At 34.5% G+C, this 72,089-nt stretch overlaps 4 protein-coding genes across 11 annotated transcripts; 1 reads left to right on the top strand and 3 right to left on the bottom strand.

Moving 5' to 3' along the window:
• Window positions 1-10,140: 10,140 nt before the first annotated feature.
• On the top strand, window positions 10,141-10,926 carry LOC108323169 (pentatricopeptide repeat-containing protein At4g14820). The gene has a single exon (XM_017555533.2). It carries the CDS (start codon window positions 10,141-10,143, stop codon window positions 10,924-10,926), a length of 786 nt encoding a protein of 261 aa, XP_017411022.2.
• Window positions 10,927-12,187: 1,261 nt separating this feature from the next.
• LOC108343207 (3-hydroxy-3-methylglutaryl-coenzyme A reductase 1) lies at window positions 12,188-16,930 on the bottom strand. Its single transcript, XM_017581326.2, has 4 exons — window positions 15,707-16,930; window positions 14,371-14,552; window positions 13,209-13,555; window positions 12,188-12,892 (listed from the first exon to the last, which is right to left on the bottom strand). Exons 1-4 carry the CDS (start codon window positions 16,732-16,734, stop codon window positions 12,650-12,652), a joined length of 1,800 nt encoding a protein of 599 aa, XP_017436815.1. The 5' UTR covers window positions 16,735-16,930; the 3' UTR covers window positions 12,188-12,649.
• A 9,887-nt stretch (window positions 16,931-26,817) lies between these two features.
• Window positions 26,818-32,244, bottom strand: LOC108341052 (uncharacterized). The gene is made up of 5 exons (XM_017578662.2): window positions 31,829-32,244; window positions 29,071-29,135; window positions 28,938-28,998; window positions 27,682-27,828; window positions 26,818-27,049 (listed from the first exon to the last, which is right to left on the bottom strand). The coding sequence occupies exons 1-5, from the start codon at window positions 32,115-32,117 to the stop codon at window positions 26,925-26,927; spliced, it is 687 nt and encodes a 228-aa protein (XP_017434151.1). The 5' UTR covers window positions 32,118-32,244; the 3' UTR covers window positions 26,818-26,924.
• Window positions 32,245-54,416: 22,172 nt separating this feature from the next.
• Window positions 54,417-70,838, bottom strand: LOC108343005 (phosphatidylglycerophosphate phosphatase 1, chloroplastic/mitochondrial). Of its 8 annotated transcripts, XM_052879014.1 has the most exons (8): window positions 70,608-70,838; window positions 62,472-62,523; window positions 62,142-62,246; window positions 61,488-62,054; window positions 61,306-61,383; window positions 55,766-55,839; window positions 55,561-55,668; window positions 54,514-54,738 (listed from the first exon to the last, which is right to left on the bottom strand). In XM_052879014.1, exons 3-8 carry the CDS (start codon window positions 62,176-62,178, stop codon window positions 54,616-54,618), a joined length of 987 nt encoding a protein of 328 aa, XP_052734974.1. In that variant the 5' UTR covers window positions 62,179-62,246; window positions 62,472-62,523; window positions 70,608-70,838; the 3' UTR covers window positions 54,514-54,615. The 8 variants fall into 8 exon arrangements, with proteins under 8 accessions (XP_017436486.1, XP_052734974.1, XP_052734975.1 ...); XM_052879015.1 differs by lacking the exon at window positions 62,472-62,523 and having other exon boundaries at window positions 62,142-62,249; XM_017580994.2 differs by having other exon boundaries at window positions 61,488-62,246.
• Window positions 70,839-72,089: the final 1,251 nt, after the last annotated feature.

Genomic DNA, 72,089 nt, shown 5'->3' on the forward strand with positions numbered 1-72,089 from the left:
CGTTTTGGGGTTTAGTAATAGAGCATCTTACCGACGGTCATATATCCTTCGGTAACTTAATTCACCAAGCCAATACCGACGGCCTAAAAGCCTTTGGTAATATTTCGTCGGAAATCACGCGTTTTCTTGTAGTGAAGGTAATATGAAATAAGACAACACTGGTTGCAAACGTTTATTCACAACAAGAAGGTATTAATTACGCCATTCGTAATCTATTATTATTTGTTGCTTTCAATAAAATGAAATTATATCAAATAGATGTAAAAAGTGTATTCTTGAATGGAAAAATCAAATAAGAAGTGTATGTGGAACAACCACCTGGTTTTGAATGTTCAATAAATCCTAAGCATGTTTTCAGACTTAACAAAGCTTGAGTAATTTTTTGCGTTTCATTATTATAGATATATTTCGATTGGTACCTAAGGGAGCGGGATCGTCGAAACCCCCTCATCCACACTACTTTCCATGTGGATAAGGGAGTAAGGCCTGAAGGATCGAGGGATGAAGAAGTAGGATCTGAAAATGAAGATGATGACAGTCGGAAAGAAGCCGCTGAGGAAAGTATGGGAAAAAACAACTTGAAGCTAAGAAATCTGAAAGAGAAGATTACAGCTCTTAGAAAGGAACTTCATCATGTTCTAAAGTCTGCAAAGTTAGAAGAGGGTCCTTCAGTTAAAGCCAATGAAGAAGCTGTAGTTGAAACCCTGTTATCTGCCCACTGTTGAAACCTTAGATTTTTGTCCCCAACACTCTACATGTAACAGTTCTTTCTCTCTCCCACTTCCCCCTTCGAAATACCCTTCCAACTTTGTTCCCACTACGAAAACCCTAAACCCTACCAAATTCCATATGGCAGATCGCGCTAACAAAAAGAAAAGGGTTTCCTCTTCCATAGGGGGTCGTCACCATCACCACAACCCACCGTCATCCCCACCACCAACAAGTAATGAGCTTTTCTCCACGGATGAGCAATATGAAAGGTTTTCTTCCCATTTTTTTTAGCATCCCATCATCGAAGGAAAGTATCTTACTGAGGATTTCTTTGAAGGTTGAAATTTTCAATTCTATGAAATCTTGTCAAATGTTGGGCTCAAGAATTTTGTCTCCTATAGAAAACATTTCTATCCTGAATTAGTGCAATTTTTCTACAACATGTGTATTTCCGATTCCGGAGTTATTCAAAACGAGGTGAAAAAGATGAAAATGACAATAAACCCAACTCTTTTCCATGAAATCAATTTCCTCCCTTGTCTTGGTGTTCCTTTTGAAGGAACTTTTATTGATGAGTGGAAGGACGAATATGACTCTGTAACTGCTAGGCAAATGATTTGCAAACCTGGTGCAAACGTACACACTATAATACTGGCTGGGAATATGAAGGTTGAAAGTAGGATACTTCATTACGTTCTTTGTCGTATATTAGTTCCTCATCCAAGCAATGTTGCACAAGAAACAAAAGAGGATATTATGTTGATGTGGGCCCTTTTCAATTCCGTTTAGATTAATAGGGGGCATCTCATTAGACATAGGATGAAAAGGGCATTAAGGAACAACGTCCATCTACCATATCCCCATTTGATTACCATATTCATGGACCATTTTGGGGTCCTTACAGACATTGATCCTTTTACCCAAATTAAGATTAAACATAGCATTGAAGGTGAAGTTATAGCCTCATTTGGTTTTAAACAAAATGCTAAGGGAATATGGGTTCACAAAGTAGACGAGGGCAATCAAGAGCATGAAGTTGGAGAAACTTCTGGTAATCCACAAGACAATTCTTATGCAACGCTGACTGAAGTTATAAATGACATCCAAGATCTTTAGACCTTTGTGGGCATCGGGTTTGACAACATGGCCAGAAGATTTGACATGATGGCAGCTCGAGTTGGAAACATAGAGAAACAAATGATTTACTTATGTAGTCGCTTTGATGAACAATCGCCTTCTTAGATTTGATAGCATAGTGTTATTTAGTTTGATTATGTACTTTTTGAATACTGTATTACTTTATAAATATTGTATTACTTTATAAATACTGTAAGGTTTTTTTATTAATCTATTGATTTATCAATTTTGAAAGGTTTTTTTTATTAATGTTTAACATACATTTTCCAATTTGTTATGTAGAATACAAAGGTCTTCCACAATGAGTGGTGCAAAATAAGAATTGTATGAATAAAATCAATCATTAGGAAGATGTGTTATTCATTGCAAAATATTCAAAAAGAATGCTCATGGGGAGTGAGGCTCTCACATTTGGGGAATACGCACCAACTTTTTATACAAAAATCCATTTGGCCCCTTGTAATTGATGACAAGGATGATGTAATCGATTACCAAGGCATCTGTTGCTTGAACATGTTGCAAGACCTGACCTACCATGCTGAAAAAATTCACATGGGGTCTTTCTTCCACAATGGAGTGGACAAACTACCGTTTTTAAGCACTTCACACCGTCAACCCTTAAGAAGACGTGTTATCCATTGCAAAATATTCAAAAAGGCACCCTTAATATAAAAAAATGCCTATGGGGAGTGAGGCTCTCACAGTTGGGGATTACACACCAATGTTTTGTACAAAAATCCATTTGGCCCCTTATAATCGGTTACATGGATGATTTAATTGATTACAAGGGCATTTGTTGCCTGCAAGACTTGACCTACCACGCTGAAAACACCCACATGGGGTCTTTCCTCCACAATGGAGTGGGCAAAGTACGGGTTTTAAGCACTTCATACCATCAACCCTTAGGAAGACATGTTATCCATTGTAAAATATTCAAAAAGACACCCTTAATGTCAAAAAATGCCAATAGGGAGTGAGGCTCTCAGGGAGTAAGCACTAACTTTTTGTACAAAAAGCCATTTGGCCCCTTTTAATCGATTACAAGGATGATGTAATCGATTACAAGGACATCTTTTGGCTGAACATGTTGCAGGACTTCACCTACCATGCTCAAAACACCCACCTTCCATAATGGAGGGGCCAAACTTCAGTTTTCAAGGTCTTCACACCATCAACCATGAGGAACAAGTGTCATCCATTGACAAAATTTGAGAAAGGCACCAATAAGGACCCAAAAATGCCCATGGTGAGTGAGGCTCTCACAGTTGGGGAGTACGCACTAACGTTTGTACAAAAAAGCCTTTAGCCCCTGATAATCGATTACCGGGACATCTGTTTCCTGAACATGTTGCAGGACTTGACCAACTATGCTGAAAACACCCACGTGAGGTCTTTCCTCCACAATGGAGTGGCCAAACTTCAGTTTTCAAGATCTTTTCACCATCAAACATGAGCAAATGAAATAAAAATTGTTCATAAAATCAAAATTTACGAATGATCAACAATGATGACCAACAACAATTCAAATGAAAATTACAATCACAAAGGGAATAAGCTACATCTTTATTAACATTTAAAATATTTGTTACAATACATTTAAATTTACCTTTACCTCTCTCTACATTGATATCCTACTGCCAATAATCACTAAATACACAAATCAGTCATGTTTGAGACGATATCCAGTGTAGGGAGTTCTACAAGTTTTACTCTTGTAACGCTTTCGTCGTTCTTCCTTCATAAGGTTGTTTATAATGGGTTGGTCAATGTAAATGCGTCCCTCGTTTACCGTTGTATAAAACTAGTCATTTCAAGAACAAACTTCACCAAATATACTATAACATAAAAAAGTCAAATAACAAACTACATACCACACCCGTCTCCACAACACATTTAATGAATTTGTCACCCACATTTGTATTCATCCAATGCAATAGTCTTGTGAATTTGTCTACAACAAAATTTGAAAGAATGAAATTATCACAAAACCAAACCTGAAATACAACAAAAACATCAAAATTAGTCATAATTCAATCAACAACATACAACATTTACATGTCAATCAATATATAAAATTTACCTACAACATGTAAACACATCCATCAACATAGATATTGCTGATACCTTGTCCTTTCTTCAAAGCTATAGATGCTTTGCATAAACTACTTACCAGATAATGGTACACTAAACTACCCCAACAATAATTACCCAAACGACCTAATTTATCAACAATTTTGAAAAAATTGGAAAGGTTGTTCTACTACGATTAGGAAATAAAACTTCAATTATTCCTACCAAAACGTACAAGCTACAAAAATGTGATGAAGGGATGTTTTCATGTTCTTTCAACAGAAAATCGTATATCAATTGCAAATCATGTTTTCCTTTACCAAAGTATATGTGATACTCACTGAATCCAACAATGGCATCATTTAATTTAATATTTTCTCCATCTAAACTCAACTATAATCCTAAGCAAACATTTATTTCCTTGAATTCGACAAATCTATCTCCAAAGAAACCATCACTCGAATCAACCCATCTAACCAATAATTCATACAAAATATTCCTACCAAGCTTAACATTATCATTCAATTCTAAAAAGCATCGAAATTGTGTCTTCTCAATAAATGACATGTGCTCCTAAGTCAATCTTTCATTCAAAGTACAAACATACTTGGTTTTGAAAGAATGACGAACGCACATCTGCATAAATAAAAATATAAAAATTTCACATTACAACAAACACAAAAATTTATTAACAACAAAGAAAAGGGCACAAACCAAAACGAAAAAAGCAAATCCAAAGGGGAAAGCGAAAATGCGAATACGACATATACCTTGCTCGCACCACCAATATCAACTGTAAGAACCTAGAAAATAGAGTATTATAGTAGATAGGTGTATTAAAATAATGAGACCAATTATTTTAATTTAAAATAATCTTATAATATAAATATGACTTTCTAAAGCTCGTCTCATTATCTAAATACCTTTTATCTCTCTAAAACACTATCTTCTCTATTTCCTCTCACTTCTCTTTAACCTTTCTCATTCCTTAATCATATGTTCAACTGTCAGGAAGTGTCTAGGCGATCCCAGCGTTAAGGGCTACCAATCTGACCGATCAATTTGTTGAATCGAGTAGGTAAGCGGTAAAATCCTTTCTTTGGTGTTTAGGGTTTCTTATCCTGTGAAGAAGTTTTGTTTGCATGGATCAAGAGTTCTTCTTCAATTCTTGACTCAATTTAGGTTCTAAGGTTTCTCTTCTATCACCATTCGGTGATTTGTAGGTTTTTCTAGATTTTCCTTGTAGTACAAGCAACTGTCGGGGTTTTATAGAGCTATGCAGATTTTTTTGAGGTATGGGAAACTAGATTCTTAATTTAATTGGTAATTGATTGTGTATGTGTGAAGAGTATGTGAGTATAATATGTATTGAAATGAAATTAGGTTTTGATGGTAGACGTAATGTATGCAATGTGGTGGTTTTAAGTGAGTGGAGAAACCTTGAATACGAACTGCATTGAATAATGTTTGGACTGTGTTGAATGTATGAAATGTGAAAAATCTGTGTTAACAATGGCTGGTTACGTATAAGGGCAAATTGTCTTGGTTTAGGGCTAATGTATAGGAAGTGGAATGGTGAAAATTTGATTTATGAGTTAGGTTTTGAATTGGTCAGTTGGGATATGTCATTTGAGACTTGTTAGGGTCCCTAAGTTTCTCAAAATTGTGCTAAAAGTGGTAGAATTCAAATTTGGGCCATCAGTTGAGGTTTTTGTAGATTTTGAAGTGGAATTTAGTTAGGAAACACTTTAGAATGATGTTAGTACGGTTTAGAAACACTTGTCCATGTCTATTTAAGTATATAAAATAATCCAGGAGGATTAGAAGTTGGGGAAAATAATTGGAATTGGTAAATTTTGGTATGAGTTAGGTAATTATGTAGTTTGGTGCTGCAGAATTATGCAGACTTGCTGAGCGAGTGGAGTCGCTCAGCGAGTGGCTGGATATTCTGGCACACTGTCTTTCTATTCGCACAGCGAGTGAGGTCGCTGAGCGAGAGAGTTGGGGGTCTGGACCACTGTCTCAAGTCTCGACCAACGAATGGGGTTGCTGAGCAAGAGAGTTGGGGGTCTGGACTACTGTCTGGAGGATTCGCCTAGCGAGTTGTGCCGTTGAGCGAGAGGTTGAAGTCTGGGAGCACTATGAGTTTTATTCGACCAACGAATTAGGTCGCTGAGCGAGTGGTTTGGAGTCTGGTGATACTGTTTGTGGATTTGGACAACGAGTAGAGTCGCTGAGCGAGAGAACTTTGGGGTCACTCAACGAACCCCTCGTTGAGCGACTAGTCCAGGTTTTAGTTTAGTCTTTTATGCTTTGCTTTGTTTTGATTGATATGAGAGGTATTTTGATTCAATTAAGAATGATGTATGAGTATACTTATTATTTACTATATTGAGTAATTCTTGTGTAATTGATATGCCTTTACTTAAGAAACGTGATTAATGAACGTAACTCCATGGCTCAAGGTGAAATTTCATGATAGTACCCTTGTTGATAATGTCGTTGTATGAATGTATGGAGCTTTGAAATATGGTGGTCTATTCCAACACTCTAATGATCATTCATTCTCAAGTAGAGAGGAACGATACATGTGGTGAGAGTAGCGGGAGGTTCTTGTCTTTGGGCTTTGAGTTTAGCCTAGGCAACTGAAATGGACTAACTTTGTATGGTGTTGGGGAGTGCCAGTTGTACCATACAAGTGCACAAACTATTAATAGTTCGACATTCATATATAATCCAGATGAGTATTGTTGAGTATAAAATGAGTGGAGTGATTGGTCTGTATTGTATCCTCTTGAATTGAGGTTTGCAATGTGTATATATTTATATAAATATGAATCTCTCTTGTTTATCTGGCTTACCCTTCTGTTTGTTGTTTTCTTTGTATGTTCTTGTACTCTTTTCTTGGCTATGATCATCCAGTAGGTGTGAGCAGAGGGCGAGGAGATGTCCGTGGAACAGGCCATAGAGGAGGAATCAACCGATGTGTAGTTCTTTAGCTAGTTAGGTGTCTTTAGTTTTGGTTTATCTAAGTTTCTATATAAAGTTTGAAATTTATAGTTATTTTTGGATGATTGTAAATTCCACTTTATATTCTAGTTTATAACTGCTCTATAATATCATATTTGTGATGACTCTTTTATATAGTTTATACTATATTTTTGGGATGTTACATCGGTAGAGAATTCCATTTTGCAAAATGCACTCAATGGAATGAAAGGAAAAAAAAGTGACAACTTGAACACAAACGAGGGATTTTGGTTCGTCGGAGAGAAAGAACACACAAAGGAGAGAGGTTGGAGGGAGAATGCTAAAGAAAATGGAGAAGAATAAACCTTATTTCCATTAAAACGTTAAAGTTGTTTTTGGAATCAAGAAAATGGGAACCTGAACCCTTTTTCACGTCAACCTTTTTAAAAAAACAAATCATTTCAAACAAGTCAATACTAGTGTGACAAATGGAATTATTAAAATGTTGTTAAATTTTAGTTGTTAACCTACGGGTTCCTTTGATGAGTGTTCTGCATGCGTTGGTTTTTGAGAGAGAGGGTTGATAAGAGGGTTTTATTTTTGGAAAACATTTCTTTGACAATCCAAAGTTGTCAACTTTTTGACAACGACACGTGATGCTTTTTTATTGGTTGGTTTGTAATATTTTATTAAGATGGTGCATTTTGTCATGGAGGGTATTTTTGGAAAGGCATTTGAGATTCTCCACTTCATTTCGCAGTTTCATTTGAGACTTTCTCTCTCTCCACCATTTTCATTTCCGTCTTCTTCGTCTCTCTCCACCATTTTCACTTTCTATGGAGCATTGCTTTCATTCTCGCGGGTCTTCCTATCCATCGAAAAAAATTTTGCCTTCGTGTGTTCCTATTTTCGGGTTGGCAGCATTTTTCTCTTCTTCGTCTCTCTCCACCATTTTCACTTTGTCTAGAGCATTGCTTTCACTCTCACGGGTCTTCCTCTCGATCGAAAGAAATTTTTCACTAGAGTTGGAACTTGTACATGTTTTTTGTATACAAAAGATCATGATTATAAATGTTGGGTAATATGTACTGATAATATATTATAGGAATAAAATTTCAATTTTGATCTAGTACCATACGTTCTCTACTAGTGTTGTTCGACCATATATATTGAAACTTTTATTTGGTTATGGGTGTTTGGTACAAAAATTGATTTAGTAAGCGACCTTGATAGGCCTGAGTGTTGGTGCCTAAAAAAATATCCAATTCAATTGAGTGTTGGTGCCTAAAAAAAGAAGCACATCACATATGTGCCTAAAAAAAGATTCAATTCAATTACGTAAAATGTCTTTGGCTACTTATGTGCCTATAGCTGGCTCCTACAGCACAAGTTTTTGTACAAAACCAGATTTTTGTTCGTGTAATCGTTTACAGGGTCCTTGTAATCGATTACAATGAACAAAAATATCAGAGCGGCTGTAGCGGAAGGGTTAGTGTGGAACAACAAACCAAGAGGGGGAGGGTGAATTGGTTCTTAATAAAAGCGTGTGCCTTTAAAATTTCTACTCAATTAAACTTACTTAGCAAATAATAATAACAAGTAAGTAAAGTAAGGTTGAGAGAAATTTGCACAGATGATTTTATCCTGGTTCGGATCTTACCAATCCTACGTCCAGTCGCTTATCTCAAAACAAGATAAATTATTCACTAATCACAAAACAATTACAAACTACAATCACAAAGATACAATTTGTAAAAGTTTAGAAAACACCTCTCTTCATGCCACAAGAGATAAACCTACACCTCCTTTGAATCTTCACAAAGGATGAAACACTTCTTCCGAATACTTCACAAAGGATGACTTCCTCTTCCGAATACTTCCTTAGACACACCAAGGATGAACCAGCTATTCCTGTGCCACCTAGCAACACTTCACCAGCTCCACAGGCAAGAGTTTCCTTAGCCGAACAATAGCTCACAATTCTCAAGAGTTTCTGAGTTCTAGAGCACAAGGGAAGAGTTCTATATATAACAAATGAAGCCTTCCATTCTACTTATAGGCTTCCTTTCACTAAAAGTCAAACTTAACGGCTAGTTTGTCCAACGACCATAAACGACTAGTTTGTCTAACGGCCATAAACGACTAGTTTCTCCAACGTTCGTGTTGAGTGCGATACTCTTGTCGTTAAGCGTCACTATTCATGTGAATAGTGTTACTATTCATATGAATAGTGCTACAGTGTTTTGCCACAATGATTTCACAAAACACAAATCTTTCACTCTTTAATCTAAGTCCTATTAAATCTAGACTTATTACAAAAGCTTTATAATACAATACAAGTCTTCAAAATAATTCTTCATGAATCTTGATTCTTCTTGACTTGATTTGGGCATCATCAAAACTTTATCTTCATCATTTTGCTAACAATCTTCCCCTTTTTGATGATGATGATCAAAAACTCCTTTGATTTAAAGCTTTTAGTAATAATCTGCATACAACACAACTTAAGGAAGAAAAGAATAGTAGTGAACTTAGAAATAAGCTTTAAACATTTTCTCCCCCTTTTTTATCATAATTAAAAAGTTGTGTTTAATTGCTCTCCCTAAATTACTTAGAAGATATACTTCCCTTAATAAAAGCATGTATGCATAGGAATATTAAGGAAAAAACAACACACATTTTATTGAATTCAAATAAACATTCAACCATACAAGAATGAATAGTACAAATAGTTGAAAGGAGGGATGAGAGGGGTTAAATATCCTTGAAAATAGGTTGCTAATGTCCAAAAATTCGAAATATGATCGTTTTTCTGCAACTTGTACAACGTTAATCGATTAACCTAATGAGTTAATCGATTAACGCTAATTGATTAACTTGATAAGTTAATCGATTAACCTGACGCTGATTTTCATAAAACACAGTTTTTGGCCTATGTTGAACTTTAAGACATTTCTAATATCCCTAAATCTCTTCTAAGCTCACAAAATCTATCTTTAAGCTATGCTTTGGTGAAAATATCAACTAATTGGTGTTTTGTGTCAATATATTCTATCTCACCAATCTTCTTTTTGCACATGATCTCTAAGGAAATTATGCATAATCTCTATGTGCTTGGTTCTAGAGTGCATTATGGGATTCTTTGTAAGATTAATTGCACTTATATTATCACACTTAAGTGGTATATGATCCAGCAGCAATATAATTTGCACATCACACACTATCCAATCTGTAATCTTCCAAATATCACCCATGAAAACAAAAACTACAAAAGAAAAAAAGCATACTTGGGTCGCGAACAGTGACATTAACAATGTAACCGCGTTCGAGGAGGAACTTGACAAGTCAGGAAGCGATGTAACCGGAAGCGCCGGTAACACAAACAACTTGGCCAGTGTCGGTGGTCATTCTGAATTATGTTCTTCTACTCTATTGAAGGTCGTTTCCAAACTTTCTTCCTTGAATATGGGCTTGAAGGTTCACAGCCTTGTTTCCAAGTTGGGGTTCCATGACGACCCTTTTATTCAAACCGCCTTGATTGCCATGTACACATCATGTGGACGTATTATGGATGCCCGTTTGGTGTTTGACAAAATGTCTCACAGGGATATCGTTACCTGCAATATTATGATTGATGGGTATTCCCAGAGTGGTCATTATGACCATGTTCTAAGGCTCTATGAAGAAACGAAGATTTCTGGTATGGAGCTTGATTCTATTATCCTTTTTACCATGCTTTCTACTTGTGGTCATGCGGGAAATTTAAGCTATGACAAAGCAATTCATGAGTTCATTAAGGATAACGGTTTTCATGTTGACTCACATCTACATATTGCTCTTGTTATTATGTATGCGAGTTGTGGTTCTATGTATCTGGCTAGGGAAGTCTATGATCAACTTCCCTTAAATCATTTAGTTGTTTCTACTGCGATGTTTTCGGGGTATGCAAAGATTGGATTGGCGAAAGATGCGTGCTTCATATTTTACCAAATAGTTGAGAAGGACTTGGTGTGTTGGAGTGTCATGATATCCTTTTAGGTTTTAAAGTATAAGAAACAAAAGGGAAAATGATATCTTTTATTGAGCATAAGCGAATATTTAAACTACAGGATTGGTACACGACTTTGAGAAATATCTACTAAACTTAATTAATTAAATAATGCATAAAATCCTTCTAAAAAATAGGATAAAAATATTTTTTTATTTAATTTATTTGACTCTTCCAACCAAATGTTGTTTGAATCACAAAATTTCAACATATCTGGTCATGTTGAAAGTGATTAGTCTTAGGAGGCTCTTGAATTGTTTGATGAGATGCAGCGACAAAGAGAACTGAGATAAGAGAAAGATCGTCAATAACAAGGTTGATGCTCTACAATTGAGATGAGAGAAAGAGAGAGAAATTCATTGGTCAAAGAGGAGAGAAAGAGAGAGAAATAAAATATTAAAAACGAAAAAATTCTTTTCTCTGAGTCAAAGAGAAAGAAATAGTTGGGTCTACGTCGCATAGAGAGGAGAGAGAAGAAAATACATGCTTTTTTGTCACGTCATCACATAGTTAACTCTGTTTCTACAAAATTAACAGAATAGACTTGATTGATGCACATTATACGTGTGAATGAAAAGTTGATACTTTTTTTTAAATTGAGGACCAAGTTGACACCCCAACAATGAAAGTAGAGACAAATTAAACAATTAAACCTTAATTACTATTTTTATTTAGTTTGTAAAATTTATTTATTTCTATGTACTAAAATATAAGATTTTATTAATTATTATAAATATATGTAAAATTATTAACTTTTATTTTGTTTAATAAAAATTTTTATTTTAAATGGTTCAATTATTATATTCAATTTAAAATGATTTCATGAAATAATATAAATATATTTCCAATATAAAGTTCAATTTTACAAAATAAAATATTTATATTAAATTTTAATTATATTTCATAAATTTAAATTTTCATAATAAATATATTTTACTTTTTAAAACGCTCAGGGTATAAATACTAGTATAGATACAATGAAAGCAAACAAAATCCCAACTAAAAAAATGTGACACAAGCGTAGCTCAGGGCATCTTTATGGAGAGATAAATATCTAGATTTTAAAATAGAATAATTTACTAATGGAAACAAAAATAAAAATATATAAAATTTATTATTGTTTGTAAGTGTGTCATGCAAATACAGATACCATTCAAAACGAAAAAAAATAATAAAACATGTCAAATAAATACCATTATTAATGCTTCTGCAGATTTGAAAATTAGCACAGAAAACATGGATAGCGTCACATAAGTCCACCAAAGAAATGGAAAACTATATTGAAGAAGTGGTCCAATTTAATTCATTGGGTCTAGTGAGCAACGAGACAAGAGAAAAAGTAAGAAACCTCCCAGCTTTCTGGTCCCCCAAGTACTTAGAAAAATAAATGTAAGAGAAAATGATACAGTGCTGAACATTAGTTTAGAATCTTAGTACAAAAAAACAAAAGGAAAATCTGAAGTCTTGGAGTCGATTAAGATTTCATTCGATTAAGTCTTGTACAGTGAATGAATGGTCGAGACGGGCTCTCCAAAACTTGCCACGGTACAACTTATGATACATTCACAGACATCAATACAAGCAAAGAAACTTCACATGGGTGCCAGCAAAGTGATGTCTTCCATTTCACTTTAAAAAATCCTGACCCATCAAAGAGACCACTTTCACTTTTGACATAACGAGTAAAGGCTGGAGCCACATGGTCCTTCCTTCTCAGGATGACACTCTAGACATATCTCTGCTTGATCTGTTGTATTTCATGTGGCTCTTCACTAACTGCCCTGCAGCTATAGCAGACATCAGCGACAGCTCCCCTGCTAGAACAGATCCAGCAACAATGGTGGCCAAAACCCTTGAATTTGATCCTGGTGAATCCTTGCTTGCACCCTTCAGACCAAGAAGATTCAAGCATGCAGATTGAGATGGTAGTTGAGTTCCACCCCCCACTGTGCCCACCTGAAAGAATCAAGAGTCTTACACAAACATACCAATTGAATTGGTACATTAAGTACATAAAATTCTCCATAAACACTTGTCTGGAAGAAAAGAAGGTTAAATGCATTGAACAAATCGGATATCCTTAAATCCACTGAACTTCACATTTCTAGAGGTCTTCATTTAACTTTCGCAAAAGTTATTCTCCAAAATGATTTTAATTTGTAGAGAAACACAATGTGTTTTATCCATTCTTGTTTTTTCTCCTTGAAGTACTTAGAAGTTTATCCAAAAGACTCCATGTATGATAAATATCTATCACGGTTCTAAAACTCACCTCTATGGAAGGCATGGTCACTGAGACGTGAAGATCTCTCCCATCGTTCACAGCTTCCATCATAGTTATGCAATGGGAACTCTCAACATTCTGGGCCGGATCTTGACCAGTGGCTATAAAAATGGCAGAAACAATGTTGCTGGCATGAGCATTGTATCCACCAAGAGCACCAGCAACAGCAGAGCCAGCAAGGTTTTTGAGCATGTTAAGCTCAACCAAAGCTGCCACACTGGTCTTCAACACCTTTTTCACTATATGTTCTTTGATAGTTGCTTCACAAACTACTGATTTCCCACGTCCCTCAATCCAATTTACTGCTGCAGGTTTCTTGTCCGAACAGTAATTTCCTAAATAATATAATCAATACATAACTAATCATTACAATTAAACTCCAATTAATCAGCAAATACAGTTTAAACACCCAAGGATAACCAAAGATTAACTAATGGGGCCACTTCGATATTCCCCTTTGAAAAGGTAATTATTTCACTAACTTTTCAAAGTATGACAATAATGAAAATTACATTTAATACTGCAAATTCTGAGATGAGATTTTAAACGGAGATGCTTGGTTCATCACACATTCAACGAATGCATGCATACTGGAAAAGTTAATACCAAGGTGAGTTTAACTTTTTGAAAGAAAAGAATAGTATTATAGTAGTAGCACACAAGTGGAATTTAACGCGATATAGAAGCAGGTGACGGAGTCCGGGAGTGACGTGACTGCTCAACTTCTTACATCAAACTGACAGATCCTATTCATGGTTGATAAGTTAAAGGACAACAGATTCAATGCTAACTAGGAAAATATTCTGTCAACACAATTCGGATAACGAACTATTCTGTATATATGAAACAAATAAAATACATAAATGAGTAGAAAATTAATTTTGAAAAGTAAATATATATCATTTCAAAGATATTGCTGAAATAAATAAGAAAAAAAATTTCGGTGTATTGCATTGCAGGATCACTTTCGTCTAAATAAAGAAAAATAAATGTACAATGAAACAGAGACCCACAAAAACTCTAAAGTATCCATCCACAACTAATTATCAACTAATTATCAGTATCAGGCAGACTATCAGTGGCATAACCTCAAGTTTGTTAACGAACAATAAGGGTTACCCAGTAACGTGAAAAAGGGGGGGAAAATTACCAGAGATGCCGATAACATCCATATCAGGAAAATCACTTTGAAGGAAATCAAGAACATTCTGAACCCCTTTGGAAACCATGTTCATTCCCATGGCATCACCCGTACTACAGGTAAATCTAAGATAAACATTCCTCCCCGCAATAGAGCACTTAATGCTTTGAAGTCTGCCAAATCTACTTGACCTGTAGCACAAGCAACAAACATCAGTTTCAGTAAAAACTGAAATCATCCGGAAACAAACAAATGTTTTCAAAACAGCAATAAATGGACTCTACCCTATTCTAATTAAAGAACCAGTTTTAGCTCTTTATTCCTTATTTATTCTATCCCAATTCATAAAAGTAAACCCAAACTCTGAAGAAGCACTGGAGTAGTGGAACTCACCAAACACCAAAAACTCAACATAAATAAATTCAGATTCAGAATAATTAAAGGGACAGAAAAGAGAGAAAAACTGACAGCAATAAATTTCATAATCCATACACCAAAAAAGATTCCCAGCCCAAAATATCATTCAACTGCAGTATGGAAACTCAAAATAGAGAAAGGAAATTCATAAATCCAAATTTCAAATAACAACCAGTCAATTAGGGTGTAGATTATTGTAAGTTCAGAAACAACCAAAGTTACAAAACTTAGTTTCCTAACAAAGATAAATCCATCAAGATCAAACATAGCATGACCCAAATCAACAAACAAAAAATGACACTGATTTGGAATAATGGATTGCTTAACCCATCAACCAAAATAAGATAAAAGAAAATCAACATCAAAAGTATTATCACATTAACCATTACAAATAAAACATTTTAAATTCTGACAAGTTCAAATCATGGAGAAAAGCATTCCACTTTCAAGGAATTAATTACCTTTAACTTCCCATTTAGGTAACTCCACATTTAGTTTCCTAACAAAGATAAATCCATCAAGATCAAACATAGCATGACCCAAAACTTAGTTTCCTAACAAAGATAAATCCATCAAGATCAAACATAGCATGACCCAAATCAACAAACAAAAAATGACACTGATTTGGAATAATGGATTGCTTAACCCATCAACCAAAATAAGATAAAAGAAAATCAACATCAAAAGTATTATCACATTAACCATTACAAATAAAACATTTTAAATTCTGACAAGTTCAAATCATGGAGAAAAGCATTCCACTTTCAAGGAATTAATTACCTTTAACTTCCCATTTAGGTAACTCCACATTTACAAGCCAGACTCAAACTAAGATCAGAAGTAAATAAATATATGGAAAAACAAAAACAGAAAACAACAATCCCCTTTTTCTCCACCAACACAAAAAGCCATAAAAGAAAACACAGACTTGTTGAAAACGACGGTCAAGGTATCAAAATTGAGAGGATCTTCCAGAAAGAACTTCAACTCGGCAGCCCTATTTGCCGTCGCGAATCTCACAACCGGCGCCCTACTCATCCCATCCCTCAACAACACACTAGTCGCCCCACCGGACGCGTAGATCGCCTTGCACCCTCTGTTCGTGCTCGCCACCAGACAACCCTCCGTTGTCGCCATCGGCACCGTGTACTCCGCCCTGTCCAGCAGCAGCGGCCCCGCCACCCCCACCGGAACCTGCACATACCCCACCGGCATCTCACAACACTGCCCGAGAATTGCATTGTAATCAAACCCCTCCAGAGGCAGTCCTCCCAGCGACCGTCCAGTCGTCCTTTGAAGCGCCTCTCGCCGGATTGCCGCAGCCCTGCGACAATCGCCGAGACGCGATTCAAGAGAGTAAGACGGAACAATTCCGTTTACGACAGAGTCGATCACGACGTCGTCTTCATCATGATAGACTCTGTCAGCGGAAGAAGAAAATTCTTTCAGAACCGGTTTCACGTTTTGAAAAGAAGGTTGTATGACTCTTTTCCCCTTCATGACAGAATCGACCATGATGCCATTGTCGACTCCGCACGCAACCAGTTTGACCGGTTCGGTACAGAGAAGTGGAGAAGGTTGTGCAGCTCCCTTGGTTACTGAGTCGGCCATGATGACGTTGTCTTCTTGACCGTCGACTTTATCCAGGGAGCTGCATTCCGATGGTTCTACGTCGTCGTCGGCAGGACGGGCAACGAAGGACTGGACGAAGTGAATGCCGAAGAAGCCAAGGAGGTAGATGACGGAGGCGAGGAGGGCGAAGACGGCGGCGAGGTCGGAGAGGGAGAGTAGGTGGAGGGGGGAGGAGGAGCGGATCTTGTCGCGCCAGCGATTGAGGAGGTAGTAGGCGACGGAGAAGAAGAGGGTAAAGAAGAAGGCGTTGGTGAGATGGAGGGGGAGGGGGAGAGCGTCGGAGGCCTTGGCGGCGGCGGAGGAGGATCGACGGCGGAGGTCCATGGAGCGGAGAGAGGGTGGTGGCGAAATTTGAGGGAAAATAATTTTATAGAGAAAGAGTGGAATGAATGTATGGATGGTGAGAAGGAGAGAAGCGTGGGCATGAATATGGTGATCCACAGAGACTGAGTGAGGGCAGCGCGGGACAACTGACCAACTACTGTCATCTCCCACACTGGATTTTTCGTTCTCCCCACGTGCTCCTCGACCCTACTTTCTCTCTTCAATAAAACAAACAAAAGGCATTCCATCCTAAACCACGATTTTGGTCCTTAATCCACACTATTACCTAGGACATCTGAGTTTGTCTGTTTGAATCTTTCTTAATTTTCTTAAGAAATATTTCTATCCATGAGTATAATAAGTAAGAGTCTCACTAATATTTGATGTCTTTAGTTATTTATCATGTTACATATGATTTTCTTTTTCTTTCTTTTCCATTAATTCTTTCGTTTAGTCTAGAGACATAATATGTGCCTATTCAAGAAATATCATCTCTTCTTATGTAATGTATGATCCTCAAATGCATGCCATGTTTATAAGTTGAAGTCATTCTCATTTGTGAATAAAATAATAAAAATAGTTGTAACATAATAGTATTACTCTCTTAAAAATATATTAGTTACTTATATTTCTATTTGATATTTATAGGGTGTTAATACATACATTGGTGAGAAAATAATATGGTATTTTACGTGCATTTGAGTTTTGGGATTTGACATTCTAAGAGTTTGATCAACACATCAACTTTGGAATGTGGCAAGTTCGTAGGATGGTTGCGTTAACTCAGCAAAATTTGAAAGTAATATTTTCTAGAAAATAAAAGAAATCTTTCATACACCATCTGAATGGAATGAAAATATTATACGACTCTTTCCATGATTCAATTATGTATAATTGATAATAAGTTACAAAAGGTTTTGTTTGATAAAACCACATCATCCTTGTGATCAAAAGTAAACTCCTTATACATGAAGATGGTAGCCGATCATATCGATATATTGCAATAATTATACATTCTTCGCATGGATGTAAGAGCTTACATAAGAAAATATATATCTTATTTTACTTCACTAGTTATGAAGTCAAAAATATGGAATAAAAATTTTCTAGTGAGTGGTAATCAATTATATTGCTATGTTTTTTATCCCCTCATTCTGGCACTCTCGATAAATTATAATATATTGTTGTGACCATATAAACAAGGATGAAGTGAAATATTTTCTTTTGAATCATTAGAAGCCAGAGCATGATAACAGTGGATGTGATGTTACCAATAAGTTGATCAAAGCTTTGAAAGATTTTGATGATGAAGTATTCAAATATTTGAAGAACCATTTTATATGTTTGGATGAATTTATGTTAAAGCTTTTTTTAATGATTTAGATTGTAATAGCTTTACTCATTTGAATAAGCTTTAGTCATTTGGATAAAAAAAAGTCTTGTATTTGTCCTGAATGTTCATTGGAATAATCGATTTTTACTTGGGATAATCCATTATCCTAGGAAACATCAGAAAACAACTTGATTCACATATAATCAATTATCTCTTGGGAGATAATTGTTATTCCCGAAAGTAGGAATTACCAAGACTCACAGATAATTATCATAGAGAAAATCCTTTTACAATGGTTTGGGATAATTGATTATCATTGGCAATTGGGAACTGTCTTTTAAGCTTTTGACCTAGTTCGAACCTTGTGTTATAAATATAGTGTTTTAGAATTCTCTTAGTGTTACTTAAACTATTACAAAGCAAGAGTGTAGTCTGGAAAAACTCTGAGTGTTTAAGAAAGATTTTGGTTTCAGTGCTTGAAGAAGGAAAAGCTCTTACTTAGTGTGTCTAAGTTATTGGTGCTTATATACCAAGCAAAATCAAGTTGTTTATTCTTTTGTGTGTCAAAAGAAGGTGTTGATCATCTATTATCTGTTAAGAGAGGTGTTTTCTAATCTCATATTTAATTCTCTATTGTAAATTGTTATTCATTTTAGTTAAAAGGTTCATCCCTTTTTTAGAGAGATTAACAACTAGGTGTAGAATCTTTTGATTCGAACTAGTATAAAAATTACGTGAGTAATTTTTCACTTTCCTTACCTACTTTATTTATTTGCTTTTAATCAACGTAAGTTTTCACATTTATCAAAGAAATTTTTAAAAGCAAAAATTTGTTAAAAGGAAAGTGATTTTTAACTCGAACCAATTCACCTCCCTCCTAGTTTTTGTCAGCTACGCTAAATAGTCCACTACATGTTTTCTACAATTTGTTAGCATAAAGATGAATCTTAGAAGTTTTGATGATGTCTCAAAGTCAAGTCTCAAGTGCTCTTGTTGCAAGAAGATATTCGTGAAAATTTGTTTTTATATTAAAGCTTTTGTAATTTAGTATAGTTATGTATAGGATGTGGTTTATCTTTGATTTCGTGTATTGTTTGCCTTAGGTTACGTTAAAATTCGTTTTGCATCAGAAAACCTCATTTTCACTCAGCATCATCGATTATCAACTAATGATAATCAATTATCAATAATCGATTATGATTTTCCATAATCAATTATCAATAATCGATTATGATTTTCCATAATCGATTATCACGAGCATTAATGCAAATTTTCAAGCAAGCTTTTGACTGTTGTGCATTCATTAAATGCATAATCGATTACCTCACTTAGATAATCAATTATCACGCGTTAAATAGTTGACAACGAGCTTTTGGAGGTATCTATAAGTGAGATCTCTAGAAATTGGATTGAGACTCTCATTCTAATATACGAAATACGTGAATTTCGAAAAGTTTATCTGTTTTGTTGTGTGTTGTGATAAATTTGTTCTAGGGTTTATGTAACCTTATGCTTTGGCTTTGAGAACTTGGTGTTGGCATAGAGTGAGAACTTTCACTAAAGTTGTGATTGAGTGTTGTTGTTGTTGCTAAGTTAAAGCCTGTCATCCTTTGTGAAGATTCAAAGTTGGTGCTCATCCTTCGTGAAGCATTCGGAGGAGATGTTCATCCCTTGTGGATTTCAAGGAAAATGAGTTTTATCTCTTGTGATAACAAGAGAGGTGTTCTAACTTTAAACTTTGTTATTTTCTGTGTGATTGTAATAGTTTGTTGGTTTGTGATGGTGAAGCGTTAATTATCTTTTAAGATTAATAACTAGATGTAGAATCTATGTGATCTAAACTAGTATAAAAATCATTTGTGCAATTTTCTCTCTTCCTTACTCTCTTATTTGTTTTAATTTGTCATTAAGGAATTTAAATAATACGAGAAAATTATTAAAGGCACGATTTGCGATAAGAAACCAATTCATCCTCATTTTGGTTTGTTGTTCACACTAACCATTCTGCTACATCGCTCTGACAATTGGTATCAGAGTTTGCTTTGATAGTAATTCAAAATGATGGGGCAACATCAAACCTTTGTTAAGGGTGCATCTATCAACAGACCTCCACTATTTATTGAAGAAAACTATGCTTTTTGGAAAGTTAGAATCAATTTTTTATGGAATTTGTTTATGGTGAGATTTAGGAAACTGTCACAAATGGTCATTTTGTTCCTATTGTGTTTGTTAACAATTTTCAAGGACCCAAACTGTGTGAGCAATGGAATGCTGATGATAGAAGAAGATCCAAATAGGATGTAAGGGCTCATAACATAATATCATCTACTTTAACTGTTGATGAGTTTTACAGGATCTCAACCTCTAAGAATGCTCAAGAGATGTTGAGAGTCACCCATGAAGGAATTGATGATGTTAGGAGAGCCAAAAGGAATACTCTAATCCAAGAGTATGAGATGTTTCACATGAAGCAGGGAGAAACCATTGTGGATGTTCAGAAGCGCTTCACGCATATTGTGAATCATCTCATTGGGTTAGGTAAGTCCTTTGATAATGATGAGTTAAATATAAAAATCCTGAAATCTTTGGACATGACTTGGTAACCAAAGGTGATCATTATTAGTGAGTCACAAAATCGCAATACTATGTCAATGACTGCATTGTTTGGTAAATTCAGAGAGCATGAATTGGATCTCCGGAGATTGAACGAGGATGAGGAGAAAGGAAAGAAAAAGACTCTAGCGTTTATGATATTGATAAAAGTAAAAATCTTAATGTAAGAATAGTTAGGCCTTATTGCTCAACACCAAGAAGGGGAAGGGGGTGAATTGGTTCTTATTGAAAATACGTTCTTTTATTAACTTTTGAAAAATCTTTAGCACTTTCTTGAACACACAAGACAATAAAGAAAATAATGCTAGAAAATCAAACATAAGGATTTTTATACTGGTTTGACCTCAATGCTTACATCCAGTCCCTTTCAATCAACCCGAGATTAAAAGACTTTCCACTATAAAGATTGAGTTATACAACAAGACTTACAGAGACTCTCTCTCAATATAATCTCCTCTCCAACTCCAAATCTAATATAGGAACATAATCAATACAAAAAGAAAAACCCTCTTTCTGCAGAACCCCTTTGAGACTCCTCTCAAAGATACTAGAACCACACGTTCTCTTCCTGGCAACACGCAACAAGGAAACCACAATCTATGGATTGTAAACACAATACTTATCTGGAAAGAATACACCTTAGAGTGCGGATGATTGATCAACTAATGAAAGTACAAACCAATCCTTCAAGAATCCTTCAAATCTGCAAAACTTTCGTTTCTTGATTCTTGGAGAAACAACACACCAACAAAATCTTACCTTGACTCTCTTATGTCAGATATTAAAGATCAAAAGCTCAAAAGTTATCAATATAGAGCGATATGCGTCAATATATAGATTTCTTCATGTCTTACACTTTTTAATCGATTACAAAATTAATGTAATTGGTTAAGCATTTAACAGTGTTGTACCAGAATTACATCAAAACAGATTTAACTGATTACGCAATTAATGTAATCGATTACACACTTATTGTAAGTCAAAACAATTTAAAATATGACAGTTATGATAGTTAAGACTTAACATGAAAACAATTTTCAATGTGTACCAGATTTAACAAATTAAGAAAACTGTGTAATCGATTAAGTATTACACTTAAGCAATTTTAAAATCTTTTTCTACTGAAAACTCATCACTGCACTCAGAAAACAGGTGTTAGCAAAGACACGGGTTTTAATCGATTATACATATAATGTAATCAATTAAAACTTGTAGCTTGCTACAGTTAAGCATTAACTGATATCTGATGAACTTAATTAATTACATAAACACTGTAATTGATTACTTCATACATATATGCTTTGTTCAAGTAGTTTTGACACTTAAAAACATGAATATGAATACTACAGATTTAAACACATGTATAACGACAGTAAGTATGCAAACCAAACAGTTCAAGCACAAAGAAACATATAAATGCAGCTATGATTATTAAAACGTTTTAGTTGTTATGCAAGAAATATATAGAAATATTTAGTTGTTGTCATCATCAAAAACACACAAGGGATTAGGTTTAGCTTTCACATTGCTCCCCCTATCAACAATCTCCCCCTTTTTTGATGATGCACAACCAGAAACTATTTTTCCAGTTATTTCCAATTTCTCCCCCTTTGGGCATTAGCAAAAAAGATATGAAACAACAGGAACATAAGTGCATACAGAGTAATTGGTTAAAACTTGTAGCTTGCTACATTTAAGCATTAATTGATATCTGATGAACTTAATTGATTACATAAATAATGTAATCGATTACTTGATACAGATATGCTTTGTGCAAGTAGTTTTGACACTTAAAAAAACATGAATATGCATAATACAAATATAAACACATGTATAACCATAGTATGTATGCAAACCAAAAAGTTCAAACACAAACAAACATATAAATGCAGCTATGCATATTAAAACGTTTTAGTTGTTGTGCAAGAAATATATAGAAACATTTCAATTGTTGTCATCATAAAAAAGACACAAGGGATTGTGTTTAGCTTTCACATTACTTCTTCTATCAACAATCTCCCCCTTTTTTTATGATGCACAACCAGAAACTATTTTTCCAGTTATTTCCAGTTTTATTTCCAATTTCTCCCCCTTTGGGCATTAGCAAAAAAGGTATGAAACAACAGGAACATAAGTGCATACAGAGATACATCAATATGTATTTTTACAGATCAATTGTAGAAATTGATGCTTCCCCTATCATTATGCAGTAGCTCTTTTCAACCATTTCAAATACAAAACTTAGTTCAGTATGAGAGCTAACAGAAACATTTAACATTATATAGTTCAATGAAAGTATCAGATTATGAATTGTAGAAATTATTTCAAGCATGTAACATATTTATTGAAATGTATAAGAATAAAAGTAATACTTGATGCCAATGAATTTTTGTGTGCAATATTTAGAATACTAAAATATGATTAACAACGAATATGAAATAATGAGTATTAGAATGCATGAAATCATATAACTTCATAATATATGTTTCAGAATTGATGATTCAGCAAAAAAGAAAATCAAACCACATTCTTATGTGATAAATGATTTCACTGTTTTTGCAATCGATTAATTCTTGTAGAGTATTTGATAATCCATTTAAGACCAGTGGTATGTTCATGTAAACTTGTCATGTTCAGTAATATACCTGTAAATCACAACTTTCTCAACTATGTTGAGTGTTAGTTCAGTGATACAACACAATTGTGAAGCAATAAGAATCATCAAATGAGTATGAGTATGCAATAATGTGTATGACAGTTAAAATAGTAGTTTGCACTCATACAACAGATATATCCAATCAGATTCATTCAAACAATTGATCAAGAACATGATATAATCCGGAATATATCTATTTCATTCATTATACCAAAATAACAAAGTTTAAGCATAAATGGCTTTATAGCCAATTTTTACATTCATTTCAAAATAAAACAAACAAAACATCAAAATAGACTCTAAAACATAGACTCTAATTCCTAATCTGAGTCAACTATCTTTATGAAGTCTTCATCTGTTTTGTCTTTTTCATTGACAGAGTCATCTTCAAATGTTCCCCCAAAGGCATTGATTTTCAGTATAGTGTAACTTCCTGTGCAAACCAGACAAAGATTTTTGTACCAGGGATAACTTGAGATCTTGCTTCTTAAACTCTTCAAACACAAATTTTTCAAATTCATATTGAGGCTTGAAACAATATTTAGACTTATCAACACATATAGGCTCAACCTCTTCCACCACAGGTACATGTTCATCCTTGAATGACCAACCATTTTCATCCTTTCTCAGTCCCATATGGTGTAGGGCAAGTTTTTCAATCATGTTTTTCTTTGAGCAACCCAAAGTTACTTCATTTGTGACATCAACTCCATGATGTCTCAATATCCTGCTAATGAAGACAGCGTATGGAAGGTGGTATACCTTCTGCATGGTGATCTTGGTCATATGATCACTTATCACAGAAATCTAGTTTGTGGGAACTTAAGCCTGCAAAGCATGCAACAGAAATACATCTTCAGTGGTGAGTTGTGCATGATTTCCACCTCTAGGTAGCATAACCCAAGCTATAACAAATGCACAGAGATGCTCATCCCTTTTTAAACCACCAACCCTGAAGAGAGTGAAATATCTTGGTTCTTCAGGAAATCTTAGACAATCTTTGTAAATAGTCATTTTGTTAATACTAGTCATACCCAAATGAGACTGAATCCCTGCAAGATGAAACCCTGCAATTGCCTTCCATACTGGTTCATCAATACAAACATCAACACCTTTCACTCGAGAAAGAATATGACTATCTTCAAGCTTTAGATTTGCGTAGAATACCTTCACTAAGTCTGGGTAGTAGTCACCATCCATTTCAACGAACTTAGCCAGACCTTGATAAATCAGCACTCCTGAAATATAAATCCTTCACTACAGAAGAAGAGAAGACCCAAAAAATTATGTTTGGTTACTTCTTTGAATCCCCAGAAGCATATGAAGTCACTTTGCTTTTTCTCATCACTAATCCATCCTGTGGGATTTGCTTGCCTTTTAACTAGTGTTGTCCATTTTACACGGCGATAAGATGAAGAGGCCATTACAGAATTAGGGTTCACAAAGACACTTGTACACAGATAGGGTTTTATAAATGACCTGATTGATTAAATTTAGTGAAGGCCATTTTGAATTTTTTAAAATTTGAAAAACCCAGTACAACAATTTAATCGATTTTATTATTTTTTGAATAAATTAAACTTCAACCAGTCTCAAACTTTTGAAAATAGAGAAACACTGAGAAAGGTTTAATCAATTACATTACTAACATAATTAGTTAAAATTCGTGAAAACATTGCCTTAGAAATAATAACGGGAATAATTAAGCTGAGATAATTCAAATTAATTAAAATAAGAATTCTTGGTCAAATTAAGCACAAATATCAAAATTGAGGAAATATTGGACATTTAAGCACACTTCCCTAATTAAATATAGTATAAGAAGTTAAGTGAATATGAGAAAATATTGATTAATTAGAAATCAAATTAATTAATAGTATAATTCGAAATAAAAGTTAATTGGATTTAAAAAGGTAAATAATAAAGTCTTATTGATTAATGGTTTAAAAAGGAAAATAATTAAGTCTTAATGATTAATGGTAATAAAAAGAAAAATAATGAAGCTTTAAGGATTAATTAATGTAATAAATGATTTATTATTTTTTGTTTGATATAGAATTATATTTATTTATTTGTTTGGTAATCTAATGATGGAGTGGAATCCCTAAGGGGTCCATTGAGCCTACTACATGTTTGAATGAGATTTTTGATAGTGACAAATGAGTAAGGTTAGACATGAGATGAGAATAGTAGTTGTGTTTAGGGTCAAGTTTGACTTGTGGATGAGATAAGAGAATGAGTGAGTGTTGGGGTGTACCTAAGTGTGTGGTTGATGAGCATGAGAGTTGGAGGATAAGTCTACTCGGTGTACCTAGTAAATCTTGGTTTTTGTCTTTGAATAGGTTATGGTTGTTTGGGTATTGAACCCTCCTTGTGTTAGGGTGATGATGATTTCCTTGTTTTTGTGTGGCAGGAAGACATGTTCTTTAGTTGGACTACAAGACTACTCGTAGGAGAGGCTACAGATTGGGTTGTAGGAGTGACTACAGTCGATGAGGTAGGGTATAGGAGTGTGACTGATTCTTTTCACTAGGGTGTTATGGTATTTGAGGAGACTCATGGTAGTGATCATGATGGACGTACACATGTTGATGAGTATGGTGATGATAGAGCATCATGAAAATACTGTGTTCTAGAGGCATGATTGACTCGAGAGAGATGAGAAAAAATCTTGGAGTTTAATTAAAATTATTTTGTTTTAAAAACAGATGGAAGGTAACATGACCACGCCAAAGGTGGTGGAGGAAAGGAGAAAGCTTTTGTGGACAAATCAGAGAGAGAACAAAGAGAGAAAGGAGAAAAATACTAAGGAGAAAAATCAGAGAGAGAACAAAGAGAAGATGAGGAGAGTTCAAACCTTTTTGCAACAGTGAAATGGGAGAAACCACAAAACCTTTTCGACCTAATTTCTCCTTCCACATCCCTAATTTTGGTTTTAAAAATAATATTGAAACGAAACAATGACATTATCAAAAATTTATTGTTAAAGTATCACGATCCAACCATATATTATTGACAAAATTTGTAGTACTTTTCAACCTAATAAAAAGCTATTTAGAATAAAATTTTCAAATCCTATTAGAATGTTAAAAAAGAGATTCAATATAAGTTAGAAAAATACTATGAATAATTTGCATTACAAAAGTCTCTTCAATAAATTGTTTTAGACAACCATACATCAACAGCAAGTTTAGAATTGCTGAAACAATTTTTATGTAAAAAAAAAAAGTTTGGTATGTCAAGAACATGATTATGAAATTATATATTTCAATAGATCATTAACTGTAAAAATAAAGTATTTCAGTGATTTTGTGATGAAAAGTTACTAGGTGATCAAAATTTTAGAACAAAATTTTTAAAATTTGCATATAATATATTTCAGCACTTAATTTTCTATAGGATAATAAATTTGATGACCTTTTTCTTTTTACCTAAATTCAAACAAAATCATAAATAACCTGTTAACAAGTATACAACAACGTTTTAAAACCAAGATTGAATTATACATTAATTGTGTTAATTAACCAAAGTCAAAATTTTCACCATTTGTTTATTTTAACTATAAACATGAACACTAGAAGTTGATGTTCAACTTGTTTCGGTATCATCGTTTTTTTTGTTTGTGTCTAGTTCAGTTTCAGTTTGCCCATCTGTATCAGCAACCTTCGCATTTTTCACCTTTGATACACGAAACATAGCCAAATGGGTGTCTCCTGTAAATGTTAATAACAATTAGGTCTCAATATTCATATAAAATATAAGATGAGGACACAAATAAGCAATTTATCATTTTGAAACATGGTAATTTGTAATGACAGACAAAATATGCTACAATGTTTAATTTTTGGATTTGAATAATGATTTTTCTTTTAAAAAACTCATGTATCTTTATATATTAAGATTAAACATGTTTTAATCTTTAAACATAAAGTTAAAATTCGTCTTTTCTTCAAAATTTTAAAATATTTTAGTTTTTAATAAATATAGTTATTTTGTCTAATAATATTATTTTTTGATATTAAATAATATTTTAGATTGATAATTGAGTTAAAATATAATAAATTATATAAACATTCAAATGTCGTCATAAAACACTATTTAATACATAAAATAATTAGCTTCATTATATTAAAAATATATATATTAATTCAACTTTTTAAGTAAAATTAAAATATATAAAAATTTAGAAACAAATTCTAATTTTAAATTAAAATTTAAAAATTACAAACATATTAAATTTATGGCATTTCATTAACATCCTAAATCTCTATTATATATATCACATAAAAAATATTATTAAAATATAATAAAAAATTGTGAAAAATTAGAAGTTTGTAAAAGTTACCAAATGTAATAGAACTCCCAGGTGATAGAGTTGCAGCTACTCCAGGTCTCAGACGTTTGTCATTAATGAATGTCCCATTAGTGCTATCCAAATCTGTGACAAGAAGATTTCCTTCTTTCTTCTGAATGCGTGCATGCACACCGGACACTGCAAATATCATATAACCTTTTAAATTCCAAACATCCTTTATAATATTTTATTTCCATACCTTAAAAATTCAATTATCAAATCCTTGGGACATGTAACTTCAGATATCCATAGACAAAAGTTAAATCAAGTCTTTTGAAATCTTTGACTTTATACTCAAAAAATAGTACAATCTCTTATTTTGAGATCTTGTACCAAACAAGATATTTTATGTCTGAAGAATTATGTGACATCCACAATCTTTATGAATCCTCACATAGCTACTTATTACTATACTTCAGGTACATTAGCTGATTAGGATTTCAAAGAGTTTTAAAAGATTTGTTAATAAAAGGTTTTATGATATTCAATGAAAACGATATAACATGTCTAGTGTCATTAAATGGGGACAATTATGATCTTTTAAGGAGGACAACAATTTTAGGTGTATTAAATTGAGATTTCAGAATATTTTAAAAAAACATTTTATTTTGGTATTCAACGAAAGTTTTAAAGGGGACAATGAAAGTCTGTCATATAAGTAGATATTTTTCTACTATTTATAAGAAATATGTTGGTGGTATTCATTCAAAAGGTATAAAAAGATTTCACGAGACTTTTTGGTAGAATTTATTATTACGCACTCATCAAACTATTTTTCAAGCCTTGAGACTTTTTCTTTATCTATCTCATATGGTAAGTTCTCAAATACTTGGCCATTTTCTTCACCAACGATGTTGGTGCAATGAATTTCCATCGAAAGACTTTTCTTTCTTATTGCTTCTATGTCAAACTTTTCTTTCTCTCATCACACATTATCTTTTTTTCTCTTTGTAGAGTACTTTATAACTTTGTTCACAAAGAATAATAAATGTTCAACTAAATGAATAGACAAATATCTTCTTCAGTATTATCATATAACTTGCTAGACAAAGAAAATCATAATTTTGAACAAAATTTATAACTGATTGAAGAGAGTCAATGGGACGAACAAGAAAGTTTATGCGTAGACAACTAAATAAGATATGAAGTTAAAATCAATTGCTAATTAATCATTAACAGATTGAAAAACTTGTAATGGATTTATATATTTTTCCAACCTTATTACTTTCTGAAATGGAACACTATACCTGTTGCAACTGGAATTACTAGATCAGCTTTGTCTGGTACACGTCCAACAGTCACCTCACTCTACATATTCAAAAGCCAGTTATTCAGAAATATACTAGGCCACACAATATTATTGATCATAAAATTACTTACAGAAGCAATTTCATATACACCTGGCATCTCAACCTTGTACCCTATGTGCCTTGTATCACCATCTCCTATCAAATAGCATTCATTATGTTTCCAATGTAATAAAAAGCCTTGTTAATCTTGACAAAAAGAAAATCATATTAAAACAAATACTTAAAGTGGTGGACCTTTGGGCCTCTTACCTTAAACCTCACAGATTCCTATTTTGGACTGCTAGCCCCATCAAAATCTTAAGTTAAACCATTTATTTCTTATTTAATGCTTAACTTGAAAGGTTTGAGATCAAAGAAGAAGCAAAGATTGTTATATTGACTATAAGACAACCTAAGAGTCTTTCCGAGGCAAAAAGATTGGTGGACCATTCGTTAGCCTTCAAGCAGTCATGGAAGCTTAGAACATTCCAGCATATTAAATGTCCATGTATCAAACTAGCAATAGAGTATAAAGAATGAGTGTTCAACAAGACATATACTAGCACTGACTTCGAGAAAAAAAATGCAGATTATTTTATACTACAAGTCACACATTTTAGGTGACTTTGATCCACCACACAAAGTGACAAGCAATACAAGGAGATTTAAATCAAAGGATTTAAGCTGGGTGGATGAAATCAAGGGATGGTTTTGGTGTTATTGGAGATGGAAAGGTGTCTCTTAAGCTAAAAGAAAAATTTTACTCCATATGACAAGTGATGATGCTTATTATGGTAATGAATGTCGAGAAATAAAGGGCTGGCATGAGAGTAATATAGTAAGGGTCGGTTGCAAAGATGATAATGTCATCTTAAATAAGTGATCAGACCAGAAAAAAAAGTGTGAGGAATTAAGTGTGGAGTTGAAAGTCTCACATCAAGTGAAGATGGCTAAGATGAGCAATATATAAAGAGAAAACTCACAATCTTAATGTCTTAATGTTTTGGGTTTTAGGTTCCCTTAGGTCTCTTTTCTGGGTTAAATTCAGACACATGTAAAGGAGAAAAAGATCATGAAAAAAGAAGGTACACGAAATATTCTCTTCTATCTTGCATATCCCAACAGGGCAAATATATATACAAAGTGAAAAACCATTTTGGATAGGGATCAGCCAGGATAACATCCACGACAAAATAAGCAAATACAACTAAAACATTCTAGAACCTACTAATATTTAAAGCAAACATAACAATATAACAGATTGGACTGAGTCAAGAGTGTGCTGAAGAATGAGGAATAGATTAGGCCAAGAATGTGTTAGGCTTCTTCTGTTTTAACATAAATCCAAATCTCTTTGGTTATGCAGTTTTTAGTTTTTCTTTTTTTACAAATTAGAGTATGAATAAATTAATTTTAGCTCGTGAAGAAGCTAATTTGAAGTTTTTTCTTATTTTTTCTTCCTAAAAGAATTTATGGAAAAATTCATCCAACCAAATCCATAATCATGTAATTTTTAACTTTAGTGACACATAATTCTCTTTTCTGAAATAAAAAGTGGGATCTCTATCTTAATTTTTTTGTTTTGTTTTGTTTAGTTTTGAAAACAGTAAGCAACTAATAGAAGAACGTTTTCTAACAAAATAACCAACTATGGTCTACTAACAAGAAAAAAAAAACTACAGAAACTTTGACACTGCACAATCACAAGACTAATGACGCTATATTGTATTAAATATTGGAGAACACAAGAGCATATGATAAAGGCTGCTAAGTGCATTGATGAGTGATAAAGGTTTATTGGTATCTAACATTTGAGAAGATAGTAGAATTGAGCCCAAGATTGTTTGGGCATTAGAGAAAAAGATTAACAGAATCCAGTTGAAAGAGTTGATCAAACAGAGGATATCCCAATAGTTAGAGAAAAAGGTGGATTAGAACCAAAATAGATTCAAAATGAAACTGATGAAAAGGCTCTATGATAAAATGGATTCTTTGAAGAATTGGTTTAGCACAGAACATAATATTTAGCCATCTCCACCAAGTGGCAAATGCTTTGCTGCTGTTGTAACTTACATTTTCCAAACTAATTTCTCAATTTTTCTGAAGAAAAATCATGCATAACTGTGGTGGATCTTACAAAATACCATGTTCAAACAATTCATTTGTATTTTAACAGGTCTCAGATGACAAAGTTACCCTCTCCCTAGTTAAAGAAACTAAAACAAACAAAAAGAAAACCCTCCCAAACAAATAAAACTATGGTCCAATGTCCTTTAAATAATATCATCTGTCTTCAAAATTTCAAATGTGAGCACTATACCAAATGTGAGAACTATTTACTAGGCAAATCTCAAAGTTGTTCTGGCAGGGAATTCCCAATTTTCCCACAGGATTTTCAATCATCTATTGAAGGGTGTCACCACCTTTTTTGACAAATTATATAACTCCTCTAATATTGAATAACCTGTAAGAAACGTAAAGGAATCCTGGGATAAAATTCTAACATGAATTTCTTTGTTTCATATTGAAACCTTTAGGAATTAGTAACAGGTGCTCATCAGTCATCAAGGGTGTGCATGCTGCATCCTAGATTGGGTACATAATTATAAAACATCTCATAATATAGACCAGTACAATTCCCCACCACCCCTACATAAAAAGGGTTCATATCAATAAAAATAAACACCAATTTTCCATGTTCAAGTACACTCTCCTATGATCCTATCTGCATAACTCCAAGCACATTGTATGCAAGATTTTTAGTTTATAGAAAACAGAAAATTGTAGAGTGATTATTTAAAGCTTTAGTTTGTAGAAAGGGTTCTATAGAGGAGAAAGATGTAACTGACCAACTGGTTCAAGAAGCCATCTTTCTGCATTATTAGCATTTGTTGTAGGGGTTGTTGTTGAGGATGCAGCCTCTGATGCATGTACAACTCCAAGGTTCTGCTTTTCTTTTGCTTTGGATCTAACACCAGATTGTGGGTGCAACAGAAAGCACTTGGGCAAATGATGGTGGGTTACTGAACTGAAAGCAACTGAGGTGAGTTTGCAGTGAAGCGAGAGTGGTGAATTCCACAAAGTTTGAGACTTTGGGAATTTTGCAAGGGAGAGAGAAGGTACAAATATGATTTCCATTTGAGCTAGAATTGTTAGACAGTGCGAGAGAAAAGTAGCTGATGTTTGCTCATATGGGTTGGCTTGGTGGTCCTGGTGATGAAGGATAAACCTGAAAGGTGATCTCGGTGTGACTAATGGGAAATGGGGTGTGTAGCATGTGGCAGTCATTTAATGCTTTACACAACAAGAAATTGGATAAATATATGATCTTTTAATGTTATGTTTTTTATTTCATATTTTATACTTACTGATTTTTAATTGTTAAATTGGTGATGAAAAATAAACATCTGCACCACATAATTTCTTTGCACACCCGCTCAAATTTCAAAATAGCATTTTGCCCTTCATAAAGTGACTTCTAAAATTTTCTGAACAAATTTTTTGAAATATCTAGATTATAAAATTGTATTTTGGAATAAGCTTTCTCAATTAAAATTTCCAAAATAAACTTTCTGGAATATATATATATATATATATATATATGAAATCTATTTTCGAAATACATAAAATGTGTTCGAACAGAATATTCTCTCTCATTATCCTTTACAACATTCTCTCTTCTTCTTTCTCTACAGCGGCTTGTTACCAACAGTGGCAATAATATGTGGCGAAAGTATTTGAATCTTTTTATGTTATTGTGAGGGTGCAGATAATAAATGTGAGATTGTCAAAAGCAATAGTTAGAAGTAAGACTGATGCATGTTAAATAAGTTTAGTTTGTTCTACTATTTTATTTTATGACTTTCAGAAAATTAAAAAATAAATCTAACTATATATATAATTTATTTCAATTAAAATAATATTAATTTTTAATTCCAAATAATTTATAGATAAAGTTGAAGTAGGTTGTGCAAGTTAAGTCTTCTGTCTAGGTTAAGTCCAGGTAAAGTTCCATTTACTCCATGCTAGGTTCAGTTAACTTGAATTGCAAGTTTACTCAAATTGAAGAATCAAGATGAGTTGGTCTGAATCGAAGGTCGAGTCAAGTTTTCCCGCTGAAGATCAAGTCAAGCTGGTATCGGATAAAGGTTGAGTGGAATAGTCTTAAGTTGAAGGTTGAGGCAAGTCGATTTGGTTGAAGGTTAAAGTGAGTCGAATCGGGTTCAAGGTCAAGTTGAGTTGACCTGGACTGAAGGTCGAGATGAGTTGGTTTGAACCGAAGGTTAAACCAAGTTAACATAAATTGAAGGTCAAGTCAAGTTTGGTTGGATTGAAGGGGTTGAAGGTTGAGGTGCTTTGGCTTGAGGTTCAAGATTTATGCAAGTTGATTGAGGATGAAGGTCATGGCAGAGTTAATTGGACCTTTGGCACGATTCGACTCAGCTCAACCTTTAGTTCGAGCTTAAGGTCTTATATTTAGGAGTTAATTAAAATCTTATAACAAAAACTCATTTTGGCTCTAACCCTAACCCACTTTAAAAAGGGGTTAAGGCTTTTCGACACCCCTCAGTTGATGATCACATAAAATAGGTACTTATTTAGGAGTGGATTGGAATTGACCTAAGGGTCATTGGTCAAATTAATATCGCTACTCAAAGGTCATTGATAACGGTTGAAAATACCGTTATCTGTGATATAATTTTGATACTAAATGCACCATTTTTGACTTAGAAGCTTGCTTAAACTCGTGTTGTTGCTTTAATTTTGTGAATAAGTGAGTAGAGGTTATACTTTATGATTTTATCACTAAATTCCCTTTATTTTGTAGCTAATAATGTGCTTAGAAGAATCTCCAACAATATATAGAGTTGTATAATGTTGAATTAGCCAAAAAAAAACAAGCAAAACAGCAAAAAAAAATGAGTTTTGGAATGCTACCGCCAGGGCTGAGCGCCAGTTTTCTTCCCGCACCACGCTTGGGCACCCTTACAAGGGCGTTGAGCGCCAGTTTTGACTCGTACCACGCCTGGGCGCCTCACTTAGGGCGTTAAGCGTCAACGAAGTGGGCTTGGACCTGTTTTTTGTTATTTTTTAGTTCTATTTAAGGACTTGGACGTCCTAGGGACTATATCTTTTGATGGCTTGAGCACAGAAATACACTTTTCACCCCTTCGGGGTAGATTTGGGGATATGACAACTCTCCTTTTCCTTGAGGGTAACTTTGGGGATGTGACAGTTCTCCTCTTCTCTTTCTAGGGTTTTTCTATCTTTTTCATTCTTTCATTGTTCATCTAGTTTGTCCATGATGATGGGGAACTAAACCTTATTTGTTGTTGGGGAAAGATGTAACCTCTTAAACTCTCATGTATTTTGAATTGATTCTTAATTATTTATGCTTCTTTCATTAATTGTTAGGGTAATTCTTCTTCACTCAATGTTTGCTTTGTTTAACTCATTCATTAGCATGATGTATGATTTGCATGAGTACAGGAAGGTATCTTACAATTCAGGTTCTGGAGAATTATTCCCAGAAGCAGTATTGCTCAGGAATGGGGGTATGAATTCTGATTGTCTTAAGCCTCTGTTCGTAAAAATTAATTATTAGGGATGATGAAAGACATTATGATCTATAATTAAGGATAGACTTTCTTCACCAAGGTATCGGGTTTTAAGTACTTTAGATAGTGACATTGACATTAATGAAGAAGTAGAATTCGTATATGCATGAGAGGAAACTTGGTGAAATCTAAACCCCAACAACATACTCATCTCATATTTTAAACTTCATCCATTCATCTTTATGTTTAGCCTCAATTGATCAAATTGCATTCATGTTTATTTTTATTGCATTTGCATTGAAAACCCCCAAAAATTGTTCTTAAGTCTTAATTGGTTAAGCAATTACATAACTATTTAGTGTCGTGAGTCCTTTGGGATACGATACTTGGTCTTACCATTTCATATTACTTGATACGATTTGGTACACTTGTCGAAGTCTTAACAGTCATCCTATCCAATTTTTAAGCATTAAAATACATCTTAAATTTGGATGCTATCATAAGATATTTCTAACATATCATAAGCTTCGAAAATTCACATTTTTTCAAATCCAACACATAAAAAGAATTTTGGAATTGCAAAAGATACTAAAACAATTTTAATTTATTGATTAATCTAAAAAAATGTATTATCTTTTATTTAGTCCTTACATTTGTACTTACTTTTAAAATACCAGCATTGAAATACTTCTTAAATTCGAATGATTATTGTATCATATACATTGAAGTATTGTTTGGCCATGACCGTATATAATCTAATCCTAACTGAATACATTGTCAGCCTACTAGGTTGACATATACTAAGTCCACACCTACTCACCCAAGATGAGGTCATACCAATTGCATTATCAGTCACATTAATCTATAAGCTATACCCATCCAGGTAAACGCCCATGAACAATAAGTATTGTCGCAACCGAAATCGCGACGGGACAGCGACCCGAAAAACAAACGGGTTTGAGAAAAATATTTGTGGAGTCGCCACCATAGTTTATTATGGAAAAGCTATGGAAAAGCTATGGAAAACCAAAAAATAAGACATGGTCTACGAAAAGAGATTTTCAGGTTCGGGAATCGGTTACGCGTAAGGAAGGTATTAGCACCCTATCGCGTCTGCCCAAAGGCAGTACCTTAATGTAAAAGCTGACGTGGTTTTTTTTTAAATGTTTAAATTTCCCTAAAAAAAATAAATAAAATAAAAAAAAAGAAAGCTATTTAGGAACAGAAAAATATTTTTGTTTTATGAACCCGACAAAAATTGACCTTGGTCCTACGTACATCGATTTATAATGGACAATCAGGGATCACGTAGTTCTATATCTAGAAAAATGTTTGTGAGTTTGTGTAAAAAAAACAATTATTATAGATTGATTTGGATTTTTGAAAAGTGAATGATGAACCAATATTTTCTTCACTTCATTTAGTTTATTGTACTAAAATTAATCAGGGAATTGTGCTTAAATGTCCAACATTATTTCGTTTTGTTAATTGTGCGTAATTTGATCGGAAATTCTTATTTTAATTAATTTGAATTATCTGAGCTAATTATTTGCATTAATAATTGCAGGAAGATTTTGGAATTACAAATTGGGACATTTGGAAAATTATTCACACTGTGTTTGGAAGAAGCTGTGCTACATTGATTTATTCTCTTATAATCCGTGGAAACTTGAAATATTTTTGGATTAACTAAAAAATAGAAGGAAGTGCACGGTCTTGGAAACATCTCACTTCTTAAATTTTTAGAAGTGAAAATTTGCTTGGAACAAGCCACACGGCCATTGCAAAAATTGGCTTGGAATCTTCTCTTTTTAAGAAGCAAAGGATACATGGGACAAAAGTTCACCACTTGGTTCAAAGTTCACGTATGGGAGAAAATATGCAAATGTGAATTTTATTGATTTAATATTATTAAGGGAAGTGGTGTTACGGCCATATGCTTTGGCAAGCCAACAAATAACATGCTTTTAAATCAAAGTGGTGGGAGCCACCACACCTCTATCTTGGAACGTGATTTCTAATTGGATTGGCCATTGTTTTGAAAAAAACAACAAAAGTTACATGCCCACATGAATAATTCATCTTGTCAATTATCAATCAAAGTGGGAGCCACTGAAACTCACGGTTTGGATAAGAAGCACATCCACCAAGAAGTTTACTTTCTTTTGGAGTAAACATTTTTGCACATGAAAGATAAAAAGAGAGGACATCAGCACATGAAGGATTTAATCGAACTTCTGTAAAGGCTCGACTTCACGTTCCTGCTACTGCCACAAGCAAAAAGAAAATAGAAAGGAGTTCACGTCAATGGGCTTCATGGAGAGAAAGCTGGGACAAGTTGGAGCCACCACCCAAGAACACAGTAGCAAGCTTTGAGGATGTCCATCACCTTAATCCAGCAACCAACATCCAAGCATGGAGAAATCATTGGAGAATTTCGGTTCAGCAATGAAGGTAATCCAGCGCTTCATCACAGTCCTGCACATTTCACGTCCAGTTTGGAGCAGCCACCACGTTGAGGGAAAGCTCTCGGACAGCTGGAGCAGTGCATGGCAGCAGAGTCCAGCAGCAAGGTGCTCCACGGTCTTGGTCTAGTTGAAGAAGAGATGTCCAGCAGCCTCCCACGTCCAGCCATCTCCAAGTCCAGCAACTTTCACGGACAACAGCAACGTCCAGACAGTAGTGGCTTCTCGGACAACAGCGTTCAAACAAAAACAAGCTGGATATGTCACGGCTGGAACAAAAGGGCAGCAACGTAAGGAAGTAGTATCCAACTTGATTCACGGTTCATCACAGCAGATTGGTCCAGCAGAGGGAGAAGCCTGGGAGCTGCAAAAAGAAAGACATCCAACTTGGAGCAGCCACAAACACGATCTGATGGAAGTAGAATGAATGGAGAAGTGTGTTCTTAGGGAGAAGGAGATGAGATTTCTGGAATGGAATGAAAGTGCTGCATGGTGATTAATGGAGCAAAGGAGAGCAGCAGCTTACAGAATGGTAGAAGCAAACTACACACTCATTTGAGGACCAGCACAACCAACCACACGCACATCTTGGAGTGTACAAGGCAGCTCTCCGTCCAGCTCCACCATACCAGCAGCTGGAAATTAGAAGAGCGCACAGAGATGGTGTCTCGGCCAAAGCTGGAACAACACCACCGAGGAGACTTCTTCCATTTTCTTGTTGTTGAGCTCACGGTCCAGCCACTTCCATGAGCAACATTCATACTTCACGGTCAGCACAGAATGTGGGCACCACATTTCAAAAGAATTTGGCAGCCAGCAGAAAAGAAGATGGCACTAACAAATGAAAGAGAAGTCACGGGAGGAGACTATGCGGGAGTTGGTCAGAGAATTTCTTATAAAAGGAAGGCAGCATCAGATTTTAGAAAGAGGAGAGGGAGTAGGAATTAGGAAGAGTTTTACGTTCGCTTTCATTTTTTCCTCCTCCCCTTTGGGGAGGTTTTGGATTTGTTTTCCATGTTTTCCAGTTTCAATAATGTTAATTTCCAGTGTGTTTTACAATTTCATCTGCACACTTAAAGCTTTGATCAAATTAATGTCACTGCATGTTTCTGTTCACATAAATTTCCTTTAAATTTCTTTGCACATTTTAATTTCTGTAAAAGTTTATTTGTTTTGCAATTTAAATATTTTCTGAATTTACCGTTTTTTGTTTCTACCGTTTTCTGAATTCTACTGTTTCTGCAATTTACGTTTTTCAGTTTTACTTTTACTGCACTGCTTGATTTACATTTTCATCAACTTTATTTTCACTGCATTTATTTAATTTTCTGCATCAAAACATTCACAACCCCCCCACTTCGTGATAAATCTGAGACTGAACCACCAAAATTGGTCCTTGAGAGACGACCTAGGAGTCACTTCCTAGTTTATACTACATTAATTTCGTGTATCAAATTTGTATGACCGCGATAGCCGTACCAGTGAACACAAAAAAAGATTTTGTTTAACAAGATTGATATTTTAGATTTTTTTATTTTTTATTTTTAAGAACGGTGGGAAAGAGGAAAGAAACCGACCGCGTACTTATACTTCAAAAATCATGATTTTTAAAAGAACGTCATTTGTGTATAAAAAAAATAAAACCTATAAAAAAACCTTCAAATTGCAACAAAAAGATAAAAACAAAGGTGTGAAGATGACGTACTTTTTCAGCTTTCAATACTCCCTAATTCTTCCTTGGTAGTTTCTGTTGGCAGAGTTCCTCTAGCGTGATAATTTACTTTTCTCTATCTTCTCTCATACATTTTCTATCTCCATTATTTCATAGTGTCTCCCTCTATTTTTTCGTCCCCCTTTCTCTATGACCGAGTGCGTATTTATACACACATTGTAATATTATGGGAATCTTGCCTTAATTGTGAATTAATTGACAATAAAACAAAATAGGGAAAGAATTGCTTTAATTGTGAATTAAATAAAACAAAATAGGGAAAGAAATGGTCATGATGGCCAGAAAACAAATAATATTCAAAAACATTGATTATCATTATCGTTAGAAAATCATATTTTCCTCTTTAAAAGCAACTGATGCAACAAATCATATTAATATACCATTTTAATTATTGTTTATGATTATTAGCATAATATTAATTCAAATTATTACCATATTAAACTAACATTTCAAAAATATTGTGTTTGATATTATTTTATCCCTTTTTACTCACCATTAATTATTATTTTCTTATTATATTTTTTTTATTTTTTTATTGATTTACTTACCCGGACGAAATTGGGTGTTGACAGTTGCCCCTTTATATTTGGATTTTGCTGAATAACATGAACCTTAGAGTTTTTGTGTTAACATAGTAAAAGCTAAATAAAGATAAAGACGCTAATTTCGTTCGGGTCTAAAGAAAAAGGAAAGAGATTACCTCGAAGCATACCTGGTAGAGCATGTGGCAACCTTATGGACCTCGCTGAAAAGCCGTGACACCTGTGGAGGGTGTGTCATACCCTATGAACTTGCTGGTGAGGCGCACGAACCTCGTAAAATTAAATGGTGAGGCGCACGAACCTCGTAACTTGATGGTGAGGCGTAGGAACCTCGTAAAATTAAATAGAGAGGCGCACGAACCTCGTAAATTTAAATGGTGAGGCGCAGGAACCTCGTAAAATTAAATAGAGAGGCGCACGAACCTCGTATAACTTGATGGTGAGGCGCAGGAACCTCGTAAAATTAAATAGAGAGGCGCACGAACCTCGTATAACTTGATGGTGAGGCGTAGGAACCTCGTAAAATTAAATGGAGAGGCGCACGAACCTCGTAAAATTAAATGGTGAGGCGCAGGAACCTCGTAAAATTAAATGGAGAGGCGCACGAACCTCGTAAAATTAAAGGGTGAGGCGCACGAACCTCGTAAAAAATAAATGGTGAGGCGCACGAACCTCGTAAAAATTAAATGGAGACGCGCACGAACCTCGTAAAATTAAATGGAGAAGCGCACGAACCTCGTAACTTGAATGGTGAGGCGCACGAACCTCGTAAAAGTTTTTTTTTTTTTTGGTACTAGAATGAAAACTAGGCTTTGGTGCCAGGATGAAAACTGGGCTTTGGTGCCAGGATGAAAACTGGGCTTTTTTTTTTTGAAAATTCTGAATTTTGTGACTGATGTATTTTGTATTCTATCGAATTCACGAATTCTTGTTGAATGTTGGCGATGCATGGTGTGCCATGCTTTTCCTATGATGATGCCTGCACTATGATGAATGCATGAATGTATGGGTGAAAATTCATGTGAGACCCAAATACTTCCCGTTTTGTTTTAATTCCTCGACATCCTTTAAGAATACACTCGCACCTAGTGAATCTGCCTGTGATGCTTATTATTTTTGGGAGGCATTTTGAAAGTTAAGAACGACCTTATGAAAGAGATGAAAAAAGATTTATTGGATAAAACAATATAATATTGCCAATTGCACTTTAAAAGCATTCCCTATCATGGAATCATTAGAATTTTTTTACTGCGCCAGAATTAACTAACAAAGGCAACCCCTCTCCATCCATTCTGGTGAGAATAAGTGCACCACCACCAAAAGTCTTCTTTACCCCATACGGGCCTTTATAATTTGGAGTCCACTTGCCCCTGTGATCCTTTGGTATTGGCAAAATCTTTTTTAGGACCAGTTCACCTTCTTGGAATTCCCTTCGCTGGTATAGTTGTCCATGGCATGTTGCGGTCAATGAGTTGATCAAACCGGGTTTGAACTCAATCTACTTCTTCTAACTGGTTTCCACTAACACTTGTAGGGATGGGATTTCTACCTCGAAGTGTAGTGCTGCTTCTGTTCCATATACCAAAGAAAAAGGTGTTGCCCCAGTCTACATGCGTACCGATGTGTAGTAATCGAGTAAATCGAAGGTACAATCCTCTTGATATTTTTTTTTTATTAATGGCCTTGACTGCCTCATTCATTTTTTGGCGACGATGTGAAGTTTGATTGTTCAGGTTTGCGACGATGAGAAATTATCTTTAAATCATGATAGTCGACACACATTTGCTCATTATCGTCCTTCTTTGACACGATACTTGCCACCTATTACGAGTATTTTGCCCCGGCTAAGAATCTCGCATTGAACTGCTTTCGTACTTCAACATTGATTCTGATGACATTCTAATAGTAACTCGTGTTAAACTCTTTCTTCATGCTAGTGTCGATTTTTACCTCCTATTCTCGCTTTCTCCTCCTATATTAAAGATTTCAAACTCTCCTTGATGGGGTTTTATTTCTTTAGAATCTTACTTCACCAATCTCATTACCACTGGAGAGGGTTATGGGTCAATCATAATCATCTTCCATGTTATTGATAGGGAACTCAAAATTAGGAAAATCAACATTATTGTTTTCAAAACATTCATTGTCATATCCGTATTATTTGAGTTAAAAAATTTAAGCCACGAGATGATGAAAAAAAACAAAACAAATATGATTTAATGTTAAGCCAAATGCAAAAGAAAATGTCAACCCGTAACGCACGAACCCCAAGGCTCCAGGCAAAGCAGTGAGGTTAATTAAAAACGATTACATTTCAATAAGCATCACAGACAAATTCTTTATCTTTCAGCCCTTGGGTTTGCAAATACATCTTCTTCTTTATCCTTGTGATATATTTGTAGGAAATTTCTATCGATCAGATCTTGGAGAATGCTTCTAAACCTGGCACACTCATTAATGATATGTTCGGCTCCTGGACAGATTCCACATGCCTCGCCGAGGACATCTTCACCCCTTAACAAACCCAATCTTATCAGAGTTTCAAAAATGACCTTTTTAGAACTACAAATTTTACTAACATCCTGCACTAGCTTGTGTCGTCCAACCTCGATGGCATTTGTTGAGGTATTTCCGTGCTCGGCAAGGGGATTGACTTCAACACTAGGTTTGTCTTCTTTGAACTTCAGCCATCCTGCATCAATTAGAGATTGTACTGTGAATTTAAGAGAGGCGCATCCTTCGGTCGAATGGCCAATGGCTCCCCCGTGAAAATCGCATCTCGCACTTGCATCAAAACTTTTAGGGTATGGAGGCTGTAAGGGTTTCATTGGACGAATAGCGACCAAACTCTTCTTAAGAAGATGAGGTAACAAATCTGTATACGTCATAGGAATGGGAGTGAAAATTTTCAATTGGTTCGTCCTAGCATTAGCACTTTGACCAACATTCTGATCTGGACCTAAACCGGCTCCAGTGCCCCTAGCATTAGCCTGTTGTGGTTGATAATATCCTGGTTGTTGAGCTCTCATTTGGGGACTAGACACTGTATTGTTCACATAAGGGGGATAACTCGGGCTTGGTTGATAGCTATGTGTGGGCGCATGACCTCCCCACATGGGCATTGCTGATGTTGCATGTACTCCCCCTTCTTTCTCTTTCCCTAGATTAAAAATATATTTCCTCGGAGTGGTGGCTTGAGATATAATTTTCCCACTTTTCAGTCCGATTTCGATTCTTTCGCCTATGATGATGATATCAGCAAAATTGGAAGACACGTTGCCAATCATATGCTCATAAAAAGGTGGTTGTAGTGTGCTTACAAACATTGCAACCATCTCCTTGTCATATAGAGGTGGTTCAACCTACGCCGCCAGCTCTCTCCATCGTTGCGTGTATTCTTTAAAAGACTCATCATCTTTCTTTGCCATATGGTGCAATTGTAACCTGTCTGACGCGACATGCATGTTGTATTTGTACTGTCTTACAAAGGCATATGCCAAATCTGTCCAAGAACAGATATGAGAGGATTCCAGATGCGTATACCAACTCAACGCTGCTTCAGCCAAACTATCTTGAAAGAAATGAATAAGTAGTTTATCGTCGTATGCGTAGGCAGCCATTTTTCGACAATACATGGTCAAATGGTTCTTAGGGCATGTGTTTCCCTTGTATTTCTCAAATTCTGGCACCTTAAACTTGTGTGGAATGGTCACTCCTGGAGCCAAACTCAACCTTGCCACGTCACCAAACTCGTAACTTTCAAACCCTTTTATGGCTCTCAGTCTACCTTCTAGAACTTCAAGTTTATCCTTTGCTCTTTCTACGTTCGCATGCAAAGTAACATCTTGTGCGACAATTGTGTGGGGAAGCTTGGACATTTCATAAAGTTTTGCCTCAGTTGTGTGGATAGGCCCCTGGGTACTAATGGGAAGTACATTGTTAGTTACGGGAAAAGCCAAAGAAGTATGCTCTGCCTCTGAATGATCTCCAATAGGCAGTGTGTAACCTGGTGGTAAACCATACATTGGAAATGTGAATTGTGTGCCCATAGCGTCATGTACTGGAGTGTGAGCATTATCATCAGCCTTTGCAAATGAAGTGTCTCATGCGGTTTTCATGGCTTTCAACGCTTCTAAAATTTGACCGACTTGATCCTTTAGCTGACTAATATCGGCCTTTACAGTTTCACGTTCCTCTTCCCAATCTTCCATAGCTTTCGAGTTTGCTCGAGTCTTATAAGGATGTCGTGGAAGTTTCGCCGTTGTTTTTTCTTAAACTTTATACTGTTTTTATTAACTTGGATTAGATGAAAACGAATTATGCGAAAATGCAGAAATGATGCATGCTAAAAATAAACGGAAATCACAGAAAAGTTGAAAGTGGTAAGGATTTAAAGGACACTCACTGGATAGCCACGTTGGCGTGTAATATGTGAATATGAGATACAACACACCAAAAGGATGTTGGTGTTTTGGTAAAAGGATCCATGAATGTCAAAGTTGCCCCAGTTTTTAGGCATGAGTTTTGTTCAAGATAGGGAACGAGTATGGAAAGGATTTTTTGAAAAAGGATTATCCCAAATGGTTTGATTTTCCTTTGCATGTCTAGTTAGGGAGTTCTCAAATAACACAAGCGAGAATAACTTTAGCAAGACAAATATGCTCAAGTATATGGTAGTGTTAGTGTTTGTTATAGTTAATATCTTTTCTTTTGGGGTAGGCTGGAAAATGAGTGTTTTCAAGCAATACACACACATGTCTCAACAGAAAATGCTATTGGTTATTTAAAATATTTCGTCGCAAAAACATATGATAATAAATTACTCAAAATGTAATGATTTCCCTTTCTATGTTTTTTTTTTGCGAAATGAAATTGATAAAACTTTTTGAGAATTTTTTTTTTATATTTTCCTCTTATCACATTCATTTGTTTTTTTTCAAGAAATTGAATTTGAAGAAAACTATCGACTGGGCCCAATGGGCTTAAAAAAAGTTCTTGTTACAGTGAAATGAAAATTAAGTTTGCCATTTTCATTTTTCCTTATGTTTTGAAAATTTTGATTTTTTTTCAAAAAACAATTCTTTCTTAAATAACATGATGTCAACCTGACTTGTTCCAAAACATTTTTAGTTTTATTTTTAAGACTCAAAATATGTTACAAAGAATGATAATTTTTTTTTGATGAAGAAACAAATCTTCCCATTAAATTATGATCACCTTATTTTCGAAAATCTTAACTTAGATAAGTTGCCCCTGATTTGTTTTTATTCATTTTCAATTTTTTTATTTTTTTATTTTTTTACCAAAAAGATTGCTTGCGATCACTTTGGGATAGTGCCCCTTATAAACTGATTTTTTTTCATGGATAAAATGGATGATAGAAAATGATGAAGAAGAAATACTATTTTCACGATTTCATGTTAATAAATGCTTAAAAAAATGAAAGTTTTATTAATTCATTTGACTAAAAAGTGTTTATTTTTCCTTATTAATTTATTCATTAAAGCATGATATTTTTGTTGTTTTTTTTTATTTAAATAAAAACATGACACATTTATTGTTATGTATAAAGAAAATGAAGGAAAAAAAAAGATGAAAATGCTACTAATGCATATGGTGTATGAAGATGTTTGTGCCAAAAAATAATTAAAAGATAACATGTTTTTTTATGCTTTTAATGTAGGTCCAATGTCTTAAGGTCTAAGCATTGCATATGCAATCTCACAAGGAAAGTTTCCTAAACCTAAAATCAAGGCCATCAAAGCTATGGTTCTTTTCACAGCTTTTCCACAACAGTTGAAACGCAACTAGGTGTGAAATTGCATGTAAAGAGAACAGACACTGGCTGGGGTTCTCACGATAGCCAAACTGGAAATAGTCCAGACGTGACACCGCTACACAACCCCTCTAATTCTATGCTACACTCATACCCGGGTATAGGGTCCCACTCATAATATGTAAAGTAATAATAATAATAGAAACGAGTATAAATAAATTACCAAAATAAATAAAGACAAACATATATAATAAATAAAGGGAAAATAAATAAAATAGAATAAAATAAAATGAAATAAAATAAAATAAAAAAAAACAAAACTAAAAATAAAACCACATCAATTTTGCACATTTAATCAACAAGGCCTCATTCTCTAGCTTCCCCAGTGGAGTCGCCATCTGTTGCAACCGAAATCGCGACGGAATAGCGACCCGAAAAACAAACGGGTTTGAGAAAAAGATTTGTGGAGTCGCCACCATAGTTTATTATGGAAAAGCTATGGAAAACCAAAAAATAAGACGTGGTCTACGAAAAGAGATTTTCAGGTTCAGGAATCGGTTACGCGTAAGGAAGGTATTAGCACCCTATCGCGCCTGCCCAAAGGCAGTACCTTTAATTAAATGTAAAAGCTGACGTGGTTTTTTTTAAAATGTTTAAATTTCCTTAAAAAAAATAAATAAAATAAAAAAAAGAAAGCTATTTAGAAACAAAAAAATATTTTTGTTTTATGAACCCGACAAGAATTGACCTTGGTCCTACGTACATCCATTTATAATGGACAATCAGGGATCACGTAGTTCTTTATCTAGAAAAATGTTTGTGAGTTTGTGTAAAAAAAAACAATTATTATAGATTGATTTGGATTTTTGAAAAGTGAACACAAAAAAAGATTTGGTTTAACAAGATTGATATTTTAGATTTTTTTATTTTTTATTTTTAAGAACGGTGGGAAAGAGGAAAGAAACCGACCATAGGTCGACGCGTACTTATACTTCAAAAATCATGATTTTTAAAAGAACGTCATTTGTGTATAAAAATAAATAAAACCTTTAAAAAAACCTTCAAATTGCAACAAAAATATAAAAACAAAGGTGTGAAGATGACGTACTTTTTCAGCTTTCAATACTCCCTAATTCTTCCTTGGTAGTTTCTGTTGGCAGAGTTCCTCTAGCGTGATAATTTACTTTTCTCTATCTTCTCTCATACATTTTCTATCTCCATTATTTCATAGTGTCTCCCTCTATTTTTTCGTCCCCCTTTCTCTATGACCGAGTGCGTATTTATACACACATTGTAATATTATGGGAATCTTGCCTTAATTGTGAATTAATTGACAATAAAACAAAATAGGGAAAGAATTGCTTTAATTGTGAATTAAATAAAACAAAATAGGGAAAGAAATGGTCATGATGGCCAGAAAACAAATAATATTCAAAAACATTGATTATCATTATCGTTAGAAAATCATATTTTCCTCTTTAAAAGCAACTGATGCAACAAATCATATTAATATACCATTTTAATTATTGTTTATGATTATTAGCATAATATTAATTCAAATTATTACCATATTAAACTAACATTTCAAAAATATTGTGTTTGATATTATTTTATCCCTTTTTACCCACCATTAATTATTATTTTCTTATTATATTTTTTTTATTTTTTTATTGATTTACTTACCCGGACGAAATTGGGTGTTGACAAGTATAAATAGAACATTTTACGAGGTACATTAATTACATTCATTTATTATTGCATTGATTATCTTTTAATGCACTAAGTTAACTTAGTGTCAGAGTGTTTTTTATAGGCACAACCCATTTTCGGCTAAGAGAGGATGAGTACTCTTAAAGAGGACAAATACTCCTGAAGTTGAAGGCTTGAAGCACTTGGAGTGTTTGTTGAAGTCTTCGCATGATATATTTAGCTCTATAAGAACAATTGGAACCTATCGTGGGATCAACTTATCTTTTGTCAAGAGAAAATTTTATGGTGCCTATGAGAACTTGAGAGAGTTAAGCATGACCCTCCTCGACCGACATAGTTACTTTCTTATAAGCCTGGGCAAAACTTCAATAGGAGTTTGTTGAGTTCAAGAAAATGAGCATAGAAATGAATGCCTTGAGGAAGGTGAACACTAGGCTGAAAATGTAACACCCTAGGAGTCACTAAAACACCCTAAAATTAAACGTTTTTGTAACATTATCCAAATCTTTAAAAAAAAATTGAATACATTTAATAAATTTCAAATGTTAATTAAACTTTTACCAAACCAAATACTAAAATTCAATTGTACCGAATACATAAATTCTTAAATTTCTTTTCCAAAGAGAAACTATAATTCATATGAAACCTGAGATAACATTTTCCCTCTCTCAACCGTCTACTCAGTACCTGTAAGATCTGCATCTACTCCCGTATAACACAAACATTATACGATCATCACCACACACACAAAAAATTATGGGTGAGATAACCGAATAAACATCAAAACAACAATGCAATATATATATCCCAATCATTAAGTCTTTACCACGATCCTATCACAACAAATAACATCAATACATAGTAAGACTATAACCGATAATACAATAATGATAACAGTAAATCTTAACATTATATGTGGTGCATTTTTATACCAAATCAACTCTTTTTAGCTTGAAGCTTGCTTAATCCTCTCTTTTCTCTGACTTTTGTGAATAAATTTAGTCTAGGTTACACTTAATGGTTTTCATCACTAATTCCCTCATTTTGTAGGCAATTTATGTGCATTGGAAGAGCATCAAAATCATCAAGGAGTTGGAACCCAAGAAAAGCAGTAAAAGCATCAAAATATAAGGCAATGAAGGCAAATTTTCATGCCTACGCGCCCCTCTAGAGGCGCTTAGCGCCATTTGCCTCGCAGTTTCCATGTCTAGGCGCCCCAGCTAGGGCGCTGAGCGTCATTCCTTGCGCAAATCTGGCGCCTGCACGCCCCATTCAAGGTGTTGAGCGCCATCTGCTGCGCAACTCTCGCGACCGGGCGCCTTATTGTCTGGGCGTTGAGCGCGACACTTGCTCATGTGGCACCCTAGACCTATTTTGTTAGCATAAAGCTAAAGAGCGGAAATTTTGATGATGTCTCAAAGTCAAGTCTCAAGTACTCTTATTGCAGGAAGATTTTCATGAAGACTTATTTTTATATTAAAGTTTTTATAATTTAGTAGATTTATGTATAGGATGTGGTTTATATTTGATTCTATGTATTGTTTGTCTTAGGTTAGCGTTAAAATTGATTTTAAATCAGAAAACCTCCTTTTATGTTCAAGATAATTTATTATCAATTTATAATAATCGATTATCAGTAATCAACTATGACCTGCCATAATTGATTATAATGAGCAATTATGAGAATTTTTAAGCAAGTTTTTTTTTCATTATGCATTCATTAAATGCATAATTAATTATCATAATTGGATAATTGATTATCACACATTAATTGGTTGACAATGGATTTTTGGAGGTATCCTTGAGTGAGATCTCTATAAATCAAATTGAGACTCTCATTCTAATATGCGAAATATACAAAATACGAAATAAGTGTATTTTGAAAAATCTTATCTGTAGTGTGCAATGATAAGTGTTCTAGGGTTTGTTGAATCCTTGTGTTGTGGCTTTGAGAACTTGGTGTGTTGGATTTCACAAGGAGTGTGATTGAGTGTTGTTGTTGTTGCTGAGTTAAAAGCCTATCATCCTTCGTGAAGCATTCAGAGGAGGTGTTCATCCTTTGTGAAGATTCAGAGGAGGTGTTCATCCCTTGTGGGTTATAGGGGAAGTGACTTTCATCTCTTGGGGTAACAAGAGAGGTGGTTTCTAAACTTTTACAAATTATTTCTTTGTGATTGTAATTTGTAATTGTTTTGTGAGTAGTGAACTGTTTATCTTGATTTGAGATAAGCGACTGGATGTAGGATTGGTAAGATCCAAACCAGGATAAAATCATCTATGCAAATTTCTCTCAACCTTACTCTCTTTATTTGTTATTTTTAATTGCTTGGTAAGTTTAATTGAGTAGAAATTAAAAGGCACACGTTCGTATTAAAAACCCTCTTAGTTTGTTATTCCACGCTAATCATTTCGCTACAGCCGCTCTGACATATTTAATGTTACCATGCAACGAGTGTATCATCTTTTGGCGACTGAAGCACAAAACTTAGACTTTTGGAGCTCTCTGAGCAAGCTTGGGTGTGTGAGAGCTCTTCCTTCTTCTTCCTTAGGTCTCCATTGCTTCCCATTTCCTCCATTTCTTCCATTGTAAGATCAAGCTCTCCATGACAATGGAGAGCTAACTTCATTTTTGCTGGGGAAGGATGTAACCTCTGAACTTCATGTATATGAACATGTTTTGAATATATTAAGCTTCTTTCATTGAATGTTAGTGGTTTTCTCCTATTCTTAATGCTTGTTATGTTTTTGGCCATTCATAACTTGATTTTTGGGGTTTATTTGATATTAGAAAATAACTCATGAACCTTGACTTGTATTAAGCTACCTAAAGGAAATAGTATCTAGGAATAGAGCTAGGACCTTTAGTTATCATAAACTTCTTTTCTTAATACGGAAGTGATTATTAGGGTTTTCAAGAAATTGAAGTCTAATAACTAAGTCTAGGCTCTTTATTCCAAGGAATCAGGAGTTGATATTAGCATTTAAATGAAGAAGATGAGTTCTAATATACATGAAAGTGAAGTAGGTGACATCTAACCCGAACATTACCATCTCATATCATCTTTAATCTCATTCATTTACTCTTGTTTTAGCTACAAAAGATCATTTTACATTTGAAGCATTATGTTTAATTTTATTGCACTTAAATCTCACTCAATGGAATCATTCTTTAGTCTTAATTAGTTAAACAATCATAAGATCGTTTAGTGTCACACGAGTCTCTTGGAAAACGGTATCTGGTCTTACTAGTTTATTACTTGATACGATTTGGTACACTTGTCGAGGTCTTAACAAATAACAAACCATATATTCCCTTAAAAGGAATAATGATCAACCCATTAACTCTATACAACCGATCCATTAAAGGCAACCGATGCCAATACCAATTGTAAGATCCGAGAAAATAGGAGTTTTAAAAATAAAATAGTTTTGAGACTTTGAGTTTTTGTTTAGGAAATTAGTGTTCTTAAGTGTACATTTTTGTTAGAACATAATTCTTATGTTATTTCTTTCATTTTATTTATATTTTTGCCTAGGAGCAAAAAAATATGTTACCTTCTATTAATTAGGTGCAAGAAATTAAAATAGGGGGTATAGAAAGAAAAAGCATGCAAATTAAGTAATATGAAAAATTAAGGTTTAATGTCTCGATAGGTCCCCATTTTGGTCAGGAATTTCAAATAGGTTCCCTTTCTTTTTTTTCTTCTCAATTGGGTCCTTTTTTGTGTAAAATTTGAACAATTAAAGGCCTACCCTCAAATTGGGTAAACGGTCGTTTAAATGTTGGTTACGTGGTATGGTCAGAGTTCACGTTAATGAGACGTGGCATTATAAACGAATTTTGTATTAAAAATTATGAATGCATAATGGTGTAATCAACTTTTTGGAAGGGCAAAGTGGGAATAATAAAATCCTTTAAGTGCAACCATCACCCCAACCTCCATGACCACGACGCGAAGCCTCCCTCGTCCTCGACCTCCTTAATGTTGCAAGCCAAGTTCGCATCTTCGTCATCTCCACCAGAAACGTAGATCTGCAACGCCTCCATGGCAGCCACCAGGGAGCAAAATCTTCTCCATCCACCATCGCCGAAGCACCGTAAGCTTTCTCTTACGCACGCCATCATAAATCTCATCAACACCGAGTCGCAAGTCCTCTATGGCACCCAGCAGAATCGCGAATCGTGCCACTCCTCGCGAGTTCGTCATCTACATCACTGGACCTACAAAGCAAAATCCAAAGAAGAACAGAAATGTCAGTCTCTCGCCGAACCTCCGCCGTGGCACAACCATCTCCCTTGTGTCTTCATCGTCAACCTGCAAGCAGAAAACCACAAGAGGCGCACCACCAGAAACCAACCCATAATCTTCTTCACCATCACCAAGCATCATCGTCGCCGTTATTGAAGCCTAAATTGCCTCGACCACCATCACACCGCCACTTTCTCCTTCATCTCCATCAATCTGTGAATCAAAAACACATAAAATCCAATTCGCAGCGCAGGCAGGAAGGCCTTCTTCCAACTTTCAATGCTAATTTGTTCCTCACACGAGCCCTACCCCCAATTTTTTCCCAAATCTCAATTACATTTGTTGGGTCTACACTTAAAGTTTTTTATTATTCCCACTTTACCCTTCCAAAAAGCTGATTACACCACTATGCATTCATAACTTTTAATACAAAATTCGTTTATAATACCACGTCTCATTAATGTGAACTCTGACCATGCCACGTAACCAACATTTAAACGACCGTTTGTCCAATTTGACGGCAGGCCTTTAATTGCTCAAATTTTACACAAAAAATTACCCAATTGAGACCAAAAAAAGAAAGGGGACCTATTTGAAATTCTTGACCAAAATGGGGACCTATCGAGACAATAAACCAAAAATTAATAAAAATATATTATGTAAATCTTTTAGAAGATTTAGTTGTTATTTTAAAAATTTAGGTAAATGATAATAGGAGATTTAATCTTCATGGGTTTAAAGATCAAAAGAGATATTATTATTAGAAAAAATTATTATTAGATATTGTTAGATATTTTTAAATATTGTTAATTAAAAGATATCTTAAGATATTATTGGATGTAATTGGATATTATATAATAATAATAATAATAATAATAATATATTATTGATAAACTTATTATAATAAATTAGAAAAATATATTATTATAAATGAAAAAATATTAGATATTGTTAGATATATTATATCTTTTATCTTTTAGTTAGTTTGTTATTATTTCTTATTTGTATTTTGGGCTTAGCCCATATTTCTTCTATTATAAATAGAGAATCCTATGTATGTATTTAACACAAGGGAGATTAATCCCATATATAATTTTCACTATATTTAACATGGTATCAGAGCTTAAGGTTCTTTTTTGAGGAAAAAGTTTCTGGTGCCTCTGCCACTACATCCGCCGCTGCCGGCGGCGGCGCCATCTATTGCCGTCAGCGGTGCCATCATCTACCGCTGTCACTACCGAAGTTCTAGTTTCAACTGATGATCACATTGTTTTCATCGTCTCGGCCAGGCGACTACCATGCCTTTAAGGACGCCTTCATCGGAGTTCCTTTAAAAGTTATGGATTTGCTCCCTTTTTCGTCATGCATTGTGGCATGTTTGGTAGTTGTTTAGAGCATCAAGGTTGCTCTGTTGTTATGTGTTTTAGAAACTCTAAATCAAAGAGAGAAAACAGAGGAAGATAGGAGATAGACGTTTTGGAAGAAGAAGAGAAAGAACAACAAAACTCTTAGTGAAAAGGAAGATTAGTAGTGTTTTAGGGTTGTAGATAAAGTCTTAGTATTAACCAATGTGTGGGTTGTAGATAAAGCCTTAATATTAACCAAGGTATGGAAAAACATACCTTTGGTTGCATGTTGTTATATATCCTATGTGTTCTTACTTCGGGCATTTTTAAAATTTAAAATAAAAATTAATATTAACTAATTTTTATTCACTTTCTTAACATTTTCCTCACCCAATAACATACCATAAATACTTATTTAATACCATGAAATACAATAACAAAATAAAAAGTTACTTTTATACGGATCTTACATTCTTTCCAATTCCAAAAAATTTTGTCCTAAAAAATTAAGCTACTAATTGAACAAGTGCGGGTATTCCTTCAGCAAGTATTCTTCTAACTCTCAAGTCATCTCTTGGGTTTCCTTATTCCAAAGCATCATCATTGTGAGAATCACTTTTCCTCGCAACTTCTTCATCTGAACATCTAATACTCTTACTAGTCCAACTTCAACAGTGAGATCTTCGCGAACTTGTATGTCGTCTAACTCCAACACATGAATTGGATCAAGGACATATTTCCTCAATTGTGACACGGAAAACACATTTTGCAGGTTCGCCAATTACGGTGGTAGCGCTATCTTGTACGCTACTAGTCCAATCCGCTTAAGAAGCTCATAGGAGTCGAGAAACTTAGGTGACAACTTTCTTAACTTGATAGCACTACCCACTCTTGACTTGTTAACCAAGAGTGGTAAAACTCAAACTAGACAAGATTAAGTAGAGGAACCAAGAATGGTTTATAATATTTGGAAACCAGGAGTGATTAATAATACTCATTGTATACCAAGAATGGTTTATAATCTTTGAAAAAAATTAATAAAACCCCTTAAGAGATCTTAAAGAAAATTGAATGTAAGTCAAGTTGAATAATTCAATATAAAAATAATTGTGTTATTGTTTCCTAGTTTAAAATGTTTTCCTAAAACACTTTATTATAAACACACACCTAACTACTATAACAGACCATCCAACCCTGCAATAGTTAATGAGCATTGATTTGCAAAAGAATCTAAAAGCACTATTTACACCCCTTTTCTAATATAGTTAATAAGCATTCATTTGCAAAAGAATCTAAAAACACTATTTATACCCCTTTTATAGTGTTTTTCTTACTTTTCATACCTTCATCCCTCATTCTTCCTGTAAGCCTCCGTCGCACCTCAAATTCAACCTTAAGTGGCTTTTCCAACCATAGCATCAATTTCCACAATGTTGCAATAAGAAAGTTGAGGCAGAAATCACAAACAAGAAAAGAAAAGGAACATGCACCACTCCACGAACGCAATTTCCAACAATCCCCAACCGTCAGGGTTGAATGGAATAACTCCCACATCAGATGCATTTCCAAAATCCTAAATCCCCACCAACCTTCGTAACCACTATCTATCTCCGTAATCACTACCACCAAACTCATTACCTTTAAACCCACCTCTAAAGAAAGAGTTCCAATGAAGAAAAAAAGAAAAAAGATTTGCAGTAAGGAGAGAAAGAAAGTTGTAGGAAAGAAGAAAGACTCTAAAAGCGATAACTAGCATTTATTACCAAAGACACTTTACATATAAAATGTAAAGACGAAATCAACATATACATTGAAGCGGAGACGAAATATGATTTTAGCCAATAGTTTAGAAACTTCATAACATATTTAACCTTATTGATTATAATACATTATATTATTATATTATATTAATAGTTAATATTATATTAAAAAGCCTAATCTTTTAATATGATTTACTTACAGTACGACAGTAGTTGCCGCTGCACTACGGTAAGGTGTAATATAACCTTAACTGACAAACAGGAGAAAATTTTGTGAAAATTACAATAAGAAAAACACTGGTTAAAAAGATTATTTTTTAAATTTAGTTATTTAAACAGGCTCTAACCAGATGACATAAATTGCCACATATAAGACAGCTGGGGAATGTTTTCCATTTTGGTAAAAAACAAACTAATTGATTATTTAAAAAAATATTGACATGTATGCATTACTCAAGGGCAGTAATATGGTAAAAAAAAAAGGCAGTGTTTAGAGATTAGTCTTGTGAAGGATGTGGCTCTCTCACACATATATTTGGATCTGGCAATAACCTCTGGCCAAGTGGCTTCAACCCTCTTCTGGACCAGTACCTTACAAAGGAATTCTCTAGCTTCCTCACCTATCATCAAAATTATTAAGGGAATGTTATTTCTTTTTTCAAATTGATTAATAATAATCAAACATAAGAAATTAATTAATATTCATGAATAAAATTTGTCTAATGTTTAGCCAGCATTGTCAAACAGAATTCACACTCAGCATTCGAATGGTATTAAAACATCAAAGCATATAAGAAAGCAGATAACATATACAAGTAACTACAAGTTGATCAGGTCAAAGATCATATAATACATGATAGATAGATATCAAAGAACGAGAGGAGTTTCATAGAGATAAGTAACACATTCAGTAATTGATTTGAATATTGACAAAAGATTCAATAATAGTGGTTTAAGTGCTTTATTTATGGGAGCTTATTTCTATCAAACAAGTTACTCTTAACAAGCTATATAAAAGATCTATAGAGACTTTTAACACCAACACAACCCATAGCAGAAAGAATCTTTAAGCCATGAACCATGAATTCCCCATTGGCACAAAGATTCATGCCAGAGATTGAATTAGATTACTTGGTCACACTATAAGCTTTTCTAAGAATTTACTACTACAGTGCTTTTGATGCAGATGAGTCATTCCACACAATTTTTGTGGAAAATATATTTTCTCAGTTTTACTAGAATTTCATCAGTTGACTATACAAGAGGTACGGGAGCTTTTAAGCTTGAAGATTTTATCTCTGCTATATTTCTCTTTCGTTATAGGATCTGTCAAACAGAACTTCTCATTTTTCTTCCATTAATGAACAATTATTTCCACTAATCAAGAAAAATTAATCACAACAAACAATTCTCACTCCCAGAATGTAAAATGAAAAGCATACCTGCTTAACAATAAATGGCTCCTCAGCAAGACTCAATGGCTCTGTCAAAATAGTTAGAAACCCATTCCGATTGCCATAAACAATGTCAGTGAATGGCCGATCACCCACCTACCACAGATATTATGCTTTAACTTTTAACATAAATCTGAATCAAACTACAAAAAAGTAGCTGATAGAAGGTGGACACTACAGAATTCTTATCTACCATAATTAATCGCGAAGCTTCACAACCAAAATGCTTTTCAGTTTCTTCAGCTGTACCGCCTGGCTTCTTCACCCCTGAAGCATTCACTTGACAGGATTAATATGTAAGAAAGAATATTTTTATTCAAGTTGTTTCTTTGAAACAGTACATCAGTCTCTATATAGAGAACTCTAACCCTAAAATAGTAATTACAAAGTGATCTCTAGAATCTTCTAACAACTTCTATTAGCTTCTAGTAATGCATTTAATATTCTACCAACCTCTAGTAATGCATTTAATATCCTACTAACAACACTTTTCCTCAAGCTGGTGAATGGATATCTATCATTCCCAACTTGCATGTGAAATCATGAAATTGTTCAGTGGAAAGACATCTACTAGCTGAAGCACAGATGGACGTATGAAGTAGTGTTAAGGCCACTATCCAATTTCTCTTTAATAAAGTGTCAGATCTATCTCTATGTGTTTGGTCTTATCACGCTGAACTAGATTGTAAGCAATTCTAATAGTTGACTTATTATCACAATAAAGAATTGTAAGATAATTCTTCACATGGCACTTTAAGATAATTCTTAGCCACAATAATTCACACACCCATTGTGCCATAGCTCGAAACTTAGCCTCTGCACTAGACCTTGCAACAACATTTTGTTTCTTACTTCTCTAAGTCACCAATTTTCCACCCAAGAACATGCAATATCCTATGGTAGATTTCCTATTTGTGACAAATGTACATGCTTCAATTTTTAATTTTTCATTTCTCTTGAACAATAATCCCCTTCCTAGACTTGTCTTCAAATATTGAAGGATGTTGTTTACAGCTTCTAAATGTCTTTCCTTTGGATCATGCATGAAATGACTAATGACACTCACAATATAGGCTATGTTTGGTATGGTGTGAGCTAAGTTAATGAGCTTCCTAACAAGTCTTTGATATTGGCCTTTATTCACAATAGTGCCTTCATCACTACAAATTTTATGGTTTTGTTCTATAGGAACTCTAGTGGTCTTGCAATCAATCATACTTGTTTCTTTGAGAAGATCAATAACATACTTTCTTTGGGATATAAAGATGTCGTTCTTCGAGTAAGCTACTTCTATCCCAAGGAAGTACTTCAACCTTCCTAGATCGTTCACTTCAAATTGAGTGACAAGCTTTTCTTTCAAGATTTGTTTCTCATGTTCATCATCTCTTGCAACAATCATATCATCAACATAAACCAAGAGTAGTGGACATCTACCTTTTGGGGATGGCTTGATGAACAAGATATGGTCACCTTGACTTTGTTGATACCCCATGGAGATCATAACTTGAGTGAGTTAACCAAACCAAGCATGAGGTGACTGCTTGAGTTCATACAAGGCTTTTTTCAACCTACATACTTTATTCCCCCCTCTTCAATATGCCTAAAACCTAGAGAAATTTCCATGTCGACGTCTTCCTCTAATTGTCCATGCAAGAAAGCACTTTTCACTTCAAATTATTGCAATTCATCTTTGCCATTGAAGCAAATGTCTCCTCATAATCGGCACCATAAGTCTAACTAAATCCTTTAGCAACTAGCGTTACTTTGTAAAGTTCTAAGTTCATATGTGTTTGAGTATGTTTACATGGGTATGAGAGGCTTGAATGCATGTATGATGTATTAAGTATGTTTCCACGTGATCTAGGATTGATGTATGTATGTTTAAATGCTTGAATCATGTCCATTATGTGTTTCAATTCGACAATAATTGATTGTCATCAGTTATAATCATGATGATCTATGTGTGAGATGTTAGTGATGACATCAACGGTTAGAGATCAAGAATCAATGATCAAGGATCGAGGATCGATGATAAAGTAATTCGTGGGGATTGAATTGTTATGATTAGAGGATTAGAAATTCTTTTGTTATTACTACTATGTATGGGGTGTTGGATTATATTGTTAATATAATCAGTATATTATACTTGTTATTATGATTGTTTTATCGGGAGCTTACCCCATACGTGTTTGTATTGTGTTTGTGAATAAAATTATCGGCGATGATCGTATAATGCGTTATATGTGTGCAGATGATGTTGCAGATGGTGCTGAGACATGATCGATTCGAGAGATGACGGGGACAAACTTGGGGTTTTTTTCAAAGTTATTGCATTTGAATGTTAAAACAATGTAATTGAAACTGTTTTATTTCCTTCGTTATTTCAATGGAACAAATGCTTTTGGAACTATTATGTTTTGAATACATTATGTCGTTTACAGGTTAAGGTTTTTGAAAATACGTTTCTGCACTATGATAAAGTTATGTATTTTATCGGTTTTTGAATAACCCGTGACACTTTGAAATTTGGAGCGTTACAGTTCTTGTATGAAAGTGATACAAGAGATTCAAAAGACTTGGCCTCAAAAGAACTCTCTCCCTGAAGCTGAGGACATTAGTAAAAAGATTTAGTTTCATCAAAAGTGACATTGATGGAGGTATAAAACTTTGATTCGAAGGATGATAACAACGATACCCCTTTTTATAAAATGCATAACCAACAAATATGCATTTAACAACTCTAGCATCTAACTTTCCACGGAATTGACTATGAATACGAATAAACACAACATGTCCAAACATTAGACTATGAAGACTAGAGAGAAAAGGAACATATGGAAAAAAGGAAAATATGAACTCAATGGGACTAGAACCATATAGGACTCGAGAGGGTAATCAGTTAATAAGATAAGCCGTAGTGAGGATAGTCTCTCCCCAATAAGATCTAGGGATATTAATTTCAAAAATAAGTGCCCGTACCACCTCAAGCATATGTGTTACGTACCTGAGTACGTAAACTAGCCAAATACAACCTTTCACTCTCTCTCACACGGAATAGAACAATAAACGAATAATATTGGATGAATGAATCTCTTTTATTGATGGTAATATCTGAATAAACAAGGATAAACAATAATTGGGAGCATAACCTCCTTCAATTACTTTGAGAGCATAACCTCCCTCACAAGACAATAATGTCTGTCACAAAACTCAATAATCAAAAGCCTGTCTTTAACCCTGGACTCTAACCTTATTTATATTAATTATTTCCCGCCCATCTCTTATTAAATATTCCTCTAGAATATATTTGCATTTGATATAAATATCCCTATATTTAATATTCAATAATTTATATAAATATCTCTATATTTAATATAAATATCTCTCCGTATATTATCTTAGCACATATCCTTAATTATAAATATCTTATATTGAATATTTCCCTAAATATATATTTATTTACTCTAATTAACTTATACTATATTTATTTACTCTAATTAACTTATATTATATTTATTTACTCTAATTAACTTATACTAAATATTCTCTCTGCTCATATACTTTATAACCCTTATTATTACCCCTACCTTAGGTCGTAACAATATGCCTATTTTTTCTTTCAGTAATGTCATTTTGTTGTGGTGAACTCACACAAGTAAATTCATGAACAACACCATTTTCGGAAAGGAATTTAGACATGTCATGATACACATATTCCTTCCCATTATCATAACATAAATATTTAATTGACTTCCAAAATTTGTGTTTTTACCATTTGGAAGAATTTGACAAATAAGTAAAAACTTTAAATTTTTCTTTCGTGAGGAAAATCCAGGTACAATGGGTATAATCATTAATAAATGTGACAAACCATTTAGCACAAGATATATCATAGTTTGATGCAAGCCCCCAAACGTCAAAATGAAATAAATCAAAATGATGAATTAAATCAAAATGACATACACTCTTTGTATTACTAGGAGGATATGTGATGCGATGGTGTATTGCAAGTTGACATACATCACATTTAAATGACTCAACAGACTCTTTCAAAAATAAGGAAGGGAACATGGACTTTAAAACAAAAAATTAAGGATGTCCTAAACAATGATGGAGAAGCCAACTTTGAGAGGACTCAAAAGTAGAGAAAGATTGGAGACAAGAGGTAATTTAAGAAAGCACAAAAATAGTGCAAGATTCTGGGAAACACAATGGGTAAGAAAGAAGGTTACATAACACTTTATGTCATGGGACCTTCATAAATAATCCTTTATGAAAGTTAAAGAACACTCTGGTCTCCTCCATAAATCGTCCAAGGACCTTCCTTGTTCGTTGACCATTGTTTCTAGTGTGCTCATTCTCCCTTCCATGACTTCCCCCCTTTAGAGATTCGACAGGTCAAACAAATTGATAGGTTTCTTGGTAGCACCAAACCCATGATACCCTTGGTTAAGCACACAACACGCACACAACTCACAAAAAAGTAAATTGTATTGATATTTAAGGTACATAGGAATTGTTCGAAAGCATCCAAGGAAGCAATTCTTCCTTCACACAGGATGTAATATTCCTGTCAAACAACTAACAACAAAATGTGTCATTCTCGAGACATTCTTCCCCCCTTATATAGCTAACACCTTAACCCAAACACACCTACCCCAATAGCCTAAAAGAGATGAATGAGGGATCATATGGTATGTGGTATCAGGTTTGAGAACCCCAGAGTCCTTACATAAAATTTTAGAAACATTAAAAGAGGAATTGAAGTTTTACCAGTCACGGCTAGAAACCAAGTACCATAAGGTGACTTACTGGTAGACTCCATGAGAGTTTTCAATCTTCAATTTCAGCACATAGTACATGTATCTCTAAAGTTAGAAGCTCAACATTGCTTAGTGGAGCAGTCATGCTTAAGTAAATAATAGGGATTTCTTAGCCCCTCTTAACTAAAAAAGAACAATAAGACAAAAGGCTCTAAAGGTGGCAACAGCGACAATTATGACGGAAGCTCCAACAAAAAGGTTTGACAACAACTCCGGTAGAAGTCCAGCAAGGGTCCGACAAGGGTTCGATGACAACTCCGGTGAGAGTCTGATGACAACTCTAACAAGGGTCCGATGAGGGTTCGATGACAACTTCAACGAGGGGTTTGACAACAGCTCCAGCAAGGTTCTAACGACAGCTTCGATGAGGGTCCGACAAAGGTTCGACTAAGGTCTGACAACAACTCCGACAAAGGTCCAACAACTCCACAAGTTGGGTACACTTCAAGTAACCCTAAAAAGAACTAAAACTAAGAAAGTAAAGGAGAAATGCAGAAGCAAGGCTCCCAAGATCGAGAGCTCTAATACCAACTTGAAATTATTAATATGAAAGAAAGAAGATTTTTATTCAAATTGATTCTTTGAAAGAGTACATCAATCACTATATATAGAGAACTCTAACCCTAAAGTAATAATTACAAAGAGATCTCTACAATCTTCTAACAACCCTCTAGAAACTTCTATTAGCTTCTACTAATACATTTAATATTCTACCAACTTCTAGTAATGAATTTAACGTCCTACTAACAACACGTTCGTACACATATCAATATCCCTACCAAAGCAATTTATCCCAAGAGAATAATTCACACTCCCAACATTATAAACAGAGCAGAGAGACCATGTATTTTCAAGTTCCAAGATAAGGAAATATTGCAGAAAATGCTCTAAAATAGAAGGCAAAACTCACTATGTCGGATTACTTTAATTCCGATTGCACCTTCAAGCATCCTAGCTTTTGAACCATCATGGTCATATTCATGAAGTCCTGATTCACAACAATAAAGCAGCAGAAAACAAATTAAGTGACACAGTGAACAACTTGTACCATAAAATTCAGAACATTTTCTAATTGCTTCAAGCTAGAATTACCAGCAGAGTTACTAAACACAGCAATATCATGACCAAATGCCAATTTACAACACTCCAATGAAGACGCAAGTGGTGGCCAGGGCTTCAAAGAGTAAGGAGCTGTAATAGTATTGTCTTTGTCAAAGACAACTCCCTTAAATCCCTTTTTGTGCAGCACAGCCCAATCAACGTACCGTATATCAGGAACAGAAATATGGGGCATTGCCAATTTTGGGTCTTTAAACATCACCATAGTTGAACATAGAATGGCCTCCAAGTTTATTCTTTGGCCAAGTGCTGCTTTCACATCTACCCACCACATGTTCGTGAAAAGGCTAGCCCTGTTATTGTCCTTGAATTCTCCTTGTTCGTCTACTTGATGATGGTAGTGGTTTCTTGTCCTTGGATGTTGATTATTGATGTCATCTGTGTCACTGTCAGGGAACAATTGTAGAAATAATAAGTGTTTGTGGTTCTGGTTTGAATTGGAATTGTGAACTGAACGGTTATTGCTTTCTTTCCCTTTGCTGCAATTGTGGGTCTGAGGAAGACTTAGGCCACATAAGTTTTTGAGGGAAATTTGGCTATCTGCATTGGCAAGTGATAGAGTCGTGAGTTTTCTCTTTTGTTGGGCATGATGATGGACGTTAAGATGGTTGGGAATGCGGTACCAACAACTTGGAAGCTGAGCAGCGACAGTAGTCAACAGCATTTTATTCTTTTTCTTGCTTAACTAATGTCATGGCCACATGTTGCTACAGATGTATGCTTCAATCATTGCTACTTATATAATAAGATCAAAACAAAATTACGGTTTTTAATTAAAGATCAATAAATAGAAAATGTAACATCAATGGAAGTATAATGAAGATAAGCATCTTACATAAAAGATTCTAAATACAAGATAATTTGAAAAAGTAAAATAGTCCACGAAAACACGGAGTCAAAAAGAATTAGTCATACAAATTAAAATGTTCTAGTCTTCTCATAAAAAAAAAGTCTCACCTTAAATTATTATCATTCATTGCTTCTAGGTGCAGTTGTTGCCAAAAGAATACTGAATGTCCAAAGGCAGAGTAGTTAAGTGTAATAATTATTGTACATGATTAGCAAGCTTGTTATGGTTAGTAACATATGACTACTAGAGTCCAATAAGATCTATAAATAGAATTTTTTATTTCACATCATTATCATTTTCAATGAGTTTAATATATTACCCTGTGAGTATTTTGAGCTCTTAATCTTTCTTATCAAAATGATCTTCATGTTGTTGATCCATGGCTTTGTCACAATAATAAAAAAGCTCAACGCTAAAATACATTCTCTAGGTTATACACTATGTAAACAAAACCAAAGGCAAGATTCTTTTCCCCTTGGCAATAGATATTCTTACTAACTGGCATAACAATAAATCATTTGAGTTAATAATGATGCAAAAATTTAAAAGAAAACACAAAAAATCCACTCCGATCATGAACTATCTATTGCGTTTATTGGTGACAAGAAAAAGAAACCCTGAAAACTATCCTGGTGTGAACACCAGACACGTAACTCACTCTAGCACACAAAAGATTATCTGCCTCTGTATTTCTGGTAACACAACAATGTACAAAAGCATTCAAGGAAGCCTGTCTTCCTCCCCACATGATGCAATTTTCCGGTCCCAACTACAAAACAATACAACATGTCCCTTCAAGACACTCATTCCCCTTATATAGGTAATTCCTAAAACAACCACCCAAACATAACTGCCTAACCAACTTCCCCCGTCCGTCCCACCTTATGTCCTGTTTTTGTCCCCTTTTTTCCTGACATAAACCCTTAAGACCCATTCATTACTCGCTGACCTCTAAACAATCTTGTCCTCAAGGTGAAAATCTGAGAATTGATCCTTCATGGTTGCCACATTCTATCCTCCTTCCTGCCATTTGATGAGCACTTGGGGCACTTGTTCTCCTTGGACCTACACCGTCCTTCATTCTAACACCTTGAGGGGACAACAAACTATCCCTCCCCCTGTAGATCTTCTGGTATGCCTTTTCTACTTCTTGGGCTCCCATTGCCAGTTTGAGTTTAGATACATGAAAAACCAGGTGGATACGAGCAATTTCTGGCAGCTATAGCCTGAATGCTACTAGTCCTACCTGTTTGGTCACTTGGAATGGACTGTAATACCTTGCAGACAGCTTAGGGTGTAGTCGAGTAGGCATGGATGCTTGCCTATTAGGCCTAATCTTTAACTATACCCAATCCCCATCCTTAATCACTGATGGTCTGCGTTTTTGTTGGCAAATTTAGCCATTTGGCCTTTCGCTCTTTCTAAGTGATACCTTAGTTGTTTCAGAGCTTCATCTCTTTACTGTAACTCCTATGCCATTGCTTCCACCGTTGTCTCTCCTGGCACAAACAGGCTAGGAATGGGGGAGCTCGCCCATATACCACTTCAAAGGGAGTGCATTTGGCAGACCCCTGGAAACTAGTGTTATACCAGTGGTCTGCCCATGGAAGAATACAACTCCAACTTTTGAGTTTCTATGAACTAAAACACCTTAAATAAGTCTCGAGGGTCCTACTCAAAACTTCTGTTTGGCCATCTATTTAAGGGTGATAGGTTGTCCTCCTCAGCATCTTTGTTACCTAAAATCTGAACAATTCTTTCCAAAACAAGCTCAGGAACGTAGGATCTCTATCGCTTACTATGGAAGAAGGTATGTCGTGTAGTCTTACTATGTCCCTTACAAACAGGCATGACCAGAAATTCATAATGCCCTTGGTGTGTGCGAAATGTTGTTTTGTGGATGTCTTCTTCCTTCATCCTTATTTGATGGTAACCTGCCCTTAGATCCACTTCTGAAAGAAAACATGGCCCCTTGTAGTTCATCCAACAATTCTTCTATAACAAGAATAGGGAACTTGTCTGGAATGATCGCCTTGTTCAAAGATCTGTAATTTATGCAAAACCTCCAATTGCCATCTTTTTTATCACCAAGATAACAGGGCTAGAGTACGGGCTCTTGTTGGGCCTAATTATCCCCATTCCCAGCATTTTAGCTACCTGTTTTTCTATTTCAGATTTTAAGAGGTGAGGATACCTATAGGGCCTCACGTTGATAGGGTCCACTCTGACTTTAATAGGGATCTTATGATCATGGTCTCTTCTGGGTGGTAGTTTTGTTGGTTCCCTGAAAATCTCCTCATACTTCCCTAAAATCTTCTCAAGTTCTGTGGACTCTCTTGACGATAATTGTTCCACCCTTCTCTCTTTTTCTTCCAACTCAGTTTTTTCCAAACTCCAAACTAAAGTAACACGTCTTCATTTTACCCATCCTTGTAATTTCAAAGTCTTTGACTATGTCAGCCCCCCAGCCGAGAAGACTGACAACTCCATACACTTCTGCTCCATTTCCACCTCCTCTTCTCCTTCTCCTTCTTCCTCACACTTAGCCATAATCAATATCCTCATACTCCTTTCTGGGCACCTATGGTCTAGACTGTATAGGCTCCCACAGTGAAAACATCTCCCCTTTTCCCTTCTATGGATGTACTCTAGATAAGGAAGGTTCCTTATCCCTCTGCTTCGGTTATCTCTAGCCATATTACTTCCAATCTTGGATACTCCCAAAGTACCGGGCCCCTCATTCCTTGTTGTGCTTATGTCACTCGAAGTACCCTGTGTTAAGACAAGATCGTTTGAGAGAGAGACTAGGATCGTCTACAGCATCTCTGGTTTTGAAGTTTAACAAACAACATTAAACGAAATAGTCTTGGGTAATCAAACACACAAAAGAAGCATCTACACAACAAGCCTAATCAAAGTTGTGTCAAAAGCTACATAAGATGTTAAATAATAGAAGAGATAAGATAAAACAACATAGGAGACTAACAGAAGTTCACACAGAAGAATTAAAAAAATATAACAAGTACAAGAAACATCCAAGTTAAACTGACGAAACACTGAGCGCACCAAGTACAATATCTGAAGAACTTAATATGCAAAACGTAATAATCCACTCTTAGTCTAGAAAGGTCGTTAAGGGAAAGGCCAAGATCGTTTAGTGACTTCACACTTCTTGAGGACTAATGAATAGCATTGAGCAAAAAGATGCTTGACAAAGTATTATCCTCCTGAAATTCACAACACAAATGGAAAAATGACGTATAAATAGGGCGCTTAAGAAAAAGCCTTTGTAAGACGCTCCATTGAATGGTTTGCCTATTAATATGTCAATGAGAGTCTGGATACAACCAATGTTATACATCACTAAGCGATGATAAACGAACTCTCAATACATGTTGATAGATGAAAGTGTCAAAAGATATTTTTGGAAAGTAAGCTAAAAGTCTTAAACATAATCCAAGAAATCATACTGAATGAGAGTCTTACTAAACGCACTCGTGTTACACCTTGCTATACGAGCTAAACGAACTTTCACTATAAAATGATGTTTGTGGTAATCGTACTAAAGGTACAAACATAATTTCAGAAACATATGCTAAAAGATATCTTACTAAGCATGCTCTTGAACTAAACGAGTATTTACTAAACATGGTGCCATTAAGAAAAGCCTTTCATAGGCTAAACGATACCCTGTGCTAAAACAAAGTTTTCATCCAACTATGAAATCTTATCAACTGCTTGGTATCTTAATGAAAAGCTTAAACGATCAAATCCTGCTTGAACGGTAGAAACCATAAAAAGCACTTTGTTATTCTGAACAGGCATTAAATGTCATTAAATGCTCAATGTTTAAAAACAACAAACGTGATTAGAGAAAGGACATATATGTTTCATGCATATCTACTCTACTTTGTGTAGATTTTCTATTACACACATCTACCAGCTCTATCAAATACAAGGCAGAAATAGATGTTAGAGACAAGAAGACATTTGTGGAACGATCTTCTCACCAAAAGTCGCACCAAAGTGATTACACAATCTACTTTTGATAAAGTACTGAAAAAGTAAGTCTGCTTTGACAAGTAGACCTCAACCTATGACAGTCACCTATGATAAAGGCTACAAAGAGCGAATTTCGAGGACAAGCATCATCTAACGACTACATTATCAAAAGGCTTATAAATAGAAGATCTTTGAAGAAGAAGAACGAGAGGATGGACACTTAAGGAATGAAAAGAAAAATCATCCTCATGGAAAGATCAATAATTCTCTCAAAACTATTTAGAATCAGACCTTCTTGTGTAAGAAGAAAGAGAGAGAAAAGCTTAAAAGGAAGAAGAAGACTCTCAAGCTTCATTGACTTATAAGCTTACCGTTGTAAGAAGAGAGGAGAGAGAAAAGTTCAGTGAGTCTATTAGATTGAATTGTATTACATACATATCCTCTTTGTGAGAGTTATCGTCTAAGGACTTGTAATCAATCTTTTGATTGTAAATTCTGAAGAGAATTCAAACACTTGACATTTAACATGGTGGAGTTAAACACTAGCTAGACATGTGTGTCTAGTGGAAACCAGGAGTGGGTGAAACTCAGTGATGTTTAACTTAATAGAGTTAAACGGTAGCTAGACATGTGTGTCTAGTGGAAACCAGGACTAGGTGAAACTCATTGACGTTTAACTTGGTGGAGTTAAACAATAGCTAGACAAGTTTGTCTAGAGGAAACTAGGAATGGGTTAAACTCGATTAGACAGTGTATCAGGAAGATATCGGAAAACTCGACAATTGGACATAGCTCAATTGAGTGAACCAATATAAAATGTTTGTATGTCATGTCTTAGCTTTAAAAACATTCCACTTTCAAATAAATCAGATGTGCGGAAAGCAAATCATTAACATGCACGCTTATCAACAGACACTCCTTCCTCTAAGAGCTACTTCTCCTAAACGCTACAGAGATTAGCTAAACACTAGGATTATAAACGTGCCTATCAGAACAGCATTTATAGCTTAAGAACTTAACCACTCATGAGGATCATTCAATCTCTATCAACAATTGTTAGATATCAGCTCCGAAAAGGATTTAGAGAAACACTATTCAACCCCCCTTCTAATATTTCTCGATACTTCACCCTGTCCACTTTTGGCCCCTTTGTATGTCTTTCTTTTGGAAACAACCCCAAACCCCCCTTATTATCTTCTAGAAGATTGACTACCTTTATTGGCCACTCCCCTGTCTAGTCTGGGATCTGTTATAACTTCCTCTACATCCTTGGCTATCTCCATACCCCATAGCAATTCTATAGGGTTGTGGGGCCTGATTTGGCTCCTAATACTCCCCTGCAATCCAGCAAAGAAGTACCTCAATAGTTGTTCCTCTGTCAACTCAGTAGGTTATGCCACTTGCCTCTCAAATTCTTGAATATAATCCCTCACAAACCCATTTTGTCTTATCGCAACCAATTTTTCAAACATTGTGCACCTATCTTTTCCTCCAAATCTCCTGATCAAAGCTTCTGTTAGTTTCTCACAAGAAGGATTCTTGGTCTTTTTTTTCCAGAACTATAACCAGTGGTTGGCTCCTCCCTTCATGCTAATGAATGTCAGTCTTATGTTTTCCTTTGTTGAAACGTTTTGGATCTTGAAAAATTTCTTTGCTCTAACTTGAGAATTAAACTGTAAAATAATTCTAGAGGGCTTGATTGATCCCTCTCACAATCTTCTATTTATAAGAATAAATTGATACAAAAGTACATGATAAATAGAGTAACCCTAGACACAATATAATCATGATAAATAGGTTAATCCTAGACACAATATAATCATGATAAATAGGGTAACCCTTAACACAATATAATGATAATAAAATAGGATAAATATCCTAACATATATCCATCCCACTGGATCAACCCCTTCAAACGTAGGCAATTCTACTCTCTTCATCCAGCCTCTTTGTATTTCTCCCTTCTCTTCTTTCATCTCCTCCTCCACCTCGTCCTTCCTTCCCAACCTTTCCCCATTCACCGACCCTTGACTATCCTCCGAACTCCTGTCTGACTTCTTGGAATTTTTCATAAGAACTCTAATAATCTCAGTGAGCTCTTGATGACCATCCCTTAGATCCTCTAACGCCCTTCCGTGCTCATTGACCATCCTTTCTATCATGTTGATTCTTCCCTCCATTTCTTTCCCTTTTTTGAAATCTGGTAGATAGGACCACTTGTTGAATTTCATGGTGACAATAAACCCTGATAACTATCCTAGTGTGAACACCAGACACATAACTCACACTCTAGCACACAAAAGACTATCTACCTTTGTATTTCTAGTAACACAACCATGTACAAAAGCATTCAAGGAAGCTTATCTTCCTCCCCACAAGATGCAATATTCTTGTCCCAACTACAAAACAATACAACGTGTCCCTTCAAGACACTTATTCCTCCTTATATAGTTAATTCCTAAAACAACCACCCAAACATAACTGCCTAATAAACTCCCCCCTCCATCCCACCTTATGTCCTGTTTTTGTCCCTCTTTTCTTGACATAAACCCTTAAGACCTATCACTATCACTAGCCTATCAGGTCAATGAGTATTCTATTCTATCAATCAACAGCCAAAGAGAAAATCTTGTCACTTAAATAAATACCCCAAATGCCTTGTGTAATAAATTAAATACTAAAATCTTAAAATAATCTTTTAGTATCCCCTTTAACTAACCTGCAATACGTGTTACTAAATAATCGTCCTATCCTCCCAAGCTTGGTATTAGGAGCACTGTTATCAGATTCCTATGATTCATGATATGAATCTCACAACTCTATACATTCTGGCTATCTACCAATTTGTATACCAAGATGAATCGTAAATGACTTTGTATTTCAAAATACATGACTAAATCTATGAAATTTGTATCACCCTTACGATTCAACGGTTCATATGTTTTCACTTTTTCACCTTAGGTGCATGTACTCTATATAGCTCTTAAATTGTTCGGTTTCCATTCTTCTAAATAAAGACTTCACAAGCTTATATTACTAGTTGTAACTGTTTACATTGAACACTATATATGCTATATTTGAAATATTTTTTACTGCACCAGAATCTTAAGTCGGTACAAATTACAATCCATGATTCGAAAAATAGTTTGGTGATTCACAACAAGCAAAACATGTAAAGTGGAGGGGGAACCCTCCTCGTTTTCCAGCTCTCCCCGTCCCTTATATTCAGAAGTTTCTCAATATATATACTAAACAAATTCATTCACAGAGAAAGTAAATTTTTGAAAATAACATGCTGGGTCAAACAAGCAAAAAAAAAAGTTCCAGACTGTGTTTATTCTCATTTAATCAGATAGTAAATGAGAAAGGAAAATCCCTTCACATCCAGACCTACTACTTATTCTAAGTACCCTCTCCCCCATCCCGGGGGGAAAAAACAACGACAATGAAAAGGTGGAGTGCAGATTAATTATTGGGCAACACAAATTTAAGGCCTGTTCGTTTTTATAAAATGACAAATACCTACAAAAGTACCACATTCATTTCATTTGATGATGCAACGAATTTTTACACCACTCTTATGAAAATCCTTGAAAACAAGAATCAAAATGAAAACAACGGGACTCTCTTGTAATTATAAGTAATAAAATGAAAACTATAAGAATTTTCATAAATCAAATAAACCCTTGTCATATTTTAAGCTCTTCTTCACTCTTCCTAGGGCATAAAACTGAATAAGATTTTCTTTCCAACCCTATTATTAACCAAAACTCAACTCTGTGCATAAGCTTAAGAATAACCCAACTTCTGCAGTCATAAAATTTCATACTGCATTAGTAGGAGAGAATATGAATGCAAAATGTGTGCTACTAGCATTCCTCAAACTGAATTAAAAGTAATTTCCACCCCAAAAAGGAAATAATGAGAAAAATAAAAACTTTTTTATTTTCCCATAATAATTGATATTCATTTCCCATCGAAATAATTCCAATTAGTCTAACTAACCAAAGACAAGAAACAATAGCAGCGAATATTATAGCTAAAGTACAACGGCAACATGTCACCGTACAAAACACACAGGTACAAATTTGTTAACCTAAAAATGCATAAAAAAAATCCATATTCGAGAACTAAAATCATTATCTTATATATAATGATTATACATAATAATAATAATAATAATAATAATAATAATAATAATAATAATAATAATAATAATAATAATAATAAAAGGAACTTACAGAAACAGCGTGATGAATGGTGTGGGGATTGAAAAAGGAGAATAGCAGAGAGTGCAAATAAAGTGAGTGAGGATTTTGGGTTATTGTGTTTTTGGCGCAGCTGCGCGCTGTTGCGTTGTGGATCAAACGAGAAACGAGAAATGGGGACCAAAAGAATAGAGTTTTGTTACCACCTCGTATTCCCAGTTGATACCTATGTTTCTTTTGGTCGTGGAAAGTGAGAAAAAAAAATAGGAGATGAGACAAGAAAACAAATTTAATTATTTTCAAAGTTCTTTTATATATCTAAATTTTATTTTATTTTTTAATTTAAAAATGGTGGATCCTTGGGTAACTTACATGTTTAGAGGATATCTATACCTTTTATCTTTAATCAATAGAAAATAATCATCAGTATTTAAAATTACATCTTAAATAAGCTATCATTAGTGATATTTCGAATTTTATAATTGAAAAATTGATGTCACTTCTTCTTTTTCTAATTCAATATTAAACTTGAAAATGGTATATATGTGTTAATGAAATTAAAATCCAAAATAATACATCATATAAACCCTACAAGTACAACTTACTAACCTTATGGGAGAAAGTGTAGAACAAAAAATAGTGATTAAACATGCTACTCATACATGTTATCAAGATTATCTTAGTCAATGAAAAAATTGTATTCAATCTTTATTGTATGAAAAGAAAAAGACTTATTAAAACACTGAGATCATAATACAATGGAAGAGATTAATTTATGACATAATTAAAAAAAAAGAGAGAGAAAAAAAGTATACAAGTGTCTCCATAATTTATTGATTTATGACGGTAAGTACTATTCCATAAAATAAGTGTACCACATTTTGTATATTTTTGTATTTACTATTAAGTATTTGCTTTACTTAACTACAAGACTTGTTATTTCAACATTTAAATATATGTTATCAAACTTAAATCGATAAGAGAATTTTTTCTATTCCAAATCTATTTGATTTATTAGACTTAAGGTTAGGATTGAATATATCTTGTAAAGATTTTTTTTATTTATTGTCTTTTTCATTGTTCATCACTCGTCCTAATATTTCAAATATAACCATAGGGGAAAAATCCTATAAAAGGTTATATGATGCTTAAGTTACTAATTGGTCAGAGTTCCTTGTTCAAATTTCAATTAATGCCAAAGTGAATAATAAATTACCATTATTGTTCTATTTATAGTGTTTGACCTTAAATCATGAATTCAACAGGATAGGTCACACTTATGTGGGTCCATCAGCCTTGAAACCCACTGGCCTAATTACCTATTTAGGCCCAACCATGAGCTTTAGCCATCTGACAATCTCTCCAAGCTTTTAGTTAAGAGACATCGGTACCCGGTATCCAGATTAAGATACCTAGTCCCTAGTACCCGGTATATTATTATTATGTTAAGGCTACATACCTTATTTGGAAGGGTTAGAAGGTCTTTAGCCCTACATAGTACATCAACCCCCCAAT

This window comes from Vigna angularis, chromosome 6, assembly GCF_016808095.1.
Source record: "Vigna angularis cultivar LongXiaoDou No.4 chromosome 6, ASM1680809v1, whole genome shotgun sequence".
Classification (NCBI taxonomy): domain Eukaryota; kingdom Viridiplantae; phylum Streptophyta; class Magnoliopsida; order Fabales; family Fabaceae; genus Vigna; species Vigna angularis.

What these genes read in the sequence shown, in the direction of transcription:
- LOC108343005 (XM_017580995.2), bottom strand. Translation starts at nt 62,178, where the DNA reads ATGCTGTTGACTACTGTCGCTGCTCAGCTTCCAAGTTGTTGGTACCGC. An exon ending in AAGCTTCGCGATTAATTATG is followed by an intron (nt 55,669 to 55,765) that starts GTAGATAAGAAT and finishes TATCTGTGGTAG; the next exon opens with GTGGGTGATCGGCCATTCAC. An exon ending in AGCCATTTATTGTTAAGCAG is followed by an intron (nt 54,739 to 55,560) that starts GTATGCTTTTCA and finishes TTTTGATGATAG; the next exon opens with GTGAGGAAGCTAGAGAATTC.
- LOC108341052 (XM_017578662.2), bottom strand. Translation starts at nt 32,117, where the DNA reads ATGGAAATCATATTTGTACCTTCTCTCTCCCTTGCAAAATTCCCAAAG. An exon ending in GTGTATATGAAATTGCTTCT is followed by an intron (nt 28,999 to 29,070) that starts GTAAGTAATTTT and finishes TTGAATATGTAG; the next exon opens with AGTGAGGTGACTGTTGGACG. An exon ending in TGGGAGTTCTATTACATTTG is followed by an intron (nt 27,050 to 27,681) that starts GTAACTTTTACA and finishes TAACATTTACAG; the next exon opens with GAGACACCCATTTGGCTATG.
- LOC108343207 (XM_017581326.2), bottom strand. Translation starts at nt 16,734, where the DNA reads ATGGACCTCCGCCGTCGATCCTCCTCCGCCGCCGCCAAGGCCTCCGAC. An exon ending in TTGACCGTCGTTTTCAACAA is followed by an intron (nt 14,553 to 15,706) that starts GTCTGTGTTTTC and finishes CTTGTGCTACAG; the next exon opens with GTCAAGTAGATTTGGCAGAC. An exon ending in TGACCATGCCTTCCATAGAG is followed by an intron (nt 12,893 to 13,208) that starts GTGAGTTTTAGA and finishes TGATTCTTTCAG; the next exon opens with GTGGGCACAGTGGGGGGTGG.
- LOC108323169 (XM_017555533.2), top strand. Translation starts at nt 10,141, where the DNA reads ATGAAAACAAAAACTACAAAAGAAAAAAAGCATACTTGGGTCGCGAAC.